This window comes from Punica granatum, chromosome 2 (genome assembly GCF_007655135.1).
Source record: "Punica granatum isolate Tunisia-2019 chromosome 2, ASM765513v2, whole genome shotgun sequence".
NCBI classification, from domain to species: domain Eukaryota; kingdom Viridiplantae; phylum Streptophyta; class Magnoliopsida; order Myrtales; family Lythraceae; genus Punica; species Punica granatum.
Window position 1 is genome coordinate 22,873,862 of NC_045128.1, and position 72,089 is coordinate 22,945,950.

The 72,089-nt window shown below is 39.1% G+C and overlaps 5 protein-coding genes across 6 annotated transcripts in view; 3 read left to right on the forward strand and 2 right to left on the reverse strand.

Annotated features, from left to right (window-relative positions):
• LOC116193772 overlaps positions 1-1,982 on the forward strand; it is a 2,822-nt gene extending 840 nt beyond the window's left edge. The window contains exons 1-6 of the mRNA XM_031522523.1: positions 1-532; positions 676-884; positions 1,043-1,107; positions 1,194-1,233; positions 1,317-1,401; positions 1,543-1,982. The exon at positions 1-532 is cut by the window's left edge and continues 840 nt beyond it. Coding sequence (XP_031378383.1) covers positions 1-532; positions 676-884; positions 1,043-1,107; positions 1,194-1,233; positions 1,317-1,401; positions 1,543-1,982 — 1,371 coding nt within the window. The remainder of the gene's footprint in view (positions 533-675; positions 885-1,042; positions 1,108-1,193; positions 1,234-1,316; positions 1,402-1,542) is intronic.
• A 7,730-nt stretch (positions 1,983-9,712) lies between these two features.
• On the forward strand, positions 9,713-10,959 carry LOC116195106 (glycine-rich protein 23-like). The gene is made up of 2 exons (XM_031524079.1): positions 9,713-10,326; positions 10,417-10,959. The coding sequence occupies exons 1-2, from the start codon at positions 9,810-9,812 to the stop codon at positions 10,662-10,664; spliced, it is 765 nt and encodes a 254-aa protein (XP_031379939.1). The 5' UTR covers positions 9,713-9,809; the 3' UTR covers positions 10,665-10,959.
• Positions 10,960-29,097: 18,138 nt separating this feature from the next.
• LOC116193773 lies at positions 29,098-33,410 on the reverse strand. The gene is made up of 2 exons (XM_031522524.1): positions 29,673-33,410; positions 29,098-29,115 (listed from the first exon to the last, which is right to left on the reverse strand). Exons 1-2 carry the CDS (start codon positions 33,408-33,410, stop codon positions 29,098-29,100), a joined length of 3,756 nt encoding a protein of 1,251 aa, XP_031378384.1.
• Positions 33,411-47,350: 13,940 nt separating this feature from the next.
• LOC116198179 (beta-glucosidase 18-like) lies at positions 47,351-57,427 on the reverse strand. 2 transcript variants are annotated; one of them, XM_031528530.1, is made up of 13 exons: positions 57,181-57,427; positions 55,971-56,204; positions 54,408-54,474; positions 52,242-52,300; positions 50,687-50,762; positions 50,423-50,497; positions 50,062-50,149; positions 49,627-49,879; positions 49,238-49,353; positions 48,889-49,138; positions 48,637-48,739; positions 48,349-48,451; positions 47,351-48,054 (listed from the first exon to the last, which is right to left on the reverse strand). In XM_031528530.1, exons 5-13 carry the CDS (start codon positions 50,745-50,747, stop codon positions 47,820-47,822), a joined length of 1,284 nt encoding a protein of 427 aa, XP_031384390.1. In that variant the 5' UTR covers positions 50,748-50,762; positions 52,242-52,300; positions 54,408-54,474; positions 55,971-56,204; positions 57,181-57,427; the 3' UTR covers positions 47,351-47,819. The 2 variants fall into 2 exon arrangements, with proteins under 2 accessions (XP_031384390.1, XP_031384389.1); XM_031528529.1 differs by lacking the exon at positions 55,971-56,204.
• Positions 57,428-70,315: 12,888 nt separating this feature from the next.
• Positions 70,316-72,089, forward strand: part of LOC116197962 (protein disulfide isomerase pTAC5, chloroplastic) — a 4,288-nt gene continuing 2,514 nt past the window's right edge. Inside the window, exons 1-2 of the mRNA XM_031528248.1 lie at positions 70,316-70,736; positions 70,823-71,041. Coding sequence (XP_031384108.1) covers positions 70,380-70,736; positions 70,823-71,041 — 576 coding nt within the window. The 5' untranslated portion in view covers positions 70,316-70,379. The remainder of the gene's footprint in view (positions 70,737-70,822; positions 71,042-72,089) is intronic.

Here is a 72,089-nt window from a genome sequence, read left to right on the forward strand (position 1 = left end):
TCCTGTTGGGTCCTCCATGGGCAACCTGCGGATGGGAATAATAGAGGGAAAGGGAAGAAATTGGGAGGTCAAGGAAAGCAAATCACAGGACAGTGGAAGGGATCGGGCCAGTGGAATGGAGGGAAGATGGCAATGGCCAACGCTGCACAAGAGGCAGTGGTGCCGAGCGGCTCTTCGGGACAAACCAAGCAATTTTCGGGCGGCTCCTCTGGACAAAACAGACAATTTTCTGGTCTGTCCAATGCTGTACATGAAGGAAGGGTTTCAAACAGTGCAGGGAACATATTATCGGGCTTATCCAATACACAGTATGAGACTCTACTGAGTATCATTGCAGCCCACGAAGGACGAAGCGAACCACTTGTCGGTAATATTGATTTCATTTCTGTTGAGAATACTAATTGGATAATTGATACTGGTGCATCGAGGCATATGACGGGTTGTGTGGATTGTTTGGATGATTTGAGATCGATTGATGATAAAATTCCTATTTATATTCCCAACGGGAATTCCACTCGAGCAACAAATATTGGTAATGTTCGACTTGGAGGTTCATTTATTTTGCGGGATGCATTGTTCGTGCCAACATTTAACTGCAATTTGATCTCAGTTGGTCAACTAAGCAAGGACATGGATTATTTTGTGACATTTTTACCTGAGTTATGCCTTATACAGGACCGCATATCGAAGAGATAGTTGGACTGGGTGAGCTCCGAAGGGGGGTATACTACTTGCGATGGGTGGCATCTTCGACTTTGGCATGTCAGGCACTAAGAATAGGCTCGGGAGATATCTGGCACAAACGTCTTGGGCATCCATCCAGTGGTATTAGAATAAAAGAGATTGATTTCGATTCTAGTTGCATGAGAAATAAGAATTGTGATGTATGTCTTCGAGCCAAACAGACTCGCTCACAGTTCAATTTGAGTTTGAATAAAGCTCAATTTCCGTTTCATCTTGTGCATTGTGATTTATGGGGTCCATATAGAGAGAAAACTATTTCTGCAGCAAGTTATTTTCTGACCATTGTGGATGATCATAGTCGGGCATTATGGTTATATCTGTTGAGAGACAAATCGGAGGCAAAGGAAAGTTTGATGGGTTTTTGTAATTTGATTAAAAACCAATTTGGAATAATGGTGAAGGTAGTTCGAAGTGATAACGGATTGGAGTTTCTATCTCGCGATTTGCAGGATTTCTTCTTTCGAAATGGGATTATACATCAGACGACCTGTACAGATACCCCTCAGCAAAATGGAAGGGTCGAGAGAAAACACAGACATATTCTTAACGTTGCACGTGCCTTGTTATTTCAGGCATCTCTTCCAACACGATTCTGGGGAGAGAGTGTTGCGACAGCGGCATACCTGATTAATATGATGCTGACACCGGTGCTAGGAGGTAAGAGTCCCTATGAAGTTCTTTTTAAAAGGAAGCCGAATTATTCGAACCTACGGGTATTTGGATCTTTATGTTATGCTCATCACCGACAGCGTGATAAAGACAAGTTCGCGGAAAGATCTCGAAGGTGTATATTTGTAGGTTACCCTCATGGGAAGAGAGGATGGCAGATGTTCGACTTGGAGAAAGAAGATTTTTTTGTTTCGAGGGATGTTCGGTTTTGTGAAAGTGAATTTCCTTTTGAGAAAATTGGCCGTCCTACGATGAGCACCGGAAATCCTTTATTTATCGATCAAATGTGGAATGAAGAAAACATTAAAGCTGAGGGGGAGTCAGATGAAGTTCGGGACGGTGGTGGACACACCCGACGGAATTGGACGGAGCTATCGTTTGGAGACAAAGAAGGGGCCCGTGACAGAATGTCCAGCCCACGAATAAATGAACAGAGTGGGCCAGTAAAGGAAATGGAGGATGGCTCGCCATTGAACGGGCCCACAGAAGCTCGAGTAATGCAGCCCAGTTTGTGGCCCAATAAGCCTTGGGACATTCTGGACACCATGGATCTGCCCAGCCCAGGCTGAATGTCAGTACATCAGCCCGAAAGGCAACTTCTTAGGGCCCAGGAGACTGAAATTCATGATGTCCAGCAGATTGAAGCCCATCAGAATCTCCCAACTGAGCAGATTACCCGAGATGGAGGAATAGTATTTTCACGACGATCGGGCAGGGAAATTTTGGCGCCCAGGCATCTAAGGGATTTCGTTGATCATAAAAATAAGGATTTTGTTACTCACATTGCCACCCATTACCCCCCTTGCTCATTCCATCCATCGAAATCATCAGGTACGCCGTATCCTATTGAATCATATCTAGCTCATGCGGGTTCTTCCAATTTTGATTTATCTTACCTAGCTGCCATCGATTCGGATAACGAGCCCAAGACATATCGGGAGGCTGTTCGTGATTCTAGATGGAGAATGGCAATGGCAGAAGAAATTCGAGCATTAGAGTTGAATCACACCTGGACATTAGAGAGTTTGCCCCATGGCAAACGACCCATAGATTGTAAATGGGTGTTCAAAATAAAACGACGAGCAGATGGGAGTATTGAGCGCTATAAGGCACGCTTGGTTGCCAAGGGATTTACTCAGGTAGAAGGTATTGATTTTCACGAGACTTTTGCTCCCGTAGCGAAATTAGTCACTGTGAGATGTCTGCTAACTGTAGCGGTGGCAAGGGGATGGGAAATACATCAGATGGACGTGCAGAACGCTTTCCTACATGGTAGTCTGGATGAGGAAGTGTACATGAAGCTGCCACCGGGTTTCTCTTCTCGTAGAGAAGGGGTAGTTTGTCATCTCCGAAAATCCCTTTACGGTCTTCGACAAGCTTCTCGCAACTGGTATTCTAAATTTGCTGATGCCTTAAGAGGATATGGATTTCAACAGTCAGGTGCCGATCATTCATTATTCACCTTTTCAAGAGGAGACATATTTATGGGGGTTCTTGTCTATGTGGATGATCTCATAATTGTTGGTAACAACACTACTCATTGCGCTTCTTTTAAGAAGTATCTTCATCAATGCTTCCGGATTAAGGATCTTGGTCCATTGAAGTATTTTTTGGGAATTGAGGTGACTCGTACTAATTCAGGTCTCTTCTTATGTCAAAGGAAGTATGCACTTGATATACTCACCGAATGTGGTATGCTAGGGTCTCGGCCATCTTATACTCCTATGGAGCAGAATCATGGACTCACCGCCACTTTGGGTCCACGGCTTGAGGATGCTAGCAGATACAGACGCTTAATTGGTCGATTAATTTATCTGACTATTACTAGACCTGATTTGAGCTATTCGGTTCACGTATTGGCGCAGTTTATGCAGGATCCACGTCAGCCTCACTGGGATGCAGCCATAAGAGTTGTGCGTTATCTGAAACAGTCTCCTGGACAAGGAATTTTTATACAGCCCAACTCTCTGGATCTTGTGGCCTATTGTGATTCGGATTGGGCTAGTTGCCCTATAACTAGAAGATCGGTTACGGGATATTTCATCACACTTGGAGGATCGCCAGTTTCATGGAAAACTAAAAAACAGTCTACGGTGTCTCGTTCGTTTGCAGAAGCTGAATATAGGGCTATGGCTGCTACTGTGAGCGAAATACTATGGCTGCGGAGTTTGTTAAGTTCACTTGGAGTGAAGGTTACTCATCCAACGCGATTATTTTGTGACAATCAGGCTGCTTTACACATTGCGGCCAATCCAGTGTTTCACGAAAGGACTAAGCATATAGAGATAGACTGCCACTTTATTCGTGAGCACATCCAATCTCGGTTCATTGCCACTGCACATGTCTCCACCAAGCTGCAACTTGCAGATATATTCACAAAGGCATTGGGTCGAGATTGTTTTACATTTCTCCTTGGCAAGTTGGGCATTCGACAATCTCATGCTCCAACTTGAGGGGGAGTATTATGAGATATGCTATATTCTGTAAATATTCTGCAAATATTTCATTAATCTTCTAGATTAGGCATCACTTGATATTTTTCTAAAGTTAGTTTTTGGTTTCCTATTGTGGAGTAGAGAGGACTTGTATATCTTGTAGACTCTTCATCGTTGATGAATAGTATAACAGATACAATTCTTGACCTTGACAAGTGGAGCGTAATAACTAAGTATAAAATTAGTAAACCTCTAAATTAACTATAAGTATGACATCACTACAAATATATATATATATATATATAGACAAAATCTTACTCCTATAGAAAAATGTTTTGTAAAAAGAACCATAATTAGTGATATTAAATAAATTTACTTATCATAGTAATTGCCAAATCTCGACAAAAAGTATTTTGTCATCGATGAAGAAATCAGAATGAAGAAACATGAAAAAAGAAGAAAACCAAAACTTTGTGAGAATTAATGAAATCAAATATTCTATCTTACGTATGAATCTTCAAATAGAAGATAGAACACAAAAACATTATAAAGGAAGGTGACGTGGACAGACATTTAGATGAACACTCAACGGTCAAGTTTTGCATGTTGTAATGAAACGAAATGGAATGGACTAGAGTTATTCTTATGGAATAAAATGTAATAATATTGAGATAAAAATTGTGCTATTTTTTGTTGAGCTTCAAAATATGGAGAGATGTGTAACATATACGTTAGATTTACTTACAAAAATGTTATTCTATATATATATTTGTATATATAAAAAAATTACAAGAAGATATGTGATACTTATGCTAGTTGAAATGGTGGAATACCTGACTATTTTGAAAAAATGTTCATTCTCGACAAATTAAAGAAAATATGTTATCATAATGAAATGCATATTCAACTTATAAAAATGCCACCAAATAATGAAAATGGAGTGAAGGAAATGTTGAGTTTAGATGTCAAGTGAAAAAATTAAGAACAATTCGGTGTATTTATAAGAGATCGGGTATTATAACCTATTAGTTCAAATTTTTAAGTAAAAATGGACCTAAATCTGTATAAGCCCAATAAAAATTTAATATGACATCAAAAGTCACATATAAACCCATGATTTCTTCTTAACTTTTTCATGTAGGATCTAAACTCTCAGTAGGAAAAACCTTCTTCAAGCAATTGTTCTCTCCTTTTTTTTTTCTTTTTTTTTTCATAAGAAAGGTATATAGCCTAATATAATTATATGTAATAAATTTAAATAAAAGAGTATATAAGCCCCACTAGTGAAAATCAAACCTAATACCTCTTAGTTTCAAATCAACGTCATGTAACACTGTATTAAAACTCTTTTCTTTATTGTTCTCTTATTTTGTTCCCTAAATATGGAGCAAGACTTCGATTGAGATGGTCTTTGAACTGCGGCTCAATCAATCAGTATGAGATGGTCATTTGATTCCTTTCAAGTCCATTCATGCATACAAAACCAACCTTTGGATTATGGTGGGAATGGAGACAGAACAACTTAGGCGCGCGTTATTGATCAAGGGTTAGGAAAGAAAAGAACTGAAAAGTAGGGGTAATTGGTTCCGGGTACCCTGTATTTTTCATAATACCCGGACCCTACCTTGTAAGGGACAGGTTCCAAGATTTTGGAACCGGACCCTACCCTGTTGAATCATGGAACCGGAACCTACCCGGAACCTGTATTATACCACAGGTTCCGGGTACCCTGTTGGAACCTGTAAATTTTTTCTTTTCGCTAAATAAAATCGAAAATATCACATACATAATTAGTAATTACGCCAAATATAATATCAACAAAATTTAAATTAATCCACAACAATGAAATAATAATATGTCTCATCAATCCATCGACAAAATTGAATATCCATAATACGATCTCACACAGTAAAGTGCCTATGTTCTGATTCATTAGAGGAGATAGTAACTTTACTCTTTCCTCTTTTTTTTTAATAAATAATCGGTTCCGGGTACCCTGTAGGCAGGAACCGGAACCGGAATCGATTTTCACAGGTTCCTAATTTTAATACTCGAAACCTACCCTATTTTCAATACGAGCTACCCGGACCCTACCCGTTAGGGTAAGTTCCAACCGGTTTCGGGTATACCCGGTACCCGTGCACACCCCTACTGGAAAGGCTTAATGTATCTTTTTCATGTTTATTTATTTTGGGAAATGCTATTAATAAAGCCTCCAACCTCTGTACTTATATATATATATATATATATGAAAAAGTAATTTATGAACAAAAAAAATCATTCTACACTGTGTTTTGTTGGCAATCTGGTTGGCGCCTGTGCATCCGCTCATGTACTCTTTTAGTTTTTTTTTTTTTGATGAGCATGAAGTATGAACTCTTAGTTTTTAACTCTCTGTTTCTTCTCTGAGCTTAAGCCCCATTTTATGCGCCAAAATAAATAAATAAAAGCTATCTTTTCAATATAATTGCTCCTACATATCAATTCTCTTCATTTTTCTCAACAATACATCATAACAGAGGTTCATGAACATAATGAGACATAGAGGAAATAAAATAATTGAATAAAGGAATTCTATAAGGGATGGTTAAATCTAGAAGTTCTTATTTTTTATTTTAGATTATATGGTATTCCACTACACTACATTTTTTTATTTGCTTGGATATCACTTTACTAACCTTAACTAAACTTATTATGAACCATTGAATTTTAGGGTTCATAACTACCTACCATACCTACTCATTTCTCTTTCCCGCGTTCCCTCTTTTATTATCTATCTATTTTTCGAATATAAGGGAGGCCTATGTCTTATGGACCAAATATAATGAAATATAAATCATAATATATATATATATATATAAACAAACACGAGCCGAATTCTCACGCCGCCACATCATTAAAAATAAGAAATAGAGCTCTCTCGCTTTACCACGTCATCACTTATGTATCAAGAAATTTTGCTCTCATTAATTATGCTGTAAAATATATCTTATTTGCATATAATCCAACAAAATATATATAAGAGAAAAAATATGCACTAAAATATACATTAGTTGCTATTCATGAAAAAATTTATATTGTAGTAATCGAATTACTGTTCATATATATTTTGACAAAATATAGAGTTAGAAACTAATATTAACGAGAGTTTATAATATTTATAGAGTTGCCCTTTACCATTATGGGCAATTATATTCTTATAATATTAATATTAACCACAATAAAATTGCGGTTTATATAATATCATTTGTTTATAATATTACAAAGGGAGAAGCAACAAGTGTGCCAGCCAAGAGGCAAGCAAAGGGAGAAGTAAAGGTAAAAATTCTTTCCTTTGAACTTACACTCGCCTAATAAAAAAAATGTATATTTTCTTTTGCGAATTGAAGAAATCATTCTTTCATACGAATATCATGTTCACGTATGTGAATTTTTTTACTTTTCATTTACTTATCTTTTTTAATGTATAATTTTGCAGATTGACAAGATTATGGCATGTCGTAAACACAATGACTCATGAAATCATTAGTCTTAACATGATTTTCCTTGATGAAAAGGTATGCTTTTGTATTTTTAACTAATTATAATATTTTGAAATACAAAACTTAATTATTTATTTAATTATGATTGTTTCTAATGAAATCATGGTTCTTTAATTCATGCAAGCATAAGAAAATCTCAAATCGATTTGTTCATATTGTTACTTATTCACGGTTTATACACTGTCAAGTATTTCAAGATAACTAGATAAAAAGAGATAATCTAATTGATATTAATCATCATCATCTTTGTTTAAGATTATTTTTTTCATACTAATTCAAAAAAAATTATTTTTAGATATATATTTATTATTAAAATTATTAGTTTTTTTTTATAGTTGAGTTCTAATAACATGTTCAAAAATCGTATACATGAATGTTTTATTGTTTCCTTCATCATTAATTATGCAGTAGAATGTATAGATTATATGTATATATAGCCTAAGAGAATATATACGAAGGGAACGAAATATACAATAGACTATATATATACATTATGCAATATATAAATTTTCTACAACCTAATAAAGTTAAACTTAAATATAAAATAGATAACCTATATTATATAATAATTTCCTGCCATTTACATTCAACTTAAATATATTGTACAACAAATAAAATAGATAAAATATGCATATATATCAACCATGCATATATATAGTTTCCTTATTTAATAAAAATCAATATATCCACAATAACATATATGTACACTCGAACATACACATACAATCTTCACTTTAGAAATATATATATTTGCAGCATATATTATATATTGAGACTTAGACTACTATTACTGATTATATATATGTGTGTATATATATATCATATATTGGAATTTAGACTATTATTTCATGAGACAAAAAAAATCATCATATTGAATTTTTTATATTCGATAGGAAATTTCCTTATTAATCTATGTGACATTTGCACTGTATATTTATATATATATATATATATTGTACATGTTTATTTGACATACTTACACCAATATCTTACACCAATTTGGTCGATTTGCAATACTATACCAATAGGTTTTGTCAAGTTTTCTCGAAACCCATGATCGTCAAATTCATCTATTTTTTTATAAAAGCAATTTGATTAGAATGTTATCTTTTTAATGGATGTTAATTTGTTTAGTGCATTTATTATTTGCTTAGAACTATTATATTTGCATGAAAGTTTTTCTATATCATTTATTTTTTAATCTATACCTTAATAGATTTTGAGATGGTATAACGGTTTATCATATACTAAAAGAATTAGGACTGGATGCAATAACGAAATTATCAACTTTGATATGATTTTCCTTGATAAAGAGGTATACTTTGCTTGTTTGACTAAGTATATTATTTTGTTAGTAAAAAATAAATTAATAGTAATTTATTTTTTATAATGAAATTAGGATTCATTGATGCATGTAAGTATAAGAAAGTCTCAGACTAATCTAGTCGAACCGGTCCGCTCACTAAGGGGTAAAACTTTCACAATGTGGATTTTTTCCATTCACAATACTCGAAGCCGAAACCTTACTCAGGGAAAGTAAGCGCGGAACCACTTGAAACAATCCACATTGGTGAATTTTTTTTTTAACTAAAGTACGGGTACCTATCTAGACAAACACTATTAAAAAAAATTGCAGTTACGTAAATAAAGGGAAAAAATTCATTAGTAACTGTGGGTTGCGGTTAGTACGTTCACATTCTTTCTAAACAAAACAGTCATCTGCCTATGGGAATATTGCAAATATAGTCATCCAACAAGAGCTACTAATATTAATAGAGTACTATAGCTTTCTTATGGCGCGCCTTTGGTAGAATTACACAGTCCATACTTAAACTTGCCACCGAAGACTAGGGAGAGCCGTCCCTGGATAGATGTTGCCGCTACTAAGGAGACCTGCAAGCAGGCCAAAAGAAGGGCTGCTGTCGAGAAATTAACCACCACCGACTCTAGCCTGTGGAAGAGTACTCAAGACTCTCGCTGACTGCCCACCCACAACTTGCCAATACTAATATGCTAACCCGTGTCTTGGAAGGATATGTAAGTCAATTATAATATACTCAATATGGTATCGTTATATAAGGGTCTACCTCAAAACATTGTCGCATCAGTTAAAGTTATCGAGTTTGCTCCAATATGATGTCGCACTCTAGGCTTTTATCCAAGCAGCAAAGTTGGTGACAGTAATTATTGCATTTAATTTGTGAAAAATGTGTTAAATTAATTAGAGGAGAGGACAGTTGGACAAGTAAATTAAATTGCTTGGCCAATGAACAGCTGAGACTCATTTACTCAAAACAAGCGTGACAGTTGGGCAATGGTGGACCTCTTCTTTAATTTTGTGTTGCACTATATTTACTGACACTCTCTTTTAAGGCCAAGCACAGTGCTTTCTCTCTAGGGTTCCCAAGTTTAAGCCAAAATGATCGTCGAGTCTCGTTCTGGAGTTGCCATTCTCCTTTCGTTGTTGTTTATCAATGGCCTGGTAGTGGCTGAGGTTAGCGAGAATGGGCTCGAGGATGAGAAGCTCTTGTTTCACCACCCGCGGTTTTATAAAGGAGCAGGTCTAGGGCATGGGATTTACCGGAAGGGCTTTAGGCATGGAAGGTTTGGGAAACGTTTCGGAGGGGGATACGGTGGCGGTGGTGGCCTTGGTGGCGGGGGAGGTCTAGGTGGTGGTGTGGGTGGAGGGTATGGTGGAGGTGGCGGTCTAGGTGGTGGCCGTGGCCTAGGTGGTGGAGCAGGTGGTGGACTCGGTGGAGGTGCGGGTGGTGGAGGACTAGGCGGTGGTGGTGGGTTAGGCCATGGTGGTGGCCTTGGTGGTGGGGGTGGTCTGGGGCATGGTGGTGGCCTTGGTGGAGGTGGAGGTTTAGGCCATGGTGGTGGCCTTGGCGGTGGTGGTGGTCTCGGGGGTGGTGGGGGACTTGGTGGAGGAGGCGGTGCTGGTGGTGGCTTTGGTGCAGGCGGGGGTGGGGGTGCAGGTGGTGGACTAGGTGGAGGAGCCGGAGGAGGTGGTGGACTAGGTGGAGGAGCCGGAGGAGGTGGAGGACTAGGTGGAGGAGCCGGAGGAGGTGGTGGCTTTGGTGGAGGTGCTGGTGGTGGTGGAGGCTTAGGAGGCAGTGCTGGTGGAGGTGCAGGCGGTGGTTTTGGTGGGGGCGCGGGTGGCGGCAGCGGACTTGGTGGTGGATTCGGAGGCGGTGGAGGTTTTGGAGGGGGTGGTGGCGGCGGCTTCGGAGCCGGTGGTGGTGCTGGTATTGGAGCTGGGGGAGGCCACTGAGAACGTTTCATGAGCTCTGGTATACACATATATGCCATCAATGCCATGATAGTAACATGGACGTAATATTATATAATTTTGCATTGTTTTAGAGTACTGTTATCATTTCGTGTTTGCTGTTGTAATTCTTTGGTAACCTTCCTCTTTAATGTCCTTTTGTTCCAAAATATATATTCAGTCCAAACACGGCATAGGTCAATTTACATATCAAATGTGACCGTTATCCGATGGTTTATGAATATATGTAAATGTTACTATATAACTGGTTAGGCATTTGCCCTTGATTTGAAGTTAAGATACTGATCTATATTCGATTTTCTTGAGTCGGACATGTTCAAATTAAAACATATGGTCCTTCATGCATGAGAAGCTGGAAATTCTATAGCCCACAGCCCAAACTAAAATAACCGCCAACTCTGCAATGGAGTGTTAAAAAGATGTATATGCTGCCAACCACTCCATTATTATCTAACTACGACAGAAACACCATCTGGTTAATAATATATTAAGTACATGCATGTTAGGAAACAATAAACATATATACTTCCCGTTCCCACTGTTGAATTTGTTTTACAAATCACCAATTTAATTTCCCAAAGAAATTGTAGACCTTTAAGTATATCAATATTTTTTTTTTGATTAATAATGGAGACTTATCAACATAGTACAAGAATAGAAAATAAAATGACAAAGTGGTAAATATGTCCCACTAGTGGATATTGAACTTAGGACATTTTAGTTCCAAGACAGCGTCCCCGTGTCACTATAAAAAAACTCATTCCTCAAAAGTATAAACAATACCTAGTATAAGGTAAAAGTCAATAAACCAACAAAATATTAATTGAATGGTAAACAACTTCAATCTACATAAGGAGGAGAGCAACTACAAATTCGTGTTTCAGAAAATGTACTTGTTAAGAAAAATAATAATCTTTAATATTTCATCTTCTAGAATTGTGAGAAGGATGTCTTCTATAATTAAAAAGAATCCACTGAAAAGAGGTAAAAGTTAATAATACAATCAACAAATTGTTGGTTGAATGGTAAGTAGTTCCAACTCCTATAAAGAGGAGGTAGTAAATTTGAATCCTGAGAGACACACTCGTTAGAAAAAAAAATAACTTTTAATGCTCGATCTCCTAGAATAGATAGAACAATATCTCTCACAATTTTTGTGAAAAGAAAAGAGTCAATATTCCATGCAATTTACTTAAATTTTAGTATTCAATTGCTCTTGTAATAAAGCTTTTTAATTATCACATTCTACACTCTTATTCGACCAACGTCCATGAACCATTTCCCTTCTTATACAGTACACAACACCTAAAAGTCCTGTTCTTTCAAAATTTTCTATATAAAATACCTAGAAGCCTAATTCTTCTAAACTCGAAATGAAGATTTTCTTTTCAATATTAAATGTCTATTTGTACCTAAATTAAGATTTTTACTCCTCCATTAGCCTTATTGTTATTGCTGGCTTCCATCTCATTTGGATAGTTTTACATCGTTTCGAGTTCTAACAGGCTTTACACTCAAAATTTTAAAGGAAATATACTTGTATGCCCGCTAAACTTCGATCACTTTTGCCTTTTAAACCCTTTTTTTTGGGCACATATACCTCCTCCAGTGTTTTCAAACCTGGCCCGGGCATCGAACTGGCCTCTTTGCCGGATCATGGGTGAACCAATTCAACCACCGGTTTAATTATTTTTTATTTTTTTATTTTTGATAATTTTGAGGACTTAAGAAATAAATGAAAAAGTTACATATAATGGCCCTTTTTCATCGGAAGTGACTCCTTCGCTAGCATATGCCCCATGTCGGATCATTCTTTTGCCGTAGAGATTACGAAGATGGTTCAATCAGGTTTTAAGAGGATGGCTTGAGAATAAAAAGACACGAGAAGTGTTGAAAGAAAATATCAAAGAGATGGCGTACGAATTTGGAATAGCGAACCTGACTCTTTTACTTTAGCCCTTTACTTCCTTTTTTCTTTTTTTAATTCTTACAATTTAAATTTAGAATAATAATGCTACGACAATTTGAATTTCAATTGGAATGGAAATATCAGAGTGTGATTTTTGCCGTGTAAAGAATAAAAGATTACAATATGGAGAGATTCTAGATTTTAGCTAATTTTTCTAGCAAAAAATTAGGGACAGGAAAAGTTTTTTTTTCGGAATAACCGGTTCGACTATAACAAGTGGGTCAATTGGGCCGATGGGCCAACCGAGTCTCTCGGTTTTGGCTGGTTTTTCAACTTAAGTGGGTTTTTGCTAAACCCAGCTCGGACAAGGCAATGGGCATGGATCAACCGGTTAAACCGGCGGGACCGGGCCGGGGTTAAATACATTGACTCGACTATGGTGAGGGAAAAAATGTACCCTACCTTTATAAGGTTTGTAATAATAGGAACATGCACGTGAGCTGCAGGTGACTCAGAGAAATAAAATAAAAAAAAAATCGTTGGGGAAAAAACACCCTCTTGTCCCACGGAGTGCAACCCCTCCCCTCCGATTTGCCACCTCCCACTCACAACGCCGCCGACGACCTTGAAAGGGCGGGTGGTGGCCGGTGGCCTGGGGGGAAGAGAGAGATCTGGGGATTCCAGAGGATCAACTCAGTCGAAAACATCAGCGAAAGCAATGGAGCTGCTTTTCTAGCTCTATTCAGTCCATTTTGCTCGCTTCACCGGAATCGGAGGTTCCACTGCTTAGGTCGTGCTTGGATCCTCCAAAACTCGTCAAATCTTATGAGTTCTGCGATCTAGCAAATAGCGAATATTCTGTTTGATTCCTCGGGGCGAGCAAATGAGGTAAGGTCCGCTCTCCTTTAACCTTTTTCATGGAGTGTGGATTGTTTTCAAAAGTTTATATTTGTTTTCCAATCATGATTTTTCACCTTTGTTCCTCAAGTAGTAGTCTCCATTAGTTTTTCGTTACTTTTTACTGATGCAGTAAATGTCCGACTGACGTCCTGCTGACATGGAAAATAAAACATTCAAAATACATAAGCGAAGATCTTAAAATTTTTAAAAATACACAAAGTAAAATAAAAATTCAAAAAAATATGAGAATACATAAATATCTAAAAATAAAATTAACAAACTTGAGTTTCCTTTGACGACTTTGTTACCGAACCTTAGTCCTGCATTCCCCCATATTGTCCAATCCCCCTTCGTAATCCGAATTACCCATACATAATAGGACCTCAAAATTACTAATTTAGCCTCTCTTATTTATCAGATTTTCAAAACCCTCGCCATTCTTCCATCGCCCCTCCGCCACCGGCCACAATCAAATTTCACCTTCATTATCTATGAACATCAATTACGACGATCTTGAGGCTATGAAGCACAATTTTAATCTTAAGAGCGGCCGGTGAGAATCGTCTTCTTCAGCTCAACCATCTTGAGGAGTTTCGTCTCGAGGCATACGATGCTCCGATTTATAAGGAAAATATGAAGCAATGGCACGATAAGAAAATTACCAAGGGGAATTCTGAGCCAGGACATCAAGTGCTTCTTTATAACTCGAGGCTCAAGCTATTCCCTGGTAAACCAAAATCGAGATGGTCTGCGCCTTTTCGAGTATTTGAGGTAATCCCATATGGAGTAGTAGAGGTAATGGATTCATCGAGGAAAATGTTCAAGGTGAATGGTCAGAGATCGAAACATTATTGGGGCGGTGCATTTGATCGCTAGGAATCCTCAACTTCATTAGGAGACACTTGAGCGTAAACAGGTCGTCCTGCCGATAACGTTAAATCAAGCGCTTCTTGATTTTTTTTATTATTGCTAAGTTAATTTTTCATTGAATTTATTAGATGATTTTTTTTCTTTTTTGTGCATGTAGGTCGAGTCAGGGAGGTTCGAGTTACTTAAATTACAGAAAAGAAGAAGTTTGGGCCTTGAATTGGTTGGCCTAGGCTGTGTAATCGGGACTTTTGAAGCGATTTCAACTGAGATGTAGAGGCCTAGGCTACCAATTAGTAAGCCGGGGCTCTTCCTGCTCTGTTCTTTATCGTTTCCCTTAAAAAAAAAATTGCAAGTCAATATATCAAGAAATCTACGCTTTGGTAGATTCCATTCCTATATCTTTTCCTCTGGGCAATTAATTATTTATTATCTCTTTATATGCTTTCTTTATTTAGCTTCTCCTTGCAGGTATTTGGAGAGCCCAACACCGATCGCTCAAGCTAAGCTACGGACTCCAACCGACAGCAGATTGAGGACGAAGAGGATTAGATGACAACACCACAGCTATGTCAATCGGGGAAGCTCTCTCATCCTTGTTGTTCTTATTTATACATCTTAGAGCTTAACATTGAGGACAATGTTAGGATTAGGTTTGGGAGTGCTTTGTTTGAGTTGCTTGACTTAGTTGCCATTTGTTTTTCTTGACTTAGAATGATGTTAGGGTCTGCTTTAAGTTGATTGACTTGCTGATAGGTTTTATTTTATGGTCTGCTTTTAGTATTTTGTTTAAGATAGGTTTAGGTTGAGTCTAGGTCTTTTGATCCTTAGATTGATCGGATGAAAATTAGCTTGGTTTGACTTTTGTTCGATGAGGACTAATAGTGATTAACATTTATTTCTGGTGGAAAGAGGATTTTTGGAGTCTAACTTATAACTAAGAGTTGCCATAATCTTTTATCCAATACCGAAACCATTAGTAGTTATATGATTGAAGAAATATTGTAAAATACGTATAAGTTTATTGATACTGTTGATTTACTATTGTATTATTATGTACAACCGATGTCACAATTTAAAATTTACATATAATTTTCGATTAGTTACTTAATAAACATATAAATTTTATATGTTATACTACATATTAAGCAGAGTTCTCATATCAATAATTCTAAAGAAATTTTAACATGACGTGGAATTACGGTGACACATTTGGTACTTTAGTTCAAAGGTTTAGTACTTTAGTTGAAGTCTTTAGTAATTTTATTATTTGTGATGGATTATACAAAATACTAAACTTTTTGGGCTATTAAAAATATGGTCTCGTGTCTTGATGTGTCTCGAGTTGAAACAAGTCTTTATTTTTTCGTAAAGCATGAGTAGTAATGTGCAATAGGGTTTCTTCTGGATTCTTCCTTGAAGTGAAAACCTTAGGGAATTTTCATCTAGGGGCATTGAAAGAAAGTGGTTTATATTATATATTTAAAAATAAATAAAAGTAAATATCCTGAAAAATACCTGGGTGGACTGAGTAATCGGGTACCTTCGTTGACTATATCGGTATTTGTGTCAAAAGGTTTCATTTAGGTAAAAAAAATTAGGGTGAATAAAAAAATTTAATCCTATGGGTGACTTGAGTAATTTGATCCGTTGGATACCTTATCACCCAATGCCTTGAACCAACTAGTTCGGGAGTATTGATTGAAAGCTCGCTACAAGGGTCTCCGTTGGGACAAAAAGAATGGAAAAAAGTACTTTGAAAAAATCATTGGTTAACTCGAGTATTTGACCCGAGGGGTGCTTCATCACTTGATGCCTTGGGCCAATTGGAACGGGAGCCATTGATAAAAATCTCATTACATGGGTTGCCATCGAAAAAAAAAAGAAGGATTTTAGCATGATGTAAAATCCTATAGTGATCGAGGAAAAAAATATGAGAAAAACTTGTAGACTATATCGGCGAAAATGTGACGTTATATTTACCTATGAATATTATATATTTGTCTACATAAGTTTGCTTTTAACTATAACGATCAGATTATTTGACTTGACCGGTCAATCGAGTTACATCATTATCTTGTCGGCTCGGATTTAATAACATTGGATAAAAGAAGGAAATTAAAACAAAAAAGAAAACCTTAGGAGAGGGAAAATCTTCCCTACTCAAAATCTAAAATTTGGTAAAAAAAAATATTGTGTATCTATATAGCACTTCTAATATGGAATTTCTCCTAACTTTTAAAAATAAAAAATTGGGGGAACTATTTTCTTGGAAATAAGTGGTCTTACTATGACGATCAGATCATTTGGCCTAATGGTTTGACATATTACCTGATATCACATTCGGATCGGATTTGGAAAAATGAAAAAGGAAGAAATGCTTAAAAAAATTGGAATTTTTTTTTGTAGAAATAAGTGATCCAATTATAATGACAAGATCATTTTTCATAGAAAATCGATTGGCTAACGTGACGTCTTATTTGGATTGGAATAGAAAATATGAAAAAGCAAATGGAGAAATTAAAATTTTTAAAATTTAAAAGTAAAAAAAAAAAGAAAGAGATAGAGTGGGAAAAGAAAGGCAAATTCTAGGATGGAATGACAACTTATGTTCTATGGTGGAATGTTATTTTCTTTTCATCCATCCGATATTAAAGATAACATTTTGGCCATAATCTTTTAATTGGGTCACAAATTCAATGAGTCACATTCAAAATTCAATAAATTAAAAGGGTCTCTGGTGTGTCGCTGATGTGTCCTTAAATCTTGCTCGAACTTAATAGATCAGTTCAACAGTGAATCAACTGGCACAATAAAAAAAAGAGAGTAAATCTGCATCTGTCAAAGAATAAGATGGTGAAGGGGGCAGCTACCTCCAGCGCCGACCACCACCCCCAGAGACGAGGTTGCCAACACTATCATAGCCGTATCACATGATATGCATGTTTTAAAAGACCTAGGAATATCCAATTAGAAACCAACAGTGGTATCAAAGTCGAATCATAGGACATGCATGTGCTCTGTAGAAATCGGTCAAGGATTGGTACGTACTAAACAAGGTGTTAGTTCGAGCCGATGTTAGGGTTTCGGGTGGCCGCCCATTGTGTTGTTGTTCTGTATGATTTTCTTGATGGATTATCATGCTTGTATGATTCTGCCTCTCATGGTGGTTTGAATGAATGTGATATTTTCGATTTAGATGCCTTACAATGTTCCGCTTGCAAGGGGCTATAGATTGATAGTGAAAGTTTAAATTATTTACATTGGATTCCTTGTAAGCTTCGTGAGTGTAAGCACATGATGGATATAAATTTATTTTAAGCTTTTACGAGTTAAATCGAGAATTTCGATGGCGATCCGGTAACGGAGTCAGAAGGCAACATGGCGATTGATTTCTGAATGTGCCTTCTTTTTAAAAATTGACAAGATGAGTATATTTAGACTAAAACTAGTCCTAATTTGACTATGTCTCATCGTAAAGTAAGGAAAATAAAATCTAAACTATCTATAGAGATATAACTTAATTTACAAAGATATGAAATCTAAATATTCCTAGAATATCTCCATTAGATTTAAACTTTAAACAAATATGATAATATCCTCTCTTGATCTTCAACAAATATTCTAGAAACTTCTAGAAAATGGCATTATCATGGGTTAATCATCTGCATCATAGACTTGGTTGAAACATTCTAGAACTTGAATCATGTTGATACATTTTTGTTGATCACGTGATTCATGTCCAATGGGCCTCCACAATTCACTTGAGTTCAAACCTTTTGAATCAGGTCGTTGAGTTTATCTTTAAAGTTCTTTGCTCGTGCTCGCGTAACCGGTCCAATTGGAATTTGAATTGGATCTCTTAAAGTCGTGCTACAATTTGCATCATTCCCTTCCTCTTGAAAAGAATTTGCCCTCAAATCATCATCTACATCAAAAGGAAGCAAATCAGCAATATTAAAAGTAACACTTACATTGTATTCACCAGGTAAGTCTAATTTGTAAGCGTTATCATTGATGCGCTCTATGACTTGAAAAGGACCATCCCCTCTTGGAAGTAATTTGGAATGTCTTTGCGCCGGAAATCTCTCTTTCCTCATATGCAACAAAACCCAATCTCCCAGTTCAAAAATAAGCTTATGACGCCCCTTGTTGGCGTGTTTTGCATACTGCTCCGTTCTTCACTCAATGTTGAGTCTTGCTTTCTCATAAATCTGCTTGAAAAATGTAGCTTTCTTTTTGCCATCTAAATTAACATGCTCGGTCAAAAGTAAAGGAGATAAATCCAATTGAGTTAAAGGATTAAATCCATAAATAATTTCAAATTGTGAAAATTTAGTAGCAGAATGAACAGATCTGTTATAAGCAAACTTAACATGTGATAAACACTCTTATCATGTTTTGATGTTCTTGTTAATGATTGCCCTCAACAAAGTAGACAATGTCATATTTACTACTTCAATTTGACCATCAGTTTGTGGGTGACAAGTAGTAGAAAACAATAGCTTAGTACCTAACTTACACTACAAAATCTTCCAAAAATAGCTCAAGAACTTAACATTTCTATCCGAAACAATTGTTCTAGGCATGCCATGTAACCTCACAATCTCCTTAAAGAACAAATCAGCAACATGCGAAGCATAATCCGTTTGTGACATAGAATAATGATGCGATTCCCGCCAAGAATGACGAGACCCGACAACTAAATGAACCCAAGATCGTTCCACGATCAAATTTGATTGACAAACCTTCGACCCGTTGTTTACGACATAAACAAGAACCTTGGTATAAATGACCTCAACCCGTTATTTATTGCGAAATAAGAACTTTGGTATAGGAAGACGCCACAAACGGTGGTGGAAAGTCGTTTGATAAGTCGATAATGAACGTCACGGAAATTTCTGTTAAGTTCGAATTAGTTCTTGAAGAACCAAATAGAATACTCTCACAATTTTCTGAATGTTCCTTTTTATTAAAAATTTACTAAGATAAATATATATAAACATAAACTAATCATAATCTGGCCATATCTCCTCCTATAGATAAAGAAAATAAAACCTAAAATATTGATAGAGATATGACATAATCTATAAAGATATGAAATCTAAATATCCCGAGAATATCTTCATGAGATTTAAACTTTAAACAAATCTGATGATATCTTCTATTGATCTTTAAATATTCTATAAACTTCCTCAAACACTTGCTGAATTTAGCCTTGTCCGGAATTTTCTATAACTTGAATCATGTTAATGGATCATTGTTGATCACATGGTTCATATCCAATGGGCCTCCGCGAATTTGCTTGAGCCCAAACCTCTTGAATCAGGCCATTGAGTTCATCGTTAAACTTATTTCCTCGTGCTCGCGTAATCGGTACAATTGGAACTTGAACTGGATCTCTTAAAATCATGCTACGATTTGCATCAGAATAAAGTGTGTCATCTTAGAAAATCTATCCACAATCACAAAAATTGAATTTCTCTCATGTTTAGTCCTAGGTAATCCTAACACAAAGTCCATTGAAATATCAATCCAAGGCTTACTAAAATTAGGTAAATGAGTATACAAACCGTCAGACTGCACTCTGGATTTAGCTTGCCCACATGTGACACATCTACCTCGAATTCTCTCAACATCTCTTTTCATATGTGGCCAATAGAAGTGTTCTTGCAAAATAGCTAAAGTCTTTGCAACTCCAAAATGTCTCATTAATCCCCCACCATGAGATTCCTACACTAATAACTCCCTCAATGAACAATTAGGCATGCATAACTTATTCTCTCGAAATAGGAACCCGTCATGCCTAAAGAACTTACCACAAAGGATTTCCTCACAAGGTCGATATTCTTTACAAAATTCATGGTCATCAACATATAAATTTTTAATGTGCTCAAAACCAAGCAATTTTACATCAAGTGTATAGAGTAATGCATACCTGCGAGAAAGTGTATCGGGGACAACATTCTCCTTACCTTGCTTATACCGAATGACGTATGGAAACGTCTCAATGAACTCCACCCATCGAGCATGTCTTTTATTTAGCTTGTATTGGCCCTTCAAATGTTTCAAGGACTAATGATCAGTGTGAATCACTAACTCCTTATGCCATAGGTAGTGCTGCCACGTCTCTAAAGCTCGAACCAATGCATACAACTTCTTATCATAAGTTGAGTAGTTTAAGGCTGTCCTGCTTAATTTTTCGCTGAAGGAAACAATTGATCGTCCTTCCTGTGCGCACTCGAATTTCGTCTCGTCGGGGCACGCATGCGCGAGCCTATGCAACGCGGCTTGGGAGTGTCCACCTTCCCGGGGACGCGCGACAGACGCACGTGAGAAGGAGTCGCCACTACCTGTTTACGACCCGAAGGTCGAGGGCCGGTGAGTTGCCCGGTCTGGGGGTACGGGGTACACCTAATTGCTAAGGCATATGGTCTGCGAAACCCAAGGTTCCGAATTCGGGGGTTCTGTTACATGCGAGCCTATATCTCGCATGCCCTATCGGTACTCTAGCTTGTCTAGGCTTGCCATTTTTATTTAATTACCGCTTAATTAAGTTTCGCTTATCTTACGCGTTTTGACACCGTAAATTCGAATAAACACTCCGACTGTCCGCTCTCCAACCGGGATTCTTACATGAATAAATGTACAACATAAATCCTTACATTGTCCTCTCAAATAAATAAAATACAAATTACAACAACTGAATCCCGGTCGGTTCGCGTTCGGTCATTATCCCACTCATGCTCACCGTGTGGTTTGAAAAGACCGAAATTGAAATTAAAGTGCGCACTCGGTGTTTAGGGGATTAGATCCTGTAATCTACGATTGGGGTGTTAGACCCCATGTGAAACGTATCCTAAAGGATCGGGCTCGACCCGCATAACAAAAAAAATGTAACAAGTAAGCGCAAATAAACAAATAATGAGATTTTGTTGTTGCCGAATTTACGTGAGTTAATCAATTATTATCCGGGATATCTTGGCATACAAATCCTACCTTAAAAAAACAAAAAGGATGATGGATAGGGTATGTAGCATTCGGCATTATTTAACGGACTCGACAAACATGATGTTGTAGTCAAGTCCTGGATGTGTGTGTTGTTTTTAGAATTTTATGTATTATGACAAAGTAGCTTTTACAGATTAAGAGTGTTTTTGTCCGAAACCCGAATCCTAGCCCTTTACTCAACTATTTGCCCATGTTTAATTAAGCCGAGTTTATGATTATTTTTTTTCGTGTTTTGACCCATTCTAAGCACAAACTTACCCTAGGGTGATGACAGATCAAGAACCGGTAATCATGCCCTTGAAACGGAAAATATGTGTGTGTATGGAAAGTCGAGATTACGTGACACGTATCTCGGTGCTTTTGAAATTGTGAATTTTAAAAGAGCATGACTACAGTTTTTTTTTTGAACTGTCAACACGATTATAGATTATTAACCGATTCGTGCAATTCACTTTAAAAGAGGTCAAATGATTTTAACTTAGCCAAATTCATCGTCCTAATTACCCCGTGTGTGGAATCTTTTAGGTTAATTAGAAATTTGCCGAATGCTTTGATTTACGGGTTTCGAGTCGTCGAGATAGCCATTTGGTTGACCGCCCGATAAATTCTAATTTCCGACATTATCACATATAATTACAAAAATAAAAATATTTAAATGGGACACATACATTGTCGATGGGTGATCCAAGTAGGAAAGGGTCGGATATTTTTTAGAAAATGTCCAACGGACTGAATTGAACGATTTTAAAAGATTAGGGACTGATTTGCAAATTCGGATAAAGTCTGGGGACCAATTTAAAAATTATGAAAAATTGGGGACTGTGTAAAAATTACTGAAAATGTCCCAGGACTTGTTTGAAACGAATTTGAAAATCTGGACTGATCTAGAAACGAAAAAAAATGACCACAGGACTAAACTGAAACAACTTGGAAAGTTCCTTGGGATGCTTGAAAAATTCTGAAAAATCCAAGGACTGATTGGAAAATAATAAAATGACCGGGACTAGATTGAAAAGAAATTTTGAAATTCGGGGCAGATCTAAAAAAAATAAAATGCGTCCTCTGGATAGAAATGTGACAAAATGAAAAGTTTGTAAAATCGAGTTCGGGACAAATCCGATCACCCACGCTACCCAAGAACACTCATTTCACATTATATCCATCAAGCAATCATTAATATTCAAAAATGAAGCCCTAAACATGCCACTAAGTTGGGAATTTACCTTGTTTGAGAAGAATAGGGGCAGATCTGTAAATAAAAAAAATTCGTCTGACAACTTGGGCTGCTGGGAAGTGGGCCGAACTGGGCCGAAGGGCTGGACCGGGCCGACGGGGACGAACTGGGCCGAACTGGGGCGCGGGCCGAACTGAGCCTTTGCGATCCGGATTGGGCCGAGCGGGCTGCTGGGCCGAACGGGCCGTTGGCTGTTGGACTGGACCACTGGACCCGGGCCGAATTGCTGGGCTAATCCGCTGGACTTTCACGGGCTGGGCGCACGAATTGGGTTGCTGGACAACGTGTGTTCAACCCGAAAATCACGGCAGACCCGATTAGAAAAAAAACACGAAAAATAAAGAGAAGGGGAAGGGTGGTCCGAGCGGCGGTGGTGATTGGCCGCGACGATTTCCGACTCCGAGGGAGGTTCCGGTGGTCCGCTGGAGGAGGCTTACGTGATGGGGGCTCGGGTTTGTTCGCGTGATGGAGGAGCCGAAGAGAGGAATCGGGTCCCGTGGTTCGGTCCCAGATTTTCCGGGCAAGGCAAGGGATTTTTTTTTTCTGAGCTGAAGAGTTAGGGGATGAGCTGGGGTTTTTTCGATTCGAGACGAGCTGTGGGCCTCTCCCTCTTGCTTTCTACGAGTTAGGGTTTCTCCTTTTTTAGGGAGTCGATGCTAGGTTTTTTTTTTTGTGTGCGTCCGATCCGAGAATCCCGAGATCGTCGCCCATGCCGTTCGGATTTTTTCTTTATTTGTTCTCTCCTTCCATTTTTTCCTTTCATTTCTTTTTTAACCGAAAACGAAAAATAACGGAAGGATGATGAGGAGCGCGGCTAGGGTTTTCGAATGTGAGGGAGGGGCTAGCTGGAAATCGCGGAGAATCAGCTAAGAAGAGGAAAGATCGAATTCGAAATTTTATTTCCTTCTTTGTTTCTTTTTTTGCTCAGGAAGAAGAAGAAGGAAGGAAGGAAGAAGAAGAAAGCAGAAAAAAACAAAAAATCGGGGGGAGAAAGAAGAAAAGGCAATGGTCAGTTGACCGTTGCCTTTGACTTTGACTTTGACTTTTTTTTTTGGTCAGCAGTCGGTCAGACCTTGTCTGACCGACCCTGACCCATCTGTCACGTCGGTCAGACCAATTCTGACCGACCTGACTTCTTTCTTCCTCCTTTTATTTTTTTATTATTATTTTTTTTTAAAATTCAAAAATTCAAATTTAACGCGCGTCAAAATTAAAATTCTCGTCTTTGCAATTGGATGTCCAAAAAATGATCCAGGACCAGCATTGTGTTCAGAAAAATTTACGGATCAATGTTATGCAATAAAAATATTTTATGACCTTGAGTTTTCTTCCCGGATTTGAAAATTGATGTTGACGCGCGTGAAATTCAAAGACACCCCGTAAAAATATTTTTATAAAATTGATGTCACTTTTTCAAAGGCCATGAATGCTAGAGCAATTCGCTAGAAATACTTCCCTCATGCGGGGTGACAAAGTGATGATTTTGTCGCTTTAGAGTCGGTGGACCGAAATTGGGTGCTGACAGCTTGCCCCTCTTTGGTTGCGTGCTCGGATAGAGGATGCAGTCAAAGACCATGAGAAGCACCCCGTTTGACTTCGGCGACCGTTCCAGCGTCTTTCCTCATAGCCACTTGTTCTCTCTGGTTTTGGATTCATGGGAGGGAGTTGGATAGACGTATGTACCTGAAAACAGTGAAAATGTGACTTATGGATCCGAAAGCAATAAAGATGGGCTTATGGCCCTAAAAGCAATAAAGATGGGTTTACGGGCCCAAAGAAAGTAAAAATGTGGGTGTCCAAACCCAAAGCAATAAATGTGGGTGTCCAAACCCAAAGCGGTAAAGGATAGGTGTCCAAACCCAAAGCAGTAAATGTGGGTGTCCAAACCCAAGGCAGTAAAATGTGGGTGTCCAAACCCAAGACAGTAAAATGTGGGTGTCTAAACCCAAGGCAGTAAAAGGTGGGTGTCCAAACCCAAAGCAATAAATGGTGGGTGTCCAAACCCAAAGCAGTAAAAGGTGGGTGTCCAAACCCAAAGCAGTAAAAGGTGGGTGTCCAAACCCAAAATAGTAAAAGGTGGGTGTCTAAATCCAAAGCAATAAAGGTGGGTGTCCAAACCCAAAGCAATAAATGTGGGTGTCCAAACCCAAAGCAGTAAATGGTGGGTGTCCAAACCCAAAGCAATAAATGTGGGTGTCCAAACCCAAAGCAGTAAATGGTGGGTGTCCAAACCCAAAGCAGTAAAAGGTGGGTGTCCAAACCCCAAAGCAGTAAAAGGTGGGTGTCCAAACCCAAAGCAGTAAATGGTGGGTGTCCAAACCCAAAGCAGTAAAAGTGGATTCGGTCATCGAGGATGGCCCCAGAACGCGAGGGAGTTGACTTGGGCCCAATAATGCCAACGGATTTGTCAGATGATGGTGTGAGGTGCCTCCTTGAGGGCCCTTCACTCGGGTTTGAGATTACGATCTTGTCGCATGAGGCAGACATGAGTCCGTCAGGGAGAGACGCCTCTTAGGATCCACATGCCCGTACTTGCATAGGAGGGTGGCAGCTAACGGTCGTTGTCAGTCGCGTGAAACTGCTGGAATTACGATGTGCAAAGGAAATCTATGTAATGATGCTTCAGGGATCTGAACTTGGTGACCGTTTGAGGGGTGGCCGTGTCCCAAACTCATGTTTGACCAAAAGAAAGGCTTTTCGCAAAATGAGGGCATGGCCCACAGAGCTTTGAATAAAGGTAAAGGGAAGGATCTTTAGGATCCTCCAAATCAAGGATACGACAATTCGACCCCATTTTGAGGGGCGTCTCGAGCCTTGAGAGTCGACGAGAGTTTGTTTGCGTTGAGAACTGCCGAACCACTACTAGTTGTAGCTTCACGCGGGGTGCTGCTGTTCTTTCGTGGTCGAACCGACAATTGCCCCTAATTTTTGCCCAGGCCGCAAAGCGCGTGACGACCTGACGGGGTATTTTATTTTGACTTTTCTCTCATGAATGCTCTCCTTTTACTACGACCGCCCAAGATAGGGTCCGATCGCATCTCTCGATTCCTCTAACTTTTGCCTAGACCGCCCTTTACGGGTTTTCAGCCTAGCAAGGATATGATTTATGCTCTCCTTTTGCCACGGTTCCCCTTTACGGGATTTTAAGCCGTGCCCCTCGTTCCTTAACTTTTGCCTAGGTCGCCTAGAGGAGGTTTTCAACCTAGCGGGAAATTTATTCTTTTCTCTCAAAGGTGATCTTAGATGAAAAGAGTACAAGTACTGATGACAGGATGCGTTGAGGCGGTATGAGCATGGAGTCTGAAGAATACGGAAGAAGACAAAGGTCGGAAATGTGGTTTGCAACTGGCGAGGACATAAAGAGGCTGCGGAATGACGAAGAAGGCTATCAGGGATAGTACTTCTTGAGGGCGTCGGCGTTGACTGGGAGCGCGTTTTCGGTCCCGTCCATGTCGCTTAAGATAATTGCCCCTCCAGAGAAGGTTTCTCTGACGACGAAAGGCCCGTCATATTTGTATGCGAACTTGCCCCGAGAGTCAGGTATAATGTGAAGAACCTTTCGCAAGACAAGGTCACCAGGGTTGAACTCGCGGTGGCGGACCCTTGCATTGAACGCTCGAGCCATTCTTTGTTGGTAGCATTGGCCGTGGCATAACGCTGTTAGCCGCTTCTCGTCGATGAGATTGAGTTGTTCGTAGCGCTGCTTCGCCCATTCCGCTTCTTCGAGCTCGGACTCGGCAAGGACCCTCATGGAATGAATCTCCACTTCGATTGGGAGGACTGCTTCCATGCCGTAAACCAAAGAGTACGGAGTTGCCCCAGTTGAAGTGCGGATAGATGTTCGGTACGCTAAGAGAGCAAAAGGGAGCATCTCATGCCAATCCTTATAGGTCACCGTCATTTTCTCGATGATCTTCTTGATGTTCTTGTTCGCAGCTTCTACCGCACCGTTCATTTGGGGACGGTACGGCGTGGAGTTGCGATACTGCACTATGAATTGCTCACAGAGCTCATTGATGACCTTGTTATTCAAATTCTTAGCGTTATCAGTGATGATTGTCGCGGGGACTTCGTATCGGGCGATGATGTTGCACTTGAGGAAGCGTGCCACGGCCTTTGCGGTGACCGAAGCAAGCGTTATTGCCTCGATCCACTTAGTGAAGTAGTCGATTGCCACCAAAATGAAAAGGTGTCCGTTGGATGCTTTGGGATTGATAGGGCCGATCACATCTATGCCCCACATTGAAAAGGGCCACGGGGCCGCCATTGGATGTAGCTCATTGGGGGGTGCTTTGATCTGGTCGGCGTAGACTTGGCACAAGTGGCAGTGTCTGACGTGTTTGGCGCAGTCGGCCTCCGTGGTGGACCAGAAATAACCCAAACGCATAAGTTTCTTGGCGAGCATGAGCCCACTCATGTGAGGTCCGCAACTTCCCTCGTGTATCTCTCCCATAAGGCGTTGTGCCTCAATTTCATCGACACACCGGAGTAGTGTGGCGTCGAAGGAACGGCGATAAAAGACCTCTCCACTCAGGAAGTAGTGTGCTGCGAGTCGCCGAAGTGTTTTTCTGTCACGCTGGTTGGCGAATGTCGAGTATTGGCCGGTTTGCAGAAAATGTTTGATGTCTTCATACGAAGGCTGTTCGTCAGTTGGCTCGATTGCGTCGCAGTGAGCAGGGCCCTTGGCAATCTCAATTTCGAGTGGCTCAATGAGATTCTCTTTCGTGATGCTCACCATGGATGCGAGCGTCGCAAGTGCATATGCAAATTGGTTCTTGATGCGCGGCGTATATGTGAATGAGATTCTCTCGAAGTTCTCCACTAACTCCTCGAGATACTCGTGATATGGCACTAGCTTCGCGTCCTTCGTCTTCCATTGCCCCAACGTCTGGAAAATTGTAAGCATGGAATCACCAAATACTTCTAGTTCCTTCACCTTGAAGTCGATCGCCGCCTGCAGGCCGATGATGCATGCTTCGTATTCGGCCACGTTATTAGTGCAGGGGAAATCAACCTTTGCTGCGACCGGATAATAGCGTCCGTCGGGGGATATCAGCACTGCACCAATGCCGGACCCAGTGGAATTTACTGCGCCGTCGAAATACATCTTCCATGCGAATTTGTTCTCCTCACTGTCCACTTGGAGAATCCCTTCATCCGGGAAGTTAGAGTTGATCGGCGTATCGTCTTCGATTGGGAACTCCGCTAAGTGATCCGCAATTGCCTGCCCCTTGATCGACGTGCGGGGCACATATTCAATGTCGTATTCCGTCAGCTGACATCGCCACTTTGAAATGTTCTTCATGGAAGATGGACTATCGAGCAAGTACTTCAGGGGATTCGCTTTTGACAATAAGCGGATAGTATGATAGAGAGTGTACTGCCGGAGCCTCTGTATGACCCACACTAGCGCACAGCACATCTTCTCAATCTCTGGGTAGTTGGACTCCCCTTCGGTGAACTTCTTGCTTAAATAGTAAATGGCGTGTTCTGCGTGCGTGAACTCGTCTTCCTGCCCTAACATGCATCCTAGGGATTGCCGGCGCACTGTCAGATAGAGAATAAGAGGGCGATCTGGAGTAGGCGGGACCAATACCGGGGGTTGAACCAAGTATGCCTTGATAGTGTCGAAGGCCTTCTGACATTTTCGTCCCACTTAATCGCTGCATTTTTGCGAAGCAAACGGAAGAGTGGTTGACATTTGTCTGTCAGGTTTGCAATGAAACGCGCAATGTAGTTCAGCCGTCCCAGGAAGCCTCGTACTTCGCGGACTGTCGATGGTGGAGGTAACTCCCTGATTGCCTTCACCTTGTCGGGATCGACCTCGATGCCTCGTTCGCTGACCACGAATCATAACAGTTTCCCTGACTTGGCGCCGAATGTGCACTTTGCCGGGTTAAGTCGAAGCTTGTATTTCTTGAGTCGGTCGTATAGGCGTTTTAAATTGACGAGGTGATCCTCTCCTTCTTTTGATTTAGCAATCATGTCGTCGACGTAGACCTCGATCTCTTTATGCATCATATCGTGGAATAGCGTGACCATGGCCCTTTGGTATGTTGCCCCGGCATTTTTGAGGCCGAAAGGCATGACTCGGTAACAGAAAGTGCCCCACATTGTGATGAACGTCGTCTTGATCTTGTCCTCATCAGCCATCCGAATCTGGTTGTACCCGGAGAAGCCATCAATGAAAGAGAACAACGTATGGCGTGCTGTGTTGTCAACTAAGACGTCAATGTGAGGCAGGGGGAAGTTATCCTTGGGGCTGGCCTTGTTGAGGTCCCGATAGTCGACGCAGACTCTGACTTTTCCATCTTTTTTCTCTACCGGCACAATGTTCGCCACCCACTCAGAGTAATTACAAACTTCCAGGAAGCCCGCGTTGATTTGCTTGATGACCTCTTCCTTAATGCGGAGGAGAAGGCCGGCTCGTTGACGTCGTAAGTGCTGCCGTTTGGGTGGAAACCTCTCCGTATCGAGCGGAAGGAAGTGCTTAACTATTGAGGGATCCAAACCTGGCATGTCGGCATAAGACCAAGCAAAGACTTCTTGGTATTCCTTGAGGAAATCGATCATCCGGGCCCGCTGTCTGGGGTCGAGGCTCGTCCCGATCTTCAGGGTGCGTGGTTCTTCTTCGGTGCCCACGTTGATTTCTTCTGTTGGCTCAACTGAAGTAAATTGGCGGTCCTCGAGGCGGCGCAAACTCTCCTCTATCTCAGGCACTCGACCGTCCTCGTCGAGCCCTTCCCCGAAGTATATGGGTCGGGACTCTTCGAGACGTTCTTCGGATGGGTTCGAATTGTCGTGTCGAAGATTTGGATTCGAGTGGAGCCTGGAAATTGAAATGAATTGTCTTAGAAATTTAGAGCGTTGCGAGATAAGTTAGAGAAAGGAGAAAGTAGACGCGGAAATTCAAAAAAATGCATGCAGAGATTTCATTATTGATGTAAGCGTGAAGCCATAACAAAATCCTTCTTCCGTCGTGTGGCTTATGGCTATGTCGACACGCGGGGAAACATCAAACACATAGATAGCCTTACACATCGGCGATCACAGCCGAGTAGCACGGGACTGAGGTCCAGTTGTTGAGCTCCTCATTCTCCTGTGCAAGGCGGATATGGACCCCTAAAGGAGTCTCCTCAGTGACGGCGCATATGGCTGGCAGATCGACAGGCTCAGCGTCTGAAACCGAGGAGGGGCCGTCAAGAGTACCTCCGATGACGTGTGGCGGTGCGGGGAAAAAGTGAGAGAGTGGGGGAACCGGGATGCCCCTGTTGATCTTCCCATAATGCGTGGCGAGATGGTGGAGGTGTTTGCCCCTACGGGCCTCGATAATTTCGTGGCAGGAAGGGCGAAAACCGAGTCCCCTCCTGTTCTTGTACTCTTCAATCTCGATGGGGCAATTGATCCCTTGCCCCTGTGCTCCAAGCCCGATACCGGGAACGTAGTTGTGACGCAGAAGGACCTTCCCGACCATGCGGTCAGCACGAGATGGACGGACCTCTCCATAGTCCCGAATGACGGAGATGGTCTCGAATGAATGGAATGGGAGGTTCTCGTCGTCTCCGATGCTAATATAGGGCACAGTCGTTTCCTTGTAGATGGCGTGGTCCTCTTCACCCTTGACCGTAATGAGCCGACCATCCGCGATGAACTTGATCCTTTGGTGCAGGGACGAGGGAACGGCTCCAGCTGAGTGGATCCAGGGTCTCCCGAGGAGCAGGCTAAAAGCATTCGGGATGTCAAGGACCTGAAATGTGACGCTGAATGAGCACGGGCCGACATCGATCAAGAGGTCAATCTCCCCATTCACTTCCCTCCGCGAGCCGTCAAAGGCTCTAACCGCGGTTTTGCTCGGGCGGACGCGGTTGAGGTCCACATTCATTTGCTTCAACGTGGACACTGGGCAAACATTGAGGGCGGAGCCGTTTTCGATCATGACCCGGCCAATGATGAAATTGTTGCACTTGCAGACGATGTGCAATGCCCGTGAGTGTGCCCACCCTTCGGAGGGGAGCTCGTCATCTGAAAATGAGATGGCATTGGAGAAAATCGAGCTGACGGTCTCTTCAATCCGATCCGGGGTTGTCTCCTTAGGAACCTGTGCTGCAGTAAGGACCCGTAGGAGGGCTTCTCGGTGTGGCTCCGAACTCAAGAGGAGAGCGAGTAGTGAAATATGAGCTGGAGACTTACCCATTTGTTCTACTACCTTGTACTTGCTTGCCTTAATCACTTTCATGAAAGCCTCAGCTTCTTCTTCGGTCACCTTCTTCTGCGGGATAGGCGGGGCTTCCGGAGCAGCTCCGGATGCAGCGGGAGCCTTACCCTTGCCTGCGATCTCCGGGTTCGTGTACACCCGGCCCGAGCGTGTCACGCCCATGACACTGAACTGCTGCTCAAGATTCCCGATACTTCCTTCGTAGGTCCAGGGGACCTTGCTGTCCTGGTACGGCTCTCGAGCGGGGACTTCTATTATGAACGGGGCGGGTGCGGCACTAGACCCTGTGAACCCTACGGTGGCTTCCGCGGGGACATACTCGATTATAAATGGAGTAGGGCCCTCCTGTTGGCTCTCGTCCTCTCTCATAGTGCAAATACTGATCATATTGATGGCGGGCCCCGAGCTCGACCCGTGATCAAGGAGAGGGTTAGCTTGCACGTTCGGGGGCCTAATGGCATTGAACGAGATCTTTTTACTATTGATCAACTTCTGAACCTCCTCCCGCAATTTCCAACAGTTGTCGGTGGTGTGCCTGGGTGCACCTGAATGGTACTCGCAGCGTAGACTCTGATCTTGGTTTGCCGGAACGAAACTGGGACCGGGAACCGTTGGTCGAATCATGTCGCCGGCTAATAGTTGCCTGTATATATGGGAGAGCGGGGTAGGCAGGGGTGTGAACTGTATGCGCTGTCGAGCTTGCATTGCGCCGCCTTGTTGACCTTGTGGAGCTGGGGCCTGTTGCGTCGGCTGAGGAGATCTCGAAGCCGGAGGCCTATACTGCGGGGTCTGAGGAGGAGCGGGAGCATAATGATAGACGACTTGTTGCGGGGCCGATGGAAATGCTGTCGGCAGGGCCAAATAATAAACCGGTTGAGCGGGATGCTGAAACGGATAGTGTACAGTCGGCGGAGCATATGCGGGAGTAGCAGGTGGCGCAGGTGTGAAATTCACCGAGTACTGTTGAGATCCCGGATGTCCTAGATTAACTACATTAACCGAAGCCTCCGTTCCCCTTCTGCCGTTAGTAGGGGCTACTGCAGCCGCGGTCTTCCTCGAGGACTCTCCTTCTCCCTTCTTTGTCGGGCCCTCTAACCTTCCAAGTTTGATGCCCAGGTCTACCTGCTTCCCGGCCATAATCATCTCCGAGAAAGTAGACTTGTGACCCATGAGGTGAGAGTAGTAAGCCCCTTTGAGAGTCCCATGAAACATTTGGATTTGCTGCGCTTCGCAAATTGGAGGGAAATGTTTTGCTGCTTCCGAACGCCAATTCGTGGCGTAATCCTCAAACTTTTGCCCCTCTGCCATTTCCATCGTGCTCAACTGGAGGAAGGACAGGGGTGTCTCCATGTTATACTGATACTGCTCAACAAACTTCTTGGCCAGTTCGGTCCAGGAGGGGATGTCCTCCGCTCGAAGAGACATGAACCAGTTAAGGGCCGATCCTGATAGACTCTCTTGGAAAGTGGCGACAACGAACTGCTCATAATCCCAGTACTGGAGCATCTTTGTATGATAGTGGCGAAGGTGGTGCCGCGGGTCTTTAGTTCCATCGTATTTCTCGAACTCGGGCATTTTGACTTTCGAGGGCAGCTGCATCCCCGGGAAGAGAGATGAATCCAAGTAACTCGTGCTATGTCGGGGATCACTTGCTTGGAGGGCTCTAATAGTCTCTTCCATCTTCTTCATTCTCCTCTCCTGCTCGGTTTCCGTTTCGGGAAAGAAATTTGTGGGTGGAGCTTTGGGGGCCGCTTGAGTCGGCGTGCCCAGTTCGGAGAAAGTAATATTTATGGGAGGTGGAGCTTGGTAGGGGAGGTTAATATGGGGTTGTGGAGCTTGGTAAGGGAAAGGCTCAGTTGTGTGAGCAGGAACAGGGGCACTCGATGCCGGGAAACCCATCGGCGGAGGAGCAATATAAATGGTAGCTGGAGCTGGCACGGGCACGGGAGGTGGAGCGAATATAACCGGATCTGGCACGGGAATCGTCATGGGTGGAAGTGAGGCGATTGCTGGAATGGTGGACTGAGGAAGGCCAGAGACGACCGGGTGAATTGCCGGCGCGCACGTCGGATGAGGAGCGGGCACTGGGATAACTGTCGGCGCGGGGGCGGCCGCTATGTGGCCTTCTGGTTCATGGGTTGGCGGGACCCAAGGAGCGGGATCGATAGTTGGCCCGCGTGCGAGAGGCGGGATGGAGCTCGAAGACGCGTGATTTGGCCCCCTGAGCAAGGCCATCATCTCGGCCATATTAGCGGCCATTAAGTTAACCGCGTTTTGAAGAGTGGTGACGTTGCCCTCAAGCGTGGCCATGCGAGTAGGATCATGGGCAGGTGGTGGTGCTTGAGTGGCCGACGACGGCACATACATTGGTGGTGGCGGCGCGTACCCAATTGGCGGTGGCCCGTATCCCGGCGGTGGTGACATGCTTCTTGAAATCGGTTGTGGGAGATGGGCCGAGGGGGCCCCATGATGTGCTAGTGGCACGCCTGTGGAGGTAAGCGGTGGTGGTGCGTTCACCGTGGGCTGTGGAGAATGAACCGGCGTCAGTGGTGTATTTCCCTCGAAGACAGCGAGTTGATTTTCCTCTGCCATTCTTAATTGGAAGCGTGTGGGATACCGGTGGGGCGCCGCCAGTTGTTAATACCCTGATTCCATAAGTGTGTGAGTTTCAATGTAATAATATTCTCTTTAAAATAAACATACAAAGTAATGAGAAGAGAGGGAATGCATGAGGTGCATGAATTTTTAAAAACTAATGCTGTCATTCGTATTAACTTCGAATGGTTCAAAGTGCAATGCAAATTTTTAAAAGATAGTCCTAAGTCGGTCTTCCAACGTGCCCGGGGTGCAAGCGACCGTCGCCATGGAAAGCGCCGGTTCCTAGGATGTGCGTGGACCTCCACGGGCCCTCTTTCTGGACCTCTCCAAGGCAGCGTTCGCTTGCGCCAACTCCTGATCACGCCTCTGCAGTTGGGCGCGGACTTGGGCAAGCTCCTTCTGTAGTTGGTGCTGATCGCCAAGCTGCTCATTCTTCTCGGCGACCTCCCGGCGGAGGCGGTCCCTTTCAGCCCTGAGATTGGCAAGCTCGGCTTGGATGGCCATGTCCGGTACCGGTGCCCCGGATGATGTGCTACTCTCGACTGGAGAAGTGTCTGTGAAATCATCATTCTCTGATGGACCCCATCGATAAAAGCGGAGGATATATTCCTCTGTGGCTTGAAAGTCCCGTTCATCTTGGGTCGGGTGCTCAGGGAAGTAAGGATGCTCGATGATCGTAGTCTGCCACGCGGTCATAACCCGTTCGATTTCACTTAGGCGATCTATGGACGTCTGGTCCTCCCGCCAGGTGTGTTCGAACTTGGTTCGCGCCGTACCTTTGGGAACCGTCTGTAAGCCACCTAACTGCCTCACTACTCGCGCCGGAAAATAGGTGGTGGACCCCGCATGGCTCACGGTGGTACTCCGTTAAAATCAAGACATTTAAGGGTCATGGGTCCGGGTGGCATCCACGCGGCGCGCCATTTCAAGGCCTTTGGTGCTATTTCGCGAAAAATTTTGATCCACTCGGAAACCTTGCGTTCCTCCACACGCAACAGAGGTAGTAACCGCAAAATGATAGACTCCGGACGTGTGAAAAACATAACCGGACGAACAAGGCCGAAGGGGTTTGCATGGCTTTGGAGCCAAATTTGCAAAAGGATTGGGGACCCTCTCAACCTTCGATCGGTCTTTCTCGTAACGCGATCAAGGGACCGTATGGTCTCGACCAACAAGGCCACCTCGTACTCGCGGCCTCCCACCACTTGGAGGACAACGCTAGCTAAAGCTGCGTCAATGTGACCGGCCGAGCGAGGGAATAATAGAGTCCCGAAAATTAAGAATAAGATCGCATGACATAAATTCTTTTATAAAAGATCCCCTTGAACCTCGCGCGCTCGTATTTCAATAAAACGGAGGAGTTTCGCGGTAACTATCTCTGTGCCACCGGAATATGCAAGTTCGGCTTGTAGCTGAGACCTATGCACCCCGAGTAGGCGCGATACCAAAACAAGTCGGGTGGTATGGAAGTTAGGTTCCACAATACCATTGGTTGCTGCAGTTCTTCCGACGAGAGTACGATATTCCTCGATGGTAGGTGTGAGCTCGGTACCTTGGATGTTAAAGACGGTGTGGGCTGGGTCCCAAAACGTCACCGCTGCTCCCAAGAAGTTCCAATCCACTCGGCAGATGGCTAGGATTGGTATATCCCCAACAAAGGTCTTGATGTAATCGCGGTCGACTTGGCGCAGATACGCCCAGATATGACTGATTTCCTCGAGTGGTGGCGTGACCCTGTCGAGGTGTGGAAAGGAGATCGAGCACGCCATCTCTTACCAAGATGAAAGGAAAACTGATTTAGGACTAGTTAATACAAATGACAACTAATTTTGAAATTATATGATGCATGGATACAGAAAATAAATGCCCACGGCTTAATGTATACAACGTACATCTCTCTCAAAACAGAAAAGGACTTAAATGGCGCGCAGGCCGACTCGATAGACTGTTGTTGAAATCGGGTTGGAAGATGGCATGGAGCTCCTGCAGTATGCATGGTTTCGGCACTACAAGGACCGTGCTACCTAGGGATGGGGGCCCCCGACTCAAGGGTGTCAATTCCTTGAAATCGAGCGGGATTATTTTCAAAGCCTAAGCGACAGTCGAACTGCGCACCGTACCCCTACTTCGAACCCCTATCTAACCTATGCTCCTATTATCGGTCGTGGGACGCGACCCATAGGTACCTAGATGCTAGTATGATATGCAATGCGTGTGCGAGAAATAAAAGTGCGTAAAGTAGATAAGCGAAAAATTGCGGAAAGCGATAAATAAACAAGCAAACAGAGCAAGCGAGAACGAGCCCGAACCCTCTAAGTCTCCCCAGTGGAGTCGCCAAGCTGTGCGCACCCGAATTTCGACTCGTCAGGGCACGCATGCGCGAGCCTATGCAACGCGGCTTGGGAGTGTCCACCTTCCCGGGGATGCGCGACGGACGCACGTGAGAAGGAGTCGCCACTACCTGTTTACGACCCGAAAGTCGAGGGCCGGTGAGTTGCCCGGTCTGGGGGTACGGGGTATACCTAATTGCTAAGGCATATGGTCTGCGAAACCCGAGGTTCCGAATTCGGGGGTTCTGTTACATGCGAGCCTATATCTCGCATGCCCTATCGGTACTCTAGCTTGTCTAGGCTTGCCATTTTTATTTAATTACCGCTTAATTAAGTTCCGCTCATCTTACGCGTTTTAACACCGTAAATTCGAATAAACACTCCGACTGTCCGCTCTCCGACTGGGATTCTTACATGAATAAATGTACAACATAAATCCTTACATTGTCCTCTCAAATAAATAAAATACAAATTACAACAACTGAATCCCGGTCGGTTCGCGTTCGGTCATTATCCCACTCATGCTCACCGTGTGGTTTGAAAAGACCGAAATTGAAATTAAAGTGCGCACTCGGTGTTTAGGGGATTAGATCCCGTAATCTACGATTGGGGTGTTGGACCCCATGTGAAACGTATCCTAAAGGATCGGGCTCGACCCGCATAACAAAAAAAATGTAACAAGTAAGCGCAAATAAACAAATAATGAGATTTTGTTGTTGCCGAATTTACGTGAGTTAATCAATTATTATCCGGGATATCTTGGCATACAAATCCTACCTTAAAAAAACAAAAAGGATGATGGATAGGGTATGCAGCATTCGGCATTATTTAACGGACTCGACAAACATGATGTTGTAGTCAAGTCCTGGATGTGTGTGTTGTTTTTAGAATTTTATGTATTATGACAATGTAGCTTTTGCAGATTAAGAGTGTTTTTGTCCGAAACCCGCATCCTAGCCCTTTACTCAACTATTTGCCCATGTTTAATTAAGCCGAGTTTATGATTATTTTTTTTCGTGTTTTGACCCATTCTAAGCACAAACTTACCCTAGGGTGATGACAGATCAAGAACCGGTAATCATGCCCTTGAAACGGAAAATATGTGTGTGTATGGAAAGTCGAGATTACGTGACACGTATCTCGGTACTTTTGAAATTGTGAATTTTAAAAGAGCATGACTACAGTTTTTTTTTGAACTGTCAACGCGATTATAGATTATTAACCAATTCGTGCAATTCACTTTAAAAGAGGTCAAATGATTTTAACTTAGCCAAATTCATCGTCCTAATTACCCCGTGTGTGGAATCTTTTAGGTTAATTAGAAATTTGCCGAATGCTTTAATTTACGGGTTTCGAGTCGTCGAGATAGCCATTTGGTTGACCGCCCGATAAACTCTAATTTCCGACATTATCACATATAATTACAAAAATAAAAATATTTAAATGGGACACATACATTGTCGGTGGGTGATCCAAGTAGGAAAGGGTCGGATATTTTTTAGAAAATGTCCAGGGGACTGAATTGAACGATTTTAAAAGATTAGGGACTGATTTGCAAATTCGGATAAAGTCTAGGGACCAATTTGAAAATTATGAAAAATTGGGGACTGTGTAAAAATTACTGAAAATGTCCCAGGACTTGTTTGAAACAAATTTGAAAATCTGGACTGATCTAGAAACGAAAAAAAATGACCACAGGACTAAACTGAAACAACTTGGAAAGCTCCTTGGGATGCTTGAAGAATTCTAAAAAAATCCAAGGACTGATTGGAAAATAGTAAAATGACTGGGACTTGATTGAAAAGAAATTTTGGAATTCGGGGCAGATCTGAAAAAAGAAAAAAAAGGTGGAAAATAGCCCCGGGACCAAACTGAAACAACTTGGAAAGTTTCTTGGGGTGCTTGAAAAATTCTGAAAAATCCAAGGACTGATTGGAAAATAATAAAATGACCGGGACTTGATTGAAAAGAAATTTTGAAATTCGGGGCAGATCTAAAAAAATAAAATACGTCCTCTGGACAGAAATGTGACAAAACGAAAAGTTTGTAAAATCGAGTTCGGGACAAATCCGATCACCCACGCGACCCAAGAACACTCATTTCACATTATATCCATCAAGCAATCATTAATATTCAAAAATGGAGCCCTAAACATGCCACTAAGTTGGGAATTTACCTTGTTTGAGAAGAATAGGGGCAGATCTGTAAATAAAAAATATTCGTCTGACAACTTGGGCTGCTGGGAAGTGGGCCGATTTGGGCCGAAGGGCTGGACTGGGCCGACGGGGATGAACTGGGCCGAACTGGGGCGCGGGCCGAACTGAGCCTTTGCGATCCGGATTGGACCGAGCGGGCTGCTGGGCCGAACGGGCCGTTGGCGGTTGGACTGGACCACTGGACCCGGGCCGAATTACTGGGCTGATCCGCTCGACTTTCACGGGCTGGGCGCACGAATTGGGTTGCTGGACAACGTGTGTTCAACCCGAAAATCACGGCAGACCCGATTAGAAAAAAAAACACGAAAAATAAAGAGAAGGGGAAGGGTGGTCCGAGCGGCGGTGGTGATTGGCCGCGACGATTTCCGACTCCGAGGGAGGTTCCGGTGGTCTGCTGGAGGAGGCTTACGTGATGGGGGCTCGGGTTTGTCCGCGTGATGGAGGAGCCGAAGAGAGGAATCGGGTCCCGTGGTTCGGTCCCAGATTTTTCGGGCAAGGCAAGGGATTTTTTTTTTTCTGAGTTGAAGAGTTAGGGGATGAGCTGGGGTTTTTTCGATTCCAGACGAGCTGTGGGCCTCTCCCTCCTGCTTTCTACGAGCTAGGGTTTCTCCTTTTTTAGGGAGTCGATGCTAGGTTTTTTTTTTTGTGTGCGTCCGATCCGAGAATCCCGAGATCGTCGCCCATGCCGTTCGGATTTTTTCTTTATTTGTTCTCTCCTTCCATTTTTTCCTTTCATTTCCTTTTTAACCGAAAACGAAAAATAACGGAAGGATGATGAGGAGCGCGGCTAGGGTTTTCGAATGTGAGGGAGGGGCTAGCTGGAAATCGCGGAGAATCAGCTAAGAAGAGGAAAGATCGAATTCGAAATTTTATTTCCTTCCCGGTTTTTTTTTTTGCTCAGGAAGAAGAAGAAGAAGGAAGGAAGAAGAAGAAAGCAGAAAAAAAACAAAAAATCGGGGGGAGAAAGAAGCAAAGGCAACGGTCAGTTGACCGTTGCCTTTGACTTTGACTTTGACTTTTTTTTTTTATCAGCAGTCGGTCAGACCTTGTCTGACCGACCCTGACCCATCTGTCACGTCGGTCAGACCAATTCTGACCGACCTGACTTCTTTCTTCCTCCTTTTATTTTTTTTTACTATTTTTTTTTTAATTCAAAAATTCAAATTTAACGCGCGTCAAAATTAAAATTCTCGTCTTTGCAATTGGATGTCCAAAAAATGATCAAGGACCAGCATTGTGTTCAGAAAAATTTACGGATCAATGTTATTCAATAAAAATATTTTCTGACCTTGAGTTTTCTTCCCGGATTTGAAAATTGATGTTGACGCGCGTGAAATTCAAAGACACCCCGTAAAAATATTTTTATAAAATTGATGTCACTTTTTCAAAGGCCATGAAAGCTAGAGCAATTCGCTAGAAATACTTCCCTCATGCGGGGTGACAAAGTGATGATTTTGTCGCTTTAGAGTCGGTGGACCGAAATGGGGTGCTGACACTTCCTGCGTAAGAACTGCACCTATACCAATACCTAAAACATCACATTCAATCTCAAAAGTTTTTGAAAAGTTAGGAAAAGACAATAAATGAGCGTTGGTCAGCTTCTTTTTTATTAGTTGAAATGCCTTCTCTTGTTCTTATCCGCATCTAAATCCAACGTTCTTCTTGATCACTTCAGTAAGTGGTGCGGCTATGCTACTAAAGTCATTTACGAACCGCCGATAAAAACTAGCAAGTTCATGAAAACTACGAACATTACCTACACTTGTGGGACTCAACCACTCTTGGATTGCACGTACCTTCTCCACATCAACTTGTATACCTTGTGCACTAACAACAAATCCCAAAAATACAAACTTATCGGTGCAAAAAGTATACTTCTTCATATTAGCAAATAACTTTTCCTTCCTAAGCACATCTAAAACAGATTTCAAATGTACCTTATGATCATTCAAGTTTTTGCTATAAACGAGTAAATCATCAAAGTAGACAACAACAAATCTACATATAAATGCATGCAAAACATGATTCATAAGTCTCATAAAAGTATTCGGAGCATTAGTTAAACCAAAAGGCATAACTAACCATTCATACAAATCATATTTTATTTTAAAGGCAGTTTTCCATTCATCTCCTTCTTTCATTCTAATATGATGATAACCACTCTTTACATCAATTTTAGAAAATACACGAAAACCAAGCAGTTCATCTAACATATCATCTAAGCGAGGAATAAGATTACGAAACTTTACCATTATGTTGTTGATTGCTCGACAATCAATGCACATTCTCCGCATCTCATCCTTCTTAGGTACAAGTATAACTGGAACAACGCATGGGCTCATGCTCTCCCTCGCGTACCCTTTCTCCAACAACTCACTTACCTGTCGTTGAAGCTCTTTTGTCTCCTCAGGATTGCTCCTATAGGCTGGTCGGTTTGGAATTGTTGCACCGAGAACAAAATCAATCTGACGTTCAATCCCTCATATTGGAGCTAACCCATGTGGTGTGTTCTCGGGAAAAACATCCCCATACTCCTTGCAAAAGAGAAACAACAGAACTAGGCAGAGCGAGATCAAGTTCGTTAGTGTTGAAAAATACCTATTTGTACAAAAGTACAATCACCAATTGATTTGAAAACATTGCTCGCTTAATTTCACTCATTTTTACATATAAATTCTTTTGTTTTCTCTCTGATTTTCTCTCAAAGGTCGAATTTTGATTTTCTTTTTCTCTCTCATTTTTCTCGGCCTCTCTCTAATTTTCACTCATTTTCTTCTGTTCACTCTCTTTCTTTTAATCACTCTCTTTTTGCAATCTCACTTGATCCTCATATACTTGTTGCAGTGTCAATTGTACAAGAGTGATCGATCGTTGATTAAGTACAAATAAATATTTGTTCGTAAAGCCATCATGCTTCACACGCCTATTAAACTGCCATGAACGCCCTAGCAACAAGTGTCATGCTTGCATTAGTGCTACATCGCACAACACTTCATCTTTGTATTTACCGATTCGAAGCAACGAACACATGTTTGTTCACCCTTATCTCACCACTATCATTTAACAATTGCAGCTTGTATGGCCTATGGTGCTTCGACATGAACAGTTCCAATTTTTCCACTATTGTTGTGCTTGCGACATTAGTACAACTATCACCATCAATAATCACACTACATACATTGTCTTTGATGTAGCACCTAGTGTGAAAGATGTTCTCCCATAGCACTTCTTCAACTCCTTTTGTTTGCAAGCTCATTGCTCTCATTGCCACCAATGTCAATGCATCAAGGGCTAAATGTTCCTACTCGGAAACGTCTTCTAATGGGGGCATATCAACAATGTAGGAATCTTCATTGTCGGTCACAATTTCACCATTGTCTTGCATCACCATGACCCGCTTGTTTGGGCATTGACTTGCTATGTGTCCATTGCCTTGTCATTTAAAACACTTAATGTCACGATTCCTGGAGGTAGAAGTGTCGGTTTTACTTTGAGGAACGTGGCTGGTTTCTTTTTGCTTTTGCTCGGGTTTCGACTTCGAAGTGTACTGCTTCTCATCTTTCTTCCACTGATTTGGTTTTCAAATGGATGTGCTTGGACTTTGGCTTGCAAGTATACTGCCCCTCCTCTTGAATTGGTCCTCAATCTTTATAGCCATGTGAACCATATCATCTAACTTCACATAATGTTGTAATTCCACGACATTTTGAATTTCTCTGTTCAATCCCGCCAAAAATCTTGCCATAATAGCCTCCCGATCCTCCTTTACATTTGCTCTAATCATGGCCACTTCCATCTCCTTAAAATATTCATCTACACTCCGGTTACCTTGCCTAAGACTTTGCAACTTATTGTACAACTCCCAGTAGTAATAACTATGAACAAATCGTTTCCTCATCACCCTTTTCATTTCCTCTCACGTATCTATAAGTAGCTCTCTATTTCTTCGCCTATTTATCACCAATTGATCCCACCAGACAATTGCATAATTCGAGAATTCAATTGCAGCTAATTTGACTTTTTTCAGCTCGGAATAACTATAACAATCACATATAAACTCCACCTTTTTCTCTCACTCAAGGTATGCTTTTGGACCACTCTTTTCTTGGAACGATGGGATTTTTATCTTAATACTACCCAAGTTATTGTCTTCCCGATTCCTCATTTCTCTAAACCGCTCTCCACTTCTCCTATTACTAACAACCAAATCTCGATAATCTTCTTCATCAAAACCAGCCCCATAATTCTCTTCATCTTCAACCCTCACTTCCCTCGGTTGAACTCTTTCCCTCCTACGCACATTAGGAGAATTTTGTGGCTGCTCCACACATGTGTTCTCCATCTGATCTATCCGTTTATGAACATGCTCCAACTCTAACCTCATCACACGCCTCATCTCACTCATTATGGCCTCCATAAGTACTTTCGAATAAGCCAATTTCGTAGTACCTTCGAGAATACTCTTAGCACTGTTGTGAGACATGATTTCTACAAAATAAAATTAGAAAGAAAGGACCTCATAATTCTCTCCCTTACGTGTTTACACTCGAGAATGTGAATCACTCTACACTCATGTTTTCAATTAAAACCATACGTGGCTTTTTAACTCTCTAATGTTCTCACCACTCTTGCCTTTTTTCTACTCGATAATTCTCTTTCAGTTCTTTTGAAACTAAACAAACAATTCTCCAAAATTTCCAGCAGTAATTCACCAAGAAAGGAAACAAGAGAAAAGGCAACTACTATGAAGGATGAAATATATCAGAATGTTATATGGATGGAAATATATGGAGGATTATATAGGGGAGGAAATATGGAAGAAAGGATATTATGTAATTTTGGGAAAATAATTCATGTAGATCAGTAAGAAAGGGAAATAACAACTTTAGAATAGTCTGATGCAAAGAATTTGGATCAAATTTACAACGACAGCTTCTTTCTTTTCTTTCGTTTTTTTTTCAGCTCTTTTTTTTGGCCGAAATTTGTTTTTTTTCTTTTTTTTTGTTTTTTTTTTGCTGCTAATAATCCGCAAAGGACAAACCAAACGAATTGAAATTCAGCAAATTGAAATGAAAATGATAGGATAAACCTTATTTGGAGCCTGATGCTCTGATACCACATGATGCGATTTTCGCCAAGAATGACGAGACTCGACAACTAAAGGAACCCAAGATCGTTCCACAATCAAATTTGATTGACAAACCTTTGACCCGTTGTTTACAACATAAACAAGAACATTGGTATAACTAACCTTAACCCGTTATTTATTGCGAAATAAGAACATCGGTATAGGAAAACGCCACAAATGGTAGTGGAAAGCCGTTTGATAAGTCGATTATGAAAGCCATGAAAATTTCCGATAAGTTCGAATTAGTTCTTCAAGAACCAAAGAGAATACTCTCACGATTTTCTGAATATTCTTTCTTCTTAAAAATTAGCAAGATGAGTATATATAGACCAAAATTAATCTTAATTTGGCCATGTCTCATCGTAAAGTAAGGAAAATAAAATATAAAGTATCTATAGAGATATAACTTAATCTATAAAGATATGAAATTTAAATATTCATAGAATATCTCCATCAGATTTAAACTTTAAATAAATCTGATGATATCTTCTCTTGATCTTCAACAAATATTCTAGAAACTTCTAGAAAATTGCATTATCATGGGTTAATCCTCTACATCATAGACTTGGCTGGAATCTTCTAGAACTTGAATCATGTTGATGCATCTTTGTTGATCACATGATTCATGTCCAATGGGCCTCCACGAATTTGCTTGAGCCCAAACCTCTTGAATCAGGCCGTTGAGTTTATCTTTAAACTTCTTTACTCGTGCTCGCGTAACCGGTCCAATTGGATCTTGAATTGGATCCCTTGAAGTTGTGCTACGATTTGCATCACTTTACCAATTTCTATCAAACACATGCATATCCTATGATTCGACTCTGACATCACTGCCTCCGGCGTAGGCAACTAGGTCTGAGGGTGTGGTGACCGGCACTAGGTGAGCCACCATCGCCCCCTCCCTTCTTCTTCGAGAAAAATTGTATGTTCTGTTTTTATTTTTATTTTTTTGTTTACTTTGATTTTCTAAATTGGGTTAATAAACTGGTTAATTAGGTCGATCAGTCATGAGTTACATGCCATATCATGATTGGTGCACGCGTCGTATGAATGTAGACATGGCAGTCATGAGTGACGTGAAAATGACGGTTAATGTGGTGGAATGTGATTGGTACATGTGGCGGGAGGATTTGAACAATGGTATAGTATCATCGGCAAAAATTGTGAAACAAAAATATAAAGGACTAGAAATACTATGAGCAAAATATATAAATGATAGACAGATAAAAGTTGGTGAAATCTAATGGCTGAAATTTAATGTTCTATCATGGAGCACAAATTGGGATTCCATTATAAAATTTATCGGGAAAAAAGTTGTCACTCGCCACCAAGGCCCAAGGAAGGGCCTGTAATCACTATCTTATATAACTAGGAATAACTTGCCCTTTGTTGCTGGAAGTAGTGTTATTAGAATCGGACCGGATCGGATGGTTCGATCGGTCGGATCAAAAACCGAATCTATGTCTAGTCTAGTTAGCTAAAAAACCGAAAATGTACAAACAAACCGATGAATCCACAAAACCAGACGATTTTTAGATAAACTCATAGAACCCATTCGAACCGACCGGTTTCATGGGTTCATAATTTTTAAAGGAAATCCCCCGACCCGAACCCGAAAATGAGCTTCCCCTTCATCCAGACGAAACTCTAGCCAGATTGACTAACGATTTTAAAGGCTGAAACGCTGAAATTGAAACCCTACTTCTTCATCTTCACTCATCAGTGACTTCTGCTGACTGGAGGCCGAGTTTCCTCTTCTTTTTCGAACATCGCAAGATTTCTACGGGTTCGAGCTTCCTCTTCTCCTTCTGTCTCTTCTCGGCTTCTCCTAGTCCAGACGTAGCAGACTGACGACCCATGAGCAAATTCCTCACAGGCAGGGGGACACCATCAGCAATCAGGGGGAGATGAGGTACAAAACTAGAAACCATTCTCCCAATCAGTTGAATCTGAGCACTGAACAAACCTCTAAGAAACAAAGTTTGCCGAAAAGATTGGCAGACACGATCTAATTCCAGCACGCAAAGCTTCGAATTACAGTGGTGAGGGGAAGAATTACTTGAGAGGAGGTTGAAGAAGAGGGAAAAAACAAATGTGAAGAAGAGGAAGGATTCCTCGAAACCAAGCTTTGCCAACTTCATCGCATAAGCCATCGTTCTCCTAGGCAAGAACAGAACCATAGAGAGAGAGAGAGAGAGAGAGAGAGAGAACCAACGAAGCTTCATGTGCTACAGAGTAGGGCATCAACCTCGGCGACTCTGGTGCTTAGAGTCACAAGAATAAGTTGATGGGTTATAATAAAAGATTTCAAGTCACTACAGCCCGTAAACTTTTAGGGCAGTCACAAATTGTCCCTTTGGGCTCTTTCTCAAAAAGAAAGGGGGCAAAAAGTGAAAACATATTAATTGTTATCTAATATTTATTACTATTTTCTTGTATTTTATATTATTTTCTTAAAATAATAATAATTTATTTATTTTATAATTAAACATGTGGTCCGACCCATCGAACCCCCCAGTTGAACTCATAAACCCATGAACCCATGCCTCGGTTGGTTCGATATCCGGTCCAATTCTAATAACACTGGCTAGAAGTGAAAAAAAAAACATAAATCAATATAAGTAATATTAATCATTACTTTGTTATATAGTATATCTTATTTATAAAACTAATTATTCCATTTAGGTTACTTAGAAATAAAAATAAACAAAATAGGATCGGGCTAGTGGTTAAAAAAAATGGCTTCTTTAGGGGATGTTTCAAATTTAAATCATTTCAGAAATTATATATGCAAGAAAATACTCCATATTAATCAAAGGAAAGCTAACGTGGTACCCCAACCTTGCACACATATAATTCTAATGTTACCCAAACAATTACATAAAATAAAATAAAAATAAAAAATTACACCATACAACTTATTATTTTACCATTTTTTAAAGAGGTAGCACAATTTTTTCACAACACACACAAAAATTTTGAATTTTCGCCACGTAATGCACTCAAGTTTCCATCCAAAATTGGATGGAAAGTCAACGTGGCACCCCAACTTAGCACACATGTAATACTAGTCAAAGCCAAACAATTTAATAAAATAAAAATAAAATGAAAAATTTGAAAAAGAAACCTCACGTTAGTGTTTGGATAATTAGAGACGCATTGCGGCCACCCACCCCTCGATTTGAAAAATCTCGGTCGAGTAGGATTCCTCAAATCATGAATGATCTCTCAAATCATGAATAATCTCGATCGGGGGTTGAGGGCCGACAAGGTGCCATGCACCCTCTAATCGAGATCGCCGGCAAAGTCTGGGATGCCACCCCACGAGGATCTCTCAAATTGATGTTAGGGGCCATCGACTACTAACCTTCCGACCTAGGTCACTGGATCTGAGCTCGTTGGTGATCTATGTCGAAGGCCTGGCCAGCAGGGAAGTCCCCACCCACTTCTCCCTACATGGTTTTTTATTCTTATTTTATTTAATTATTTGGATCCAACCAGAATTACATGTGCGCAAGATCAGGGTGCCTTGTAACTTTCTGTCCAATTTTTCAATGGAAAGTTGACAATATGCAATGCAGTGAAAAATTCAAAATTTTAGTGCGTTTGGTGAAGAGGAATCAAATTGTGCTTCTTCATTAAAAATAAATAAATTTTTAAAAAAGTTCAAAACTATGCTATAATATTTATTTTCCTTTATATTATTTTATTTTTCGGTTTGGGTCCCAAAAGAATTTCACATCTATCCAATTTTAATGGAAAGTTGACGGTGTATCATGTGGTGAAAAAATTTAAAAAATTTTTATTGTGGTGAAAAGGAATCGTACATTGCTACCTCTTGAAAAAGGTCAAAACACCATGTTATACGGTATAATTTTTCTTTTTTGAATGAATGGAATGCGACACAAAAAATACTTGAATTTTGCTCAAAGTTTCCAAATCTAGCATTGTAACATATGTTAACTGCAACATAGAACCACGTTTGCCACGGAGATTACGTCATGAAAATTGAGGAATCAATTACGGATGGTAGATGTGGTGCTTAATGGAAAGTTCATTATTTTTTGTGCAAAAAAATTGAACAGCTTGATAAATTTGAAATTTTGGGCAAAGTTCGTGAATTTTTGGGTATTTACCCTTCTAAAAATATAAGAAAATTATATAATCGAATTAACCGGTATTTAACAAAAGCGTGACAACAAATGTAACCAATGAATTGAGCCCCATACCGATCCAAAGCATGAGTGACGCAGAGTGGGATAAGGCAACATGCTATTTTCATTATTCCTCCCCGATTAGAACGGGAATTTCTAATTAAATGATGATCTATGCTATATACCCAAATCTAATGATCTATGCCTTATACCCAAATCAATTACCTCACAGATGCACGCACATATATAACTGGATATTTTTCTTTTCGATTACAAGGGAGATCCATGAGTGTAGTAAAATAATAACTAGACTTAATTTGTGAAGAAATTTCAAAAATTAGTGCGGTGATTCTCGGGTTGAATTCTTATGATCAGGGGCGAAGCCAGTGTGTTAGCAGGGGGGGCAATTGCCCCCCCTGAACTTTTATTGTTTTTCAATTTTACCCCAAAAGTATGAATTTTTCTATGTAAAATTTGTATTTTGCCCCCCTGAACTTTAAATTTTTGAAATTTTACCCAAAGAGTATCAATTTGCCCCCCTGAATAAAAATTCTGGCTTCGCCCCTGCTTATGATCTACGAAGGAAGAAACCTTCTGCTGTATATCCTCTTGCTAATCATCGAGTTCTCTTGTTGTGATGTTATGTTACCAGCAAGGAAATTCTTGTACCACACAGCAGACAGCTTCTTCGTTCTCTCCAAGGTCTTGAAGTCGACGTAGTAAAGCCCCATGCGTATGGTGTAACCGTCTGTCCATTCGAAGTTGTCCATCAGAGACCATATGAAGTAACCTCTCACATCGGCTCCCTTCCTGTATGTCATGCAACGAAACAAAGGAGATGTTACTAAATATTCGGATTTTTTGCCTACAATATTCTGACATTCTCAATTATGGTCAGCGAAGTAGATCTGGTCTGATTGACTAGTAACAACGCCCAACATGGAGTTGGCAAAAACCTTTCAAACCGGACTCACGGCCCGACTACTATGGCAAACAAGATGCCAAATTGCTGCGAAATTTAGCCACTTGATTAACAAGGAATTTTTAGATGGAAAGTAATTAATTACTTGGTGAAAAATTTCAGAATATAGATCAGAAGATTACCTCATTGCACCATGAAGAGCAGACAGATAGCTCTCAAAAAATTCTGCTCTTTTTATGTCATTAAGCTCCTCACTCAAAGAAAGATTCGACGACTGCCCGTAGCCTATGCCATAATTAAACATATCAAGATCATAACATATAATTTACCAGAGAAAGTTTGAGTTAAGACTGAAGTCGATAGAAATGAAATTTCTCCAAAGACTACGTAGATAGCATATATATGATTTCATTTATTCTTACTAATAAATAGCAGATATAATTGCACAGTTGCGAGAGTCCAATGCGTACCGTTTTCGGTGAGAAACATGGGTGTATTGTTGTATCGTTCTTTGATGTACATTACAGCCTTCTCCAGTGCGCTCGGCACAACGTAGAAGTATGATATTCCTGTCTGCGTTCAATCAACAAAGACGTACATATGATGTTCATGAACGAAGTTCCTTGTGCAACAAAATAATATTTATTATTCTTCATGTCATGAGATAGTCAACTAATTATTGACATTATATATGATATAAATCAATATATCTAATTAATTACCTTGGCCCCAATATAAACTCCATCTCTTTCGGCGGTGACATACACCATGGACTCCCCTAAATTGAAAGCAGAAGGACAGGCAGAGAACATACAGTCCTTCGCATATGCTGCCGTGTATTGGTTTATTCCAATAAAATCCAATTTATAGGCGAGCTTCCTCCTTTCCTCTTCTGAAAATATTGGTAACCTCGAACCAATTATCTGGTGCATTTCAGGCGGATATTCACCAAACATAATTGGATCAAGAAACCTGCAGGTTGATCACAAATGCATGAATTTTGGAAAAGTTAATTAATTGTCGAGCATTGTCCGATCAAGAAAACTATCTGCTGAGGGCAATCGATCTGACCATGCAATTTGGAATGCGTTGGCACGTTCAGCTGCTAGCTTGTCTGCTGGAGTGTCACTAAATGGTTCATACCATGGAGCCGATACCACCAATCCTATCATTCCTCCTTGCTTCTCCTAAATTATCATGAAATAAATTTCGAAAACAAATCCATAAATTTTTAGATGATCAAATTCTGCTCTGCCTAGCTCAGCAACGTAAAATTTGCACATTTTGGTAGGTCATGGATACTTTCGTAATCGGACCAAGTACAACTTTTCAACTTTCAATTTCTTGAATCAAGATGACCTTCATATTGATGTAGATGACAGTAGAGGTCATGACTGTATTGAATTAATAAATAGCATAATGGATATATTAAGCTTAGCGAAGCCTGCAAGTATATGTACCTGATACTTGGTCCGGTAGATTTCAGTGGCAGTGGCATGGGATAGGAGCACGTTATGTGTGGCGATGTATGGCTCGATGAATGAATCCCCGAAAGTGCAATTGCCAACTGGGTAAGAGCAATGGCTAGGCGGGTATGTTCCCTCAAAATATGAGTAGTATACGACCATGTTAGGCTCATTGATTGTGGTCCAATACTTTACTCTGTCACCAAATGCTTCAAAGCAGACATCCGCGAAATGCCCAAAATCAAGCCTACATAAAATGAAATTAAAAATTGTAGCCAATAACACATTAAGTCAAAGTCGGTTGATGGTTGAAAATGATCATTCTAAATACCAAATTTGGAAATCTAACAGATCAATGCATATGATTCATATATATCATATTGTGAATGTAAAAGACAATAGTATTAAGAATAGTATTAAGAAACTTACTGAATTTCAGAACTCAACCAAGAGCCATATCGATCTTCAAGTTCTTGAGGAATGTCGTAATGGTTCAAAGTCACAAATGGTTGAATGCCTGTTTAAGTACGTCACATTAGAATTATAATTATACTTCTCGCGAAGGTGCGCTGTGAGTCACATTTGTACAAATGATACGCAGAGGTTCATGAATATACTTAAATAACTTAATTTAAGAACCATCTGGGGCCTTATTCTACGATTTCCGGCTTCCAGTATAGCATGGCTTGTTTAGGATATGAAAAACACCGGTGAGATTGTTATATATATATATATATATATATATATATATAGGTATACGGGAATGAGTATTTATGGCGCAAGATCGTACCTCTTATCAAGAGAGCATCGATGAGGTTGTTATAGAATTCAATACCGTCCGGATTGACTTCCCCAAATCTACCCCCTGCCAGTCAACACCGATTCCAATCATCATATAGCTGAAGAAAAATTGTAGATGGGATAGCTTTGTGCGTACCCTAGCCATCCTGACTGCTGAATTAGGTCTTACAGGTTCAAGAACTTGGAATAATATCATTATAGGAAACGAATTCGGAAAATTGAAATACGATAAAACGAGCATTTCTGAACGTACTTGGGAGGACTCTAGACCAGGAAATGGAGAATCTGTATGCATTTACTCCTAAATCATGCATTAGCTTCACATCCTCCTGCCATTTTCCAAAACGTGAATACAGTTAACTTCAAGCAAACATATATAAATATGCATAAATTGAAAAAGATGAAGTCATGTACTTTTCTCTTTGTCCATTTTAATTCTTTGTCAACCACTTAGTTGTGCATTTTACGATGGTTCAATTTTGAATTTGCTTTTTCGGGGTCATAGGGGTGCCAGAAAAGAAATAAAAAGACACGGAAAGTTTCATTGGTAAAAATTAAATCGGGAACTTTTGAGTTCTACTTCTAGATAAGACAAGCCTTCATTTACTCGTTTGTTAGATGGATAATTTTTCTACAGATTTTTTTGTCTTTAGGGATTGTATATTTAACCTATACTTGGAATTTAATATTTTACAAATAAAATGTTCCAGATTGAGGGTAAAAATACCTACATAAATTAATTCAAGTAAAGTTCCCTTTCTAATTTCGTTTTTTAAAATTAAATATAATCTAAATTAGATATAGAAGTAAATATTATTTAGATATTGACCTTTCTAACCCTTTTATTGCATAGATATTGATTTTTCTAGCCCTATATCAATAAATATTTACATTTCTAATCTTATTTATTACATGAGGTACAACTTTATATATATACTAGTTTTTTTTCCTGTGCAGTGCACGTTATTGTTCAGATTGGTTAGTTTTAAATAAATTTTTAAAAATTTTAACATAACAATTGAAATTTTCATTAAGTTATATATATTCTTAAATTGAAACCATTCGAATATTAGTGTATACAATAATAAATTAAGGATAATTGAAAATAAATTATAATACTAAAGATGGATGAAGAATATGATATTATTTAGAAAAAATATTACATTTTCATAACTATCAAATTTGAAAAAAACTGTAATAGATTACTTCTATGCGTTTTTTACATTTTGTAAAAAAAAATGCAAATCATCTGTTATCATAAATTCTTCTAGCAAATTCTTTTTTTATAAGTTTTAAATAGATTTATATTTTACTTTTTCTAAAGTTTTAAATATTTAAACATGCTAATTGTATATCATATTTTTCTTTTCTTTGGTAATTATGTTGGAAAGTATTTTATAGATATGTTATTTTTGTGTTTTTTTCTGAATAAATTTTCAGATTACATTTTTTAAAATCAAGAATGTGCATGTATAACAAAATTATTAAGTATTTAATGATTTATATGCATTTACTAAATTAATCCTAATTGTATATATATTTATAATTTTACTTAGATATTTACCTCTATAACTTTATATTAAATATAAAATTACCATTCTAACTCTATTTATTATTTATTATGGAGAGACAACTTTATGTGTATATATTATATATATAGATAGATTGTATGTTATTACGCCACATTTCCCTTGTCAATGTGTTTAACTTATTGGAGGAAAGAAGATATATCTTGATCCATGAAAGAAAAAAGGAAAATTTCAAAAGAAATCAGACTTTTTCTTAATTAATTTTTTTTATGCACACACCCTATATCGATGGTAGTGATCATCAGCCACGTCTCCATTGCTTCCATCCTCGATTTTTCCTGAAAGCCAAATAAAATTATATAAAATTAATTGTTCACAAGGATGATGCGATTTTTGCAACTGGAGGAAAAAGAATAAATTCATCTTGAATAAAGATGATATTATTAGTATTTTTCTTTGAACAGATCAAATATCACATTGTTAGTTCTTCACTTAATTAAAGAAAAGGGAGGGAGAGACTCCGTACTGCGTAGTCAGTAGAGAGATGAATTATTTCTCTAAATCCCTTGATTTTGATTTGAGGTACTTTTTATATTTGAATTATAATAAATCGATTTTTTTTTGGGTGAACATAACAATCGATATTTTTAGATGAAATAAAAGAATATTTTACATCAAGCTAAAAGATTATTTTTCAGTGTTTATCGCTTATATGTAAAAGAAAAAAATAATGAGTTTGGACTAATCAATTGAAGAAAAAAAACTAAAGAATATTTTCTCCATGAAAGACAGCAGGGTTACGTTACGTCTTTTCCTTTGACAATAAATACGCAATCCATCGGCAACAAACCTTCAAATAAAATAATATGGGGTGCTTTTATATAGAATAAAGAGTTAAAAATTAAAAAATTCCCAAACTTTTATGTTTTAATAATTTTAATATGAATATTTTTTTTACCAATTAAATCACAAATATCGGTTTGATAATAATTTTAGCACACCATCAATTTTTCTATTAATTTTAACCGACATTACTGATATGTACATGACGGTACCACGTGGCACACTGTCATTGGCCAAGTGGATCCCACATTTTTTTTAAAAAAATATTATGAAAAAAAATGAAAAAAAAAACCCGCAAGGAGGAAAAGGGGAGGTGGTTGGCAATGGGGGCTCTGGTCCGGGGGGATGGGGGCCAGCATTGAGGCCTCCACTGATCGAAATCAAAAAGCCCCCAAGCGATTCAATTGTGGGGTAGTGGTCGGCATCGAGTTCTCCACCGTCGGCCACCTCCCCTCCTCCTCCTTGCAGCCTTATGATCTTTTTTTTCTTTTTTGTTATTTTTCTTAATTTTTAGATTTTTTTTTAAATGTGAGACCCACTTTGCCAATTACAGTGTACCAAGTGGCATCGTCATGTACACGTTAGTAATTACAGTTAAAATTAACAGAGAAAATGATGGTGTGCTAACATTGTTATCGAATCGATAGTTTGTGATTTAATTGATTAAAAAAATTCGTGCTAAAATTGTTAAAACATGAAATTTTTGAAATTTTATTATTATTAACCCTAAAATAAATCGTTTGGCGAAATTTGAGCTAAATTGACTAAGAAAAAAAATATCTTTGGTAAGAAACGGATGACATCAATTCTGAAATGACAAGCACATATGTTTTTCCTTTTTTTAGTGAACTCATACTTTTGGAAAAAGTAAAAACGGGAACACAACTAGAAGACAGATAATGCAAAGCGAAAGCGACCGATTGATTAGAAATTAATTTTATTGACGCGCCATAGATGCGACTCTATTATTTAACCATTTAATTCCTATTGCTTGGCACCAGGGAATAATCAAGACCAGTGGCAGTCGTCCCTTTCCTATTCTTTGTAGTCATACCAAATACAGAATCGGTGCTAACCTTGTAGAGCACGTGGCCAAAGACCCTATCAATATAATAATAATAATAATAATAATAATAATAATAATAGTATCTCGTTTTACTGCATGATTTAAGAGACAAATTCTTTTAATTCTCAACCTCGACAACGTCCATCCGGTACACATAATTTGTACGTACCTCTTTCCGTGCTTAAATGTGATTGGTTGAGATTATTTAATTAGGTGTGAGTTCCACATTGAATTTTCTCATATTAAATATGTATATTAAATATGGATAATTTACCGTGAAAAAGTTCAATTAATTATTAAAACACAAGGGAAAAAAATGGAGAGGAAATAAGCAAAGCGAATTGGTTTAAGCGATTCGGCAATTGTTTTCCTCAAGTAAAGTCTCGAATTCGAATTTTGTAAATGAAGAAAATTCACATTGAAAAAGTTTTACCTTTTAGTGGTCTGATTCTACTAGACTGAATTAATCATAAGTCCATTGAGTTTTCAGATATCACTATGTACATCGAAAAATGGAGAGGAAATAATTTAATCACCTGGTATGTGAGTGTAAATATCCCAAATGCTGAGGCTTTTGTTACCGGCCAAGTAGGCTCCTTCTATCTGAACAAGTCACTAATTATATTTAGCAACGCCTTACCAAAAGAACAATATACAGCTCGTGCAAAAGCTACAAGTACATATGGCTCATGTAAAACCTATTACATGGGGTTTTCCTTTCGGGAGAGAAAGAAGGCCATGTGGGCAAAATTCTTAATGAGACATTTAATTCACGAGATAAAAATTGAATGGTACTAGAATTGGAGGTGAATTGGACTATACTGATATTCTCATTGAATTTAAAAAAAAAAAAAACTCATAATGGGCGACGAGTTGAACAAGAATGCATATTCAAATTTTAAAATAACCTTAGTATAATTAATTGGATAATACTAAATATCGACTCTCAAGATTGAAAAGAAAAATTCAAGATGAGTTGTACTCGCCATAACTGACCAAACCACACGAACCCTTCTAAGGGCTTGCGAACGCAGGGCTCAATATAGAGAGCCTAGCATTTTAGAGCGCTGGGCTCAAAGGTTCGCAATCCTTGGGTTGGGTCTGCTTAGGTCTGTCTAGCAAACCTAGTCAACGTTTGTCCCAGGTCTTGGGAGCCCTGTGAAAAGCTCGCTAGCCCTGTTCAATGATTGCGAGCCCTAGACGTTGGGCTTGTCGCTCACTAGTCGACTAGAGCTCGAGGTGACAATAGAGGTGAGTGTAAGTGCGAGCAAGCAAGCTGGAAGTCTCATGGTTAGATGTCATTGGATTGAAGGAGTTATATATGATATTCATGAAAAGGAAAAAAAAAAGGATATATATATATATATATATATATATATGACGACTTTCCGTTTGCTTCTACGTGCAATAAGCACAGTCCCACTTTTTTTAAAAAAAAATTAGAAGGGAACTCATGAAATTGGTATAATGAAATAAAAATCATAACCCCAAGGGTTAGCACAAGTGGTTAGGACTTGTGTACGCTTGGTGAGTAGTTCATAAGGTGGTAGGTTTGAATCTCCTATTGTGTGCGTAGCCCTCGTGGGGTGTTCATGGTCCGAGAAGAATAAACTCCTCATTATCAAAAAAAAAAAGAAATAGAAATCATAATATCTAATGAAGGGGTATAAGTAATCCTAGTAAGCATCAAATATGGAACATTTTAATTACCAAACGAAAGTATACGCTATTGTACTATATCTTCTTTGATAATCCCACCCTTTTTTGGACGCAACAATGGGTCCTTATAAACTTGGATGATGAGAAGAAAAGTATGATACAGGAAAGCAACTATAATGCATTAATTATATTATGATTATCAAAACATAATAATTTTTAAAAGGAAAAATTGCACCATATATCTCTTATTGTCTTAATTTTATCTTAACGTCAATTTTTTTTCTGAGATATACTAACGTTAATGGTTTGATGTCAAATTGCAGGTGGTGTGCAGTGAACTGTAATCAGAGTTTGAGGGAGGTTTCGTGCTGGGTCCTTTCGTTGGTCTTACAAATCAAATCCATATTGGAGAGAGATTGCCAAATGCAAATTCATCGTACCTATAAGGAAGGAAATCGTTCTGCTGACGGTCTTGCAAATCAGGCTTTGCAGCATTCCATTAGTTTACAGTTTTTGAGGTCGGCCCCGGTAATTGCAATTACTCTTATTTGAGGATGGAGTCGGGACTATATTTCCCAGACTTTGTGTTCTTTGACTTTTCCTTGCCGTCTTACCGCCGGGGGGGATGGGGGGAAGAAAAAAGACAAATTTGTTCCTAATTTTAAAATGTTTTCCTGTGAAAAAGACACATTTTCTTTTCTTGTGAAATTCTTTATTTTTTTAGGTAACAAGGGATTCATGAATTTAGTATAATGAAATAGAAATCGTAATAATTAATAAATGGGTACGGATAGTTTAACAACGTGTATCTAACCTAGAACTTCTAATTAAGAAGCGAAAGCATCAGTGACTTCTTTAATAAAATTCTTTCTTTTTTAGTTTCTTTTGCTGGAAGATGCCTACTTCCTTTTTCCCCCTCTCAAAAGTTAAATGAAATCAATAATTACTGGCAAATTAATTTTTAAGAGCTGAATCCAAAAGAATCTATAGATTATATTATTATAATATAATCTCTAGAAATTTTTTAAAATTCAACTCTTAAAAAATGATTAGATTTAATCGATCAAGAACAGCAACTAAGAGGAAATGGAGTAAGAGAGAGGGTAAGGTGAGTGAAGACCTCTCAACAACGAACTAATTCAAAAAAAAATCATCAAATTTTGAACTTAATAAATTACTAGAAGTGGCGCAATTAGTAAACTGCACTGTCAAATGACAACTTTACCGGTTTGGGTAGGAAACGGAACCCGTTAGTAAAAGTGGCGCAATCATTAAAAAAAGTTGATTAGTTTTGATCGATAGGTTGAGTCAAGCACATGATTTCTTTTAAAAAAACATGCTTAATGGACTAAACTCGGGAGGACCCATATGGTTCCTTGAGGTTCAGAAGTGGAAGACTAGAGGGAGAATGGCAAAGGATATGTCAAATTCCTATTAAATAAAGCATGTGGGTCAACCCTCGGTTTTCCTTGACTGGTAATTATTGATAGTCTGCTAATCACAATTATAGGATTAAGCCCAGGCCATTTTAGTTATATGAGAAGGAAGAAGGGACAGATCATAGCGATAAGACAGGTATATCGTATCTGATCTTCGGACATGCATGACCTATCAAAGGAAAACCATGTAGTGAGTAGTAACTAATATTACCTGATAGGCTGATGTCGCCGTCCCGAACAAGAAGGACGCAGGGAACTGACTCCTTTCAATGCTCGAACAGTGACTGGCGCCCCAGCACAAGAGGAACCAGAAGCAGAAGAGGAAACAGCTTCTTTCCCTCTTCATTATCTCCAGACGCACCGCATTTGCGCCCTTCATTATTGTTTGCTTTGCCGATTTATAGATTGGCCCGTACGTTAGAAAAATCTCTCTTTCGTAGATGAGAGGCACGTTTCGCATTCAGTGGCAACAATGGGTTTATATAGGGAATGAATGGTTGGTTGGTTTGACTGTGGGAAGTTCGCGTTCAAAGTTGAACAGCGCTAAGCATTATTTGACTGAGACCCGGAGTGAGAGTCATTATACCCATCGAATTTGTATAATATACGATATACATATATATATATATATATATAGTGACGTGTAGATGGAGAAAAAGTTGAGAGGAAGAGGCAGACTATATTCAGTAAGCATTACTCATTAATTATGGATGAACAATCAATTAATTAATAAATAAGTAAACCACTCATTATCTAACAAGGTGAATCTTTTTAAATTAAATGGTTGTGACATTTCAAAATCTCACATGGTATCCAAGCACAAATTCGATACGCCCTGGACGCGTTTGTCTCCATTTAATTAGATTTCATGCAATGGGCTTTCAAAACTTTTCCAGCTCATGCGTGAGGAGGAGCATTGATTAATTAATAAATAAACCACGTTTTATCTAACAAGATTAATCTTCGAAATTAAACAATTGTGTCATTTCAAAATTTCACAATAATAGTTAATCAAAATGTTATGAGTGAGAATGAGTGGGACCATTGTGGATCTAATTTACTACACTTACACGCATTCTGAATCGAAGGTACTCAACCACTTGACTGAGTAACACTAAGTTAATATTTGCCCGTGGCTTAATGGTTGTGTGCGGTTCAAATCCCATTCGAGTTAGGCGAGAGTATTCACGTGAATCACTTAAAACATATACCAATGATTTATTTTTAACATACTCCGGAAGGTAACGATAATCTGGACACCATCTAACTGCATGCCAAAATGTCGAATTATCTATATCCAAAATACCATGTTCGAATATGTATGTATGTACATATGCATATGTTACCTCGCCTCTGATCGGGTTGAATTATAGCTAGTGTCATCAAGATATGACGTAACAGTCGCTTATTCTTTACCCGCTTATTGTTCACCATACGAGCGAAGCTGTGGACATTTTAATTATTGTTGCCACATTCCTCAATAGCAAATTGAGTTTCAAAGTCTGCAAAGCATTAATTAGAATCGTTCAACTTCTTAAGGTATGATGGTGAGAGGATCAGTCCTGAATAATTTTTCACGGGCTAGTCTAAGCAACCGGTATATGTACATATGAATGCGACATAGGATTATTTACCATGGCCTCCAATAAGGTGCTAAGGATATATATAGATATATATATGTATAGTGACGACATATATATGAAGGGAAACATCTTCTAGGACAATAAGCAAACCTTAAAAATATTATAGCGGAGAACTTTACTTATAGTGAAAGGGTTTGAAATGTGATGAAAGCATCTTGTAGTAATACCCAGTTAATGTCCCAATGAAATTAGTGTCAATCATTAAAATGAGGATCCATATGATCTCATGGGAGAAGAATTAAACCCTATGGCAGGCGTTAGATTTATACATATATATATATATATATATATATATATATGTATGCGGCAGTAGATATCAATCAACTTATTGGGGCCATTATTTCTATATAAGTTTATTGGAATAAAATTAAATACAATGGAATAGAGAGAAAGAAACTTGAAAATGTTTCTTTTTTACCAGTAATTTGAGAGTGCTAATGCGAATTTTAGCCGCCCAGGTTAGTCTTTAGACATGATCAGGGTATGTGTGTTTCTAATAAAAAAAAGATCCCTTTATAATATTCTGAAAATTTCTTCAGGGATCATAGTATATAGTACGATGGAGCACTAGCAAAGTTTGAATAAATAGATGAATATGTTTTGTACTATGCGCTTGTGGAACCAAAATTAATTTATATAATCAAGAATTTTATCGGCTTGTTTGCATAGTCTACTAATTCCATTGGCTCTTCATCTCCGTATCATTGCATGCATATCCTTATTTACGGGAAGCTAGCTCTTCACGTATCTTAATCATTTTTTGGCATAAGTTATTCGTTCCAAGTATGATTTTATATAATTAATTAGTCTTTGCTCACCGAAAAAAAAAAAGTCTTCCTTCATGTCACAGTGATTCAAACTATCCATAGTTTTACTTTATCGCACTTCCATTAGATGAAAGAAAATTTTGCTATAGAATGAGAAGAACATTACTTTATTATACCAGCTTTAGATCGGCGTGCCACCACATGAATTCCATTTTTCCAAAGGATGACGAAGGAAAGGATTGAGACTTTGACTGGAAATAGACTGGTAGTTTTTACTGGTAGATATATATATTTATGTGTATATATATATATATATATACATACTTTTTCAATAATAAGCAGGCCAAGTAGCCTTGCCAGGAAATGCATTAATTGGTCTAATTTGTACCACACCATACCACGACCATCCTATAGCTGCAAAAACGTTTACTTTTTATTTTTCTTCTATTTTGGGACGAATCATTCAGGTGGTGTCCGGGTCATCTTGTACGCATTTCAACTAATTTACCTCCTTAGACGAATCAAAATCAGGCCATTTATGCTAGGAATTGTGTGTTTAATTTTAAAGTTAAGTAGAGTTGAGTTTTGATTTTAATTGGGTTATAATGATTGTGTTGTTGAATTATGAAAAAAAGTAATGAATAGTTGAGAGAAAGTAATGATTGGTGTTATTGAATTTTATAAAAAGTGATGAATAGTTGAGATAAAGTAATGATTAGTTGAGAAAAAGTAATGATTGTGTTGTTGAATTGACGATAAGTTAAGTTAAGTGAAGTTGAGTTAAAACTAAAGTTAAAATCGGTTTGTGGAACCAAACAAGGCGTCGAGTTCGTCTGGAGTGTGGAATATAGGAAAAAAGTATGCTATAGGACAAATTTTTACTTTTGTGTCAATTTTATCACAACCTTTTAAAATTACACTACATAGAACTTCATTTAGAATGTAGTATCAATTATAGCATGACGTCAAATTTTCCGTGAAAATTAAACGGAATGCTAATGTTGCGTACTCATGGATGAATAGTGGGCCAAACTCTTGCCACATTCAAAATAGCCAATCTTCCAACCCGTCTGGTACCCATTTACCCACTCAACTCCATCACCATCGATACTCGAATCCAATTCCCGACTCTTCACGCATCTTTCACATCACTGCAACCCCTAATTTCTCTTCAGTTCAGCACTTTGCCATTTCTCCCCCTCTCTTCACCTACGAGCTCGCCAATCTCTCTCTATTCACATTTCTCCATTTTTCGTTCTCATAGAAGAAAATGAATTAAGATTTGCATTTCATTTGACAGGTATGAGCTTCCCTAATTTTCTTTTTAGCAATTTTTCATCATTTGTTCCCTATATCTGCAATAAGTTCAATATGTGATTTTTTTCATTTTATTAATAGTGTCGTTATTTTCAGAAAGAATAGTTCTGTATGTGAAGAGACGAGAATGGGATTTGAGTATTGATGGTGTGTGGATCCGGTGGTAAAAGGGCAACAGGCAGGTCGGGATATGGGTTATCTGCGTGTGGCAAGAGTTTAGGTCCACTATTCATCCACATGTACCCCACATCAACCTTCTATTAAATTTTTACAGAAAATTTAACATCAGACCATAATTGATACTACACCATAAATGTTATGTTATATAATGTAACTTTACAATATTATGATAAAACTGATACAAAAGTAGAAGATTGTACTATGACATATATTTTTTCAGTGGAATATATATCCCACACACAACCACTAATCCAAATCTTCAGCTATTAAAATAATTTATTAAAAAAAAAGTTTACTTTATAGAGTCGGATTTCAGCGGGCCTACAAATATCTGAAGGGAAAAGCACTTGTTGGTGTCTGCTTTGGGATCGACTGCAGGATAGGATCATAGCACGTGGGAAACGCTTACATGTAAATCCCTGTTTCGGGTTGGTTTCCAGTGAACTTATATCATTCTCGATCAGTTTCTTATTTAACTCCTCTCATTCGAATCATGAATCTCTCATAACTTAAACGAGAATATATAAAATAAAAGGAGAAAGAAACACTTATATAGATTATCATGAATATTTTAAACCTATTGATTGAGAATAATTATGTTCCATCGTGGATTAGTATTGAAGACGAGGACTTGCACATATATTTCTGTTTAGACTTATGTATGCTAGCTAAATGCGAGCCCATGGAAATAACAAGTCAGAATATGATTGTAATTGTACTATAAGCAATTTCGAAGCAAATTGTCCCTGAATTGACATCTTTGTCGAACCTTGCTGAATTATGGGACCTTCTTTTTAGACATAAAGAACATACGAGGAAATCTTCTCAATAATTTTGGGAGCTATCTGTTTTCTTAATTAGTTCATGTCATCAGAAAATAGAATTATGGCTTATCTACGGGACCGAAACTATCACAAAAGCATTTAGCGTTGGTGCACAATATGACATTCTAAGACTATATACCATTTGAAAATTTTTTAAATACCATGATCGTTGGTCCTAAAAGTGCTTACAACTTAATTAGACGACTGGTATAACTCTTACGTAGTGTTTGATTATAACTTAATTGAATAAGTATTTATAAAACTTAAAATTTAGTTACTAGTTCCATGGGAAAATAAATAAGAGGGAATGAGAAAGATGAAAGATAATGACCTCCTCTACTTGATTATTGAGTAAAAAATTACTCATATGTTTGGTATTAGAGTTGAGTTGAGTTGAATTTTGATTTTAATTGATTTGTAATGATTGTGTTGTTGAATTATGAGAAAAAGTGTGAAAAAGTAATGAATAGTTGAGAGAATTTAGTATTAAAAATTGAATTGAATGGTTAAAAAAAATTTAAAAGAAAAAAGTAATAATTGTGTTGTTGAATTGAAAATAAGTGGAGTTGAGTTGAGTTGAGTTAAAAAAATTACTAAATCCAAACACACTAAATAAAAAATTTTAACTTAATGAAATAAGTCATTTTTCACTTATCGATGCTTTATTTCCTTCACAAAACATTTTTTCATCCTTATCATTCATTCTCTCTTCATATGCATTTCTTTCTTTAATTAATTAAGTGCGTAATTCTTAAAAACTTAATTTATCAAACACCCGCTTAGTACTTAATCTCTTCAAGAATTCATGAGCTCTTTTCATGAACCAATATATAAGAGAACCTTCGATTATTTTCACAAACCATCGATAATTCCAATGCTCCCAACTGGCAAGTCATTTCACCAATTGTATATAATAGTTACCGTTTCTATGACATGCCACCTTATATCCAAAAAATTCAATACACTGATCAATCACTAGAAAGACTTCATTCACATGAACTCGCAATAAATTGGTCGAAAATCACGTTTTCTGATGAATTTTTCAAAGGAAGCATTTTCTAAGGAAGTTCCTTAGAAAAAAAATCGCCCTCAGAAGTTTTTACAATTGATTTTCGAGAAAAAAAAATTCTCTTGAAAATTCAAATTTCTAAGGAACTTTCCTTAGTAAAACTCCCTCAAATATTTTTATTATTTTATTTCGGGTAAATTTCACCATATAACACGATATTTTAAAATTTTTCACCACATATCCAATATCGTATTAATTTTATCAAATTGCACGATATTTTGAAATTTTTCATGATATAGCACGGCATCAATTTTCTATCAATTCCTTAACGGAGAGCTGACGTGGCCGACATTGCAAACCCACCTTGCATAGCTGGACCTTTTGTGCGCCCCGAAACATTTCACAGTATAGCATAAAATTTTAAAAATTTTCACAATATAGTACACATAGTATTAATTTTTCATAATATAGCACAAAATTTTAAAATTTTTCACAATGTATAGTATTAAGGGTGAGCCCACAACTTCGGCCACTATAGCTCTCTGTTAAGAAATTGACAAAAATTGACGTCGTGCTATGCCATGAAAAATTTTCAAAATATAATGCAATTTGGTAAAATTAATACAATATGTATTATGTTTTTAAAATATCTTGTTGTATGATGAAATTACCCTTTCATTTTATATTGAAAAAGAAAACTATTTCGGGCCAGCCCAATCGACCCTCTACAGAATCCCTGCATCTTACCATCGAAGCTATTTGTATTACTTGTCATTTTCTACATTTTATTTTATTTGTTATATATCTAGAAATTTTGTTTTAAAATTAATACTTATTTTTATTTTGATAATCTTGTAAATACTTCCGACCAACCTTTTTTATTTTCTTAAAGGGTTTATTTCAAGAAAACCTATGTCGTACTCTATTTCTTAAGAATAGCAAAAAAATAAAAATAAATGACGTTGTAAAAGTCAAAGCAAGTATTTTCAAAATTGTTTAACTTATAGCCAATTGTTTGTTTTTCATTAAGTTTTTATTTTAATCAATAAATCTTCCATTTTCCATCCATTTTTCCACAAAATTTTCATTAATTTATTTTAAAAACTTAAAATATAATATTAGGAAAATAAAAGTACTAAAAAGGAAAAACTACACAATAATGGCGGAGCAAGTAGAGGCTAATGAGAGCATGAAGTTGAGGGCATCACAACCTTTTTAAGGCAGTGGTAGACGGCTTTGGGCTCGATTCCACCAAGATTTTATCCTCTCTCTATTTGTTGAAACAAATTACGAAATCAAGATGTGGTGGCAGGCAAGAGCCCTCCAAGCCCCTAAACTTCTCTTCGAGCGTCTTATTATTTTATTTTTTACAATTTTCTCAATCTTGTGCTTTCTAAAATTATTTTTTATTGTTCTATAATTAAAAAATTATTCTACTAGCGAAAAAGTTAATAGAAGTTAAAGGTGGCTATAAACAAAACAATTTCGAAAGTACGTGTTTTATTTTCAAACAACTTTTGCTTTCGGTCATATTTAGGAAAGAGTAAAGTAGAGGTTTTATTTTTCTAAATTTATCTTTAAAAATTATTTTTCAGAAACCTATATTTATAGAACAATTTAGTCTCTGAAATCTATATATAGTAAAATTGCCCAGTAAATGAATTAATGCCCCTACTGGATGCTGATTAAGTTGTAAACAAGAACAAAGGGAATGCCTATTAAATGCATATGCAAGGAGATTATGAAGAATTTTTGGAAGATTATATAAGTATTAGGCCATTAAACCCGTGCGTAGCACAATTTTTATAAAAAAAAATTATTATGAAATATTAGATATTAAAACAATTTAGTCATATAGATTTATAGTTTATATTAATTTATAGAAAAAAGAAAAATTGTTCTTATACTATATAAACTTTAATACTACAAATTTCCATTCTCATGCTAGATAATATTAATTAAAGCTCGTAAGCAAATAATCCATGTAAGATACTGAATAGACATTATCTCAATTATCAATTCAATTTATAATAAAATAATTATAAAATCCAAAAAATAAATTCCTAGCTAGTTCCTTATTAATGAAGGATTAATAATTATAGAGTCTATAAAATTTTAATATTAAGTATTCGCAATTATCTTTTTCTCACTCATATTTGTCTATTAAGTTTTGTAAAATGACTAATCAATAAAATTAAAATTAATTAGTTAAGTAAAGTTTAATAATTCTTAATGTCTTTAAAATTATGTATATATATTTACTAATAAATTAGCAATTGCTTATAAAATAATAATAAGTTATTAGAATTCTTCTTTAATATTTTTAATATATATTCTTTAATTACAATAATAAATAATATTATTCAATTTCTATATAACATACTAATTGATAAGACATTCATGATTACACCCAATTTAAAAGGGTGGGACACAACTTTATATATATATATATATATATATATATATATGTGGGTGTGTGTGTATTGTTGCTTTCAAGAGATCAGTTGATTTGGTACATGGAGTTTTCTCGCATCCAATGCCTGGGAGGAAGTTAGACCCAAGAAAAGCTCAGGTCTCCGGACATTTGGTTCCCAAGTAATGTACTAAGAGCTTCCTTTGCATTCTGGTTGGCACTTCTAGATCGACTAAGCATGAAAAATACATTGATTGCTCTCTTTTTTATGAATAAAATACACTGATTGTTAGGGTTTTCATGTGAATGCTATGGAATGTGAGCTCTGTTGTAAAAATATGAAGACCAATGACCATTTATTTTTGTCTTGTTTGATCATTCGAGCTATTTGGTTAAGCTTGATAAGTACAGTTGGAATTCAAAATCATATTACAGGCTGGTCTTCTAAGATTTCCTCTGCTGGAAATTTGAAAAGAAGTCATTCAATGTTGTTATACTCAAGCCCTCGTGTTCAAGTATATTTATCATGTTTGGCGATATGGGTCCGAGAATATGGGTCAATGAACGAGGGTCCAAATCCCAAAAGCCCATAACAACATGCTATTATATATAAATATACAAGTATATCTACACGCTTGCCCAATAGAATGGGGGAGGCGGGAACAGTTAAGGAGAAACACATTCAATCCTAAAAGAGGCACGAACACCCCAACAGTAAAAAATCGATTGGGGAGACCCTTACAAAAAAGATAAGAATATCACAGAAGAAATCGAGTCGAACTAGACCCCATATGATCATATACATTTGATTGGCGCCATTTGTGAGAATTCTTTTAGGATTCCTGAAACATCGAATGAAAGGTCATGGCTCGAACAAGGAGAGAGACCTGAAAGTCCGTGAAAGAAACTCGGTCCGAATCCAACCATGGGAATGATCAACCCTGGCCTCCATTACCTCTGACAGGAGGTAAAACTTCCGATCCCAACAGGATTCTGGAAGCCCTTCTATAGAGGTTCAAACAGCGGTTCAACTTTCTATACAACAACAGGTGACTCCGTTGGTTAAGAAATCTCAGAAATATATGCAACCCCACATGAGCTTGGCATTAGATCGAGAAGAAAGAAACGTCATTTCAGAAAGTGCACAAGATAATGAGAGAGCGGTGCAAAATGATCGGTTGGTGGATCTCCCTCTCGAGCAAAAGAGAGGGGGAAACTACTTCCTTGTAAATCGAAGGAATCAGCGACAAGTACCAGATTATGCTAGTCGTCCAACAGCCATTATACAGAGGCAAACATCAGCCTCTGCAGCCTTATCCTTTGATGATGTGCAACGCTTGATTGTAGACCAGCTATCGAAGACGATGAAAGCAATCGAGCCTTGACAGATGGGGTTCGTGCCCCTTGAAGACAATGAATCTCTTTTTGCATCCAATATTCTGGAAGTAACTCTTCCACCATAATTTGTGGTGCCCGAAGTCACCCAGTAGCATGATGGGAAATAGGATCCTGGCAACCACTTCAGGAAACACGAGTGACGAATTGCAGTGCCTCTTATTCCCGGCTACTTGCCCTCGGGATCTATTTGCAACTTCAAGCAGTCACGTGATAAATTCATGGAATGATTTGTGAGTATTTTTTGCGTCAAACATGATGTTTTAGAACTATTAGCCATGGAACAAGATGAAAAAATAAAATGCTTCGTGAATGGTATAATCAATTTTTGGACGTTTTGGCTAGAATAGAGAGGGTTTCCTAGCAAAGCAAATGTTAGCTTTCCAGCAGCACTCGGGAATGAAGACCGCGTTAAAAATTTGATCATCACTCCCCCACTGGACTTCGCAGAAATAACCACAAGAGCACGACGGTATATTGCTGCTGAGGGAACTTTGGCCCCCGGAACAAAGGACAAGCGGAGAAGGATGAGGCAAAAGAAGACCTGCATAATGAAGTGAAATAGCAAGATGATGATGGTGAACGCTCGCCAAATATTCTTAGGAAGTCCCCTCTCACCTATTCGCATGAAGGTCAGTGTTAACTGTTAACGCATGGCTTGGTTACCGTTCAAGGTGTTGTTTTCTTTTGGTTGCAAGTGTCATTCGTTGATGAATTCTCGTTTCATTACCTTGCGAGAATCGTTCCCTGAGATCATCCTAGAGAATTTTGGCATTCTTTGCCCCAGCCACAGAGTTCTGTAGCTCTTCATCTAAATGATTGAAAATCCAGGAAACGAGTATTGAGTTGCACGTTATCCATTGTTCGTAGTAAGGCTCTCCCTCTGCTGGTTGCTGTACTCTGCCTTCAATAAAGCCGAGTTTGTTCTTAGCCTGTAACGCAGTCTGCATTGCTTGTGACCAGGTGTTATAATTTCTGCCATTAAGCTTGCAAGAAATTAATTGAGTCCTAGGGCCATCTGAGGAAGAAAGGATATATGCTGCTGGCATATTTGTATCTTTCGACATTTCTGCAATTCAATACTGACGCTCAGTTCAAAAGAGACTGGCAAGGAGGAGAAGGAGTGTGGTGACTCTCTGACAGGAGGAAGGAATTGGTGACGCTCAGTTCAAAAAAACTGGCAAGGTGAAGCTCGATCGGGAACAGGCCGGCAATGAAGGAACTGATGATTACTGCTCTGATACCATGTAAAAGAAAGTGATATTGAGCTGGAAAGCTTGAATTCTCATTCATTCTGAACGGGTATGTATACAATTATTCTAGCTGATAATAAAGGAAAATGTTATCTACTTCTATACTAAGTTTATCCTTTGTATGGTACTTAAAGATATATGCATAAAAGTAGAGACAAGATAATAGGAAGAAATTCTTTCCATAATAGTTAACTGTTAAGGCATGGCTTGGTTACCGTTCAAGGTGTTGTTTTCTTTTGGTTGCAAATGTCGTTCGTTGTCTTTGGCTATGATGGTTAGAACGTCTTGGTGAATGTAATAAGGTAAACTATATCGTGTTAAGTTTCAACAATCATCTGAACAAAGCTATTTGGGCGAGTTCTCTCATACATAATAAAAGCTTAAAGATAAAGCATGCTTTTCTTACCAAATAAATCTATAGGATGGGGACTTCATAGGGAAGCATTAATTTAGCTCAGGCATAAGTAACACAGCACATGTGAAATTACATCATTATAAAGACCCCTCATTATGGATAATCTCCAAAATTAGCTAGTTAAAGACCTCTTATCAAAGGGCGATCTCTATAATTTGATCATACAAGACCTCTCATTGGATTTAATCTCTATAGCTCAATTATTAAAACCTAGCCCTATAAGCAATTAGACCCATCTTCAACCTAAAAGCTCGAACGGATAAGTTGTGAAATCCAATCTTTTATAAACTCATATTTTTCTATTCGAATTTTCCATATGGGATTAACTCTCAACACCTGCCCTCACGTGACAACGTGTGGTTTTGACATTTCACCTACACACACCACGCGAACCTGAAGAACCTGCCTCCAAGAACTTACTAAAGTCAGGCATTTAGGGTGTTACCTTCGAGATCTTATAGTGTGGGATTAAGTTTTAATATAAATAAACAAAGGTCTCCCATTGGAAGCAATCTCAATCAGAGACCTCCCATTGGAGGCACAACAAAGATCTCATATTGGAGGCATAACACAGACCTCCCATCGAGAGCATGAGAAAGACCTCCCATTGGAGGCACGACAGGGACTTCCCATCGGAGGCAACCTCAATCAAGCGACCTCCCATTGAGGGTATAACAAAAATCTATTGAAGGCGCAACAAAGACCTCCCGCTGGAGTTGATCTCGATCAAGAGACCTCCCATTGGAGGCTACCCCAGTATGAACGACCTCACAAAAAATTTAAGACCACCCGCTTGGGCAATCGCAAACACGTGGGGGTGGGAAAAGCAACCTTGCATACCGAATCCAAGATCTCCCATTGGAGGCAATTATCAGCTGACTTAGTTAAGAGACGACCTGAGGAGCAAGTTTAGCTTGAGAGAAACAAGAGAATTTTCTACTATGCAGCATCTTCAATTGCTAACATCATTTAGAGAGTTCTTGCCAAGGTCAAATTGAGAATAATTTCCCTGCTTAGGATTTCTTTTATTAATAGCTTAGAACTTATTCTTTGATCTTACTTACATTTTTGTTTGGTTTGGTAAACGAAAAGGGAAAGGGAGGGGAGCCTTGTTTGGCTTTGAAAATCTTAGGGAAGGAAAGGGGTGGAAGGAATCAAAATCTCTTCATTTCAATCAAAAAGGTATCGCGCAGTAGTTCATATTCTCGCCTGTTGATCTAGAGGTTACAGGTTCGATATCTAGTGGAACTATCCGTGTCACTTTATTAATTATTTAGGATTTGTCTTTCATTGTATTAGGCCTTATACCTCATTTGTAATAGAAAAAAAATTTTCATTTCCTATAGATCTTATATTTTTAATTCTCCCAAATTTGAAGGGAATATAATCAACGAAATTATTTAAAATTTTATAAAACTATATTGCCCCATTTTAAGATATGAAAGGGCATTTAGTCAATTGGCTTATATAAAATTTTCTTTCCCTTGCTTTCCTTCTCAAATTAATCTTATCCAAAGAACAAAAATTAAATGCCTCCCCCCCTTCTACTTTTGAATAGTGATCTCCCGCCCATCCCTCTTCTACTTTTGAATAGTGATCTCATTTTTGCCTATTTGTTTACTTTTGAACAGTTTGGTCCGGTGAAAAATTCAAAATTTGATTTAATGAAATCTACCATTTATCCAAAAAAAATAAGATGAAAAACAGAAAAAAAAGGTAATAAAAGGTACGAACAAAGAAAAAAAGAAAAGAATTAAAACAACAAACTATACAAATATACAATATGAAAACTAAAAAAGAGAGAGACAATCAAAATTGAAAAGCAAGCAAAATTAGTGGATCAAAAAAATATAATTATTTATCTTTTATTATCTTAAATTTCGAGAATAACTTTTTATTTTGGCCAGAACAAACTGTTGCTTTATTTGGAAAGTCAAACCTTGGCACAGAAGCGAGCAGAACATATAACATCGAGAACAATGTTAGATAAACAAAAAGAAATGGGACGAAAATAAAAGAATACTTGAAAGATTGAGGACCAGAAATGGAATTTTGTTTTTCCCCAGAACGATCTTCATCTCCCGCCACCTGTTCCCTGAACTGAACCTGTGCCTGTGTGGTTCAAATCCCAATCCCAAATATCACAAAATATCTCCTCCTCCTCCTCCTCCTCCTTCTCTCTCTTTCTGTCGCCATGTCTCCTCCTCCTCCCTTCTCCCTTTCACTGAGCCCTACGCTCTCTCTCCACCAAAGCCACCGTACCCACTTCTCCGCCCCCTCGCCCTTCCCCATCTCCGCTCCGTCGCTGCACCTTCACCTCCACAAGAGCACCACCCACCTCCATGTCCCACCCCTGTCCTCCTCGCCGGACACCCCCAGTCACAGTCTCGAGGAGTCCCGGTGGCTGCGCGAGGAGCAGCGCTGGCTCAGGGAGGAGCAGCGCTGGCTCCGCGAGGAGCGTCGCTGGGCCCGCGAGCGCGAGTCCCTCCTCGTCGAAATCGCCCAGTTGCGCCTCCGGGTCCAAGCTCTGGAGCGCCAGGCCCCCATTGAGGTAGCCCTGCTGCTTGCTCTGCTTATGCTTTTGATGCGGTCAATTGAGCTGGATTTGCTGACTTTAGACGGGTTTACGTACCGCAGGTCTTGAAGGAGAAGAACTTGATAGCTGAGAGCGGGTCGGTCGGGAGAGGTATGGTTTTGGAAGGGAAGGGCGAAGAGGTGTCGGTGGAAGAGCGGGCGGTGGTAGAGGAGAAAGTGATTAGAGTTGTCAATGAAGGGAAAAAACGAGACGAGAGGAAGAGCTCCGATAGGAGGACCCTGAGGGTGGGAGCGGAAGGGGACGAGGTTAAATCAATGCAGGTCTGCTTGCCCTTCTATTAACAAATTGCACAAAAGGCGAGTTTTTGCGGTTTCTTTGTTTGGTCTCATTGGCTGGTCTCTGAGCTTGCTGTTCATGTTGAGTAGCTCATCTAGGTGTTTGTTCATTTTAAGGGTGTTTGATTTGTGTGTCCCTGATCTTCACTACACCGAACCAAGAAAAGAAATGTGTTTTGTTCAAACTTGTGGAATCTCTTAAGCAACTGTTTTCATAAATGAGAGTTTCGCATGAGGATGCTTAGCCATTTGGGCTTTAAAAATGAGGCTGTTATCTAAGGGAAACAAAGTAAGACATTATCTTGTATTGCTACATAGAATCAATAAATAGACTTGCATTTCCAGATAACATTGCATGCTTTAAAGATTAAGGATTAGCTATGTGACACACCTCCACGAATTACAGCTGAATGCTTGTTTTCACTCTAAAGTTTCCATGCATTTTCTAAGATAAATGTCAATAGTATAGTCTTGCTTCAGATTGAACTTTCTTTTCTATTTTCCCAGTTTACATTCCTTTGTTTCTGGTTTACTCTGTAGGCAAGGGATGTGGTTTCTTCTTAGTATTTAGAGGGATGCGGTTGCTTTCACATAGAGGAATTCTGTATGAAATGCTGAAAGGTTAGAACTAGCATGAATAAACTGCTATTGGTGTTCGATTTTGCTTTTAGTTCTATTTGATCAGCTTTGCTTGGTCCTAATAAGGGTGAGACAAGCACAAACTTCCTGGTGATTTATTCGATGAAACAAAGGGAATCTTATGTAAAACTGAATCACATAATAGAGGAAACAAAATTGTTAGTGATGGTTCGAGTTAATTTAGCATATTTCAATGGATGCCTTAACTAGAAAGTAATTGCTTTCTGCCAGTTCCCCAACATATACATATTGAGAAGTTCGTGCAACTGCAGCACTATATGATTATATAATCATCATGGTTGGCTCTAAGTAGTGGGATTTTTCTTCCATTTCCTTTTCAAGAACACTCTGTATGCAGTTCCTTAATTTATTTTATTTTCTTTAATGGATTGTA

Coding starts and splice junctions, on each gene's coding strand:
- LOC116195106 (XM_031524079.1), top strand. CDS start 9,810: ATGATCGTCGAGTCTCGTTCTGGAGTTGCCATTCTCCTTTCGTTGTTG. Junction 10,327..10,416: donor GGGACTTGGTGGAGGAGGCG/GTGCTGGTGGTG, acceptor GACTAGGTGGAG/GAGCCGGAGGAGGTGGAGGA.
- LOC116198179 (XM_031528529.1), bottom strand. CDS start 57,348: ATGAAGGGCGCAAATGCGGTGCGTCTGGAGATAATGAAGAGGGAAAGA. Junction 50,763..52,241: donor ATCACTACCATCGATATAGG/GTGTGTGCATAA, acceptor GGAAAATGGCAG/GAGGATGTGAAGCTAATGCA. Junction 48,740..48,888: donor GAGTTTATATTGGGGCCAAG/GTAATTAATTAG, acceptor GATTGAACGCAG/ACAGGAATATCATACTTCTA.
- LOC116193773 (XM_031522524.1), bottom strand. CDS start 33,410: ATGGCAGAGGAAAATCAACTCGCTGTCTTCGAGGGAAATACACCACTG.